The following is a 72089-nucleotide window of genomic DNA, read 5'->3' as shown; positions in this document are numbered from 1 at the left end:
CAAAAACGTGTTTTATACAATTTTGAGGAAATATGTTTTCCATCTTATGATGGAGATATGCAAACTTTATCGGAGTTAGGCTCAAAAAGAAACATAACTGATGCATTGGCGTTCATACACATTAAATAACATATTTCACTTATTTTACTGTTTACATTATCTGCCTGGTAGCGACGCTGTACATTTTGTGATATAAACACCTATTTGAGTCTTTAGATTATCAATTATTTAAGGAAATTGAAAATTATGATATCAAACACCAATGTAAATATTAGATTTGTTTTGTAATAGGCATCTCTATGCGATGAAATATCATAATTGTATTCTCTTGAGTCTATTTTTTCTGTTTTAAGTTTCCCCCAATACGGATGGGTAATTAACAACATATCATTATTTATGACACTGTTTTTTGTCTGTTTGCACTTGCACTTCAGAAGACAAAGACTGTTTGTTCTCCTGAGGGATACATTCATACTGATGCTGATAGATTGATAATGCATGTAAAACAAATAGGGATGAGCAGTCGAGAACCAGTTCATGTAAAAACATGGGAGGATGAGCACACGGGTAGCCCAAGGAACCCATTAACACAAGAGCAAAGTGAACTCATTTGCATTATATTTTATTTTACATTTCTAAGACTGCAGCCACAGCATTCTGACTATACAATAATATTTCTGTTTATGTAAACTGTGTAAAGTCTAGTGTGTTTCTAGTTTTTGTATTGTATTTTCAAGTGGTAAGACGACTGATGAGAAAGTTGCCCATTGGATCTACATATCGAAATCTGTTGTAGTTTCAAACATCTTCTGAAATCCGAAACGTCTTAAATTTCATTGTATTTAAAATTGTGGGCCTATTGCCTTAGACAATTGTATTGTTCCTCTTAAAGAGAGAAATGAGAACGACACGGTTAAGTGTAAAGCTGTCATACACTTTGTTAAACCTCAAAGTCATTACTGGATTTTAGTTTTAAGTTGCTAAATGAACGTATATATGCCTTTTTGTTTTCACTAAATGTGATTTCACAAATTCCAGTCAAAAGTGTTTTTCTAATAATATATGATTATTAACTCCTCATCAGAGTTAAAACGATAGAGAACTTTTTCAAAACAGAGTTTGTATTAAAAAACAAGTTTCTGTATCAGATAGACCATGCCAGGATTATGTATACAAGGTTAAAATGTTGTACATAATGCTTTATGAACTTTGTTGAAAACGAATTTCATCTCCTACTAAATGATCATTTTATCGTGGTCTTTACCCAAAGCCTTTGCATAAGTATACGTTTGTTTGTATGATTTTGGTATACATGTACTTACCACTTACTTTGCATTCTTCACAATGGCACGCAACACTTTATGTATATTAGCACTAATTTACAAACGGGTCCTAAACTGTTACAAGGTGCGGTATAACTAAATGCCAAGTGCCCGGATGGTGTCCAGGATGCACTTTCTAAATCTAAGGTTGTGAATACTACTTTGTTTAAGTTTTTCAAAATACTGATAATTGTTGTACTTTGAATTCAGTCCAATATATAAAACCAGAAAGTAAAAAAATATATGAATATCTCAGAGATATACATGTAACTGGATGTATACATGTTCTGCTGATTTAGAGTTTTGCGTAAATACGTAAAACGCTTGAATGGCATTTTTTCCGGTCTGAAATTTGCCTTTTAGCATTAAAACGTATAAGGAAATTATTTAGTAGTCTGTATTATTCAACGGTCACAATTTTTATCACTATAAAGGGCTGATTTTACCGTTGACTTACTCTTAAGTGCGGTTTTGTTTCATTTATACTCCTGTCGTTAAAAGTAAGTAACTCTCACAGGAAATGTTAGATTCCCGTAAAGGAAATGACATGCTATGCACATTTACAGTGGAAATGCGTAGCTTTAACAAGCGAATGAACTTTTGCAATAAAACTTCTTCCGCATAAGGGACATCTGAAGTCCACTTACTGTCGGAATTACAGACATAAATGGGAGTGAAAACATCAATTTCTCCCATTGTTAAGTCGGAAATGAAGGCTTTTGTGTTCGAAGAGCATGGAAAATGCAATATTGGAAAAGGTTACAGGTTGCCATAACACTTGGCTTGCTCTGATTTTTTTTCTCCGACAATGACAAAATTGGATGTTTACAAAATTCGGTCAACGTTTTATATAACATGTTAAAAGTGCAATGCATTTTGACGTGTTGTTGAATTACTTTCAATACTTATACATTTAACATACTTCTTAAAAAAACGAATTTGTATAAATTCTTTAAATGTTTATCATATGATATGTAATAAAAGTAACATAATTGTTGTTTACAAAATTCGGTCAACGTTTTATATAACATGTTAAAAGTGCAATGCATTTTGACGTGTTGTTGAATTACTTTCAATACTTATACATTTAACATACTTCTTAAAAAAACGAATTTGTATAAATTCTTTAAATGTTTATCATATGTTATGTAATAAAAGTAACATAATTGTTTTCACAGATTCTAGAATGAACTTGGAAACAAATGTTGAACGTTTTTATATAGTCCATCTCGAGTGTAAGAACGGGGTTACAGAAATGCATGTGTGTATTACATTGTACACTACACGTTCGAAATTAACTCCGCTACTTATACGTAGCAAACAAACGTTTGTTCTATTAGTGCATTGGTTAGCACATTCGCTTCCCACGTAGGCGACCCGGGCTCCATTCCCGGCCTGGGCGAGTTTGGTTTGTGGTCACCAAGCTAGACATCTGGGTTTCCTACTGGTACTTCGGTTTCTTTCACAACACAAGACTTCACTCTCGCGTAACATCGTGCCAACGGGAGTAATTTATGTAAATAAATGTTTTAATAACTTGTTTAACAATCGTTGTAAAATAAATAACTTTAAACTAAACAACCGTTTACTACTAGGTGGCATTTTCTTTGTTTGTGATAGTTTTTGTGTTCTACGTCTTTGACGTTTACCCTGTACCATTAGGCGGGGTTTATGTTTCCTCAAGATTTTACATGCGTTGATTAGATTAACCATTTAGGTTTTAACTTCATTCGGGAATATTGGGATAAGTGTAAGGTTGTGCACACAAACTGGTTTTAACCCCCAGTAAATTTACATTTTACTGAACGTTCAAAGGCGGAACCTAACACTCCTTGAAAAACACACCTTTTTTATATAATATATATGTACTTTGCTGTTAGTGGTGTTTTGAGCTGCTTTTCCATGTTTCTTGTTTGTATTTTTTGTTTTTGTGTTAAATGCCTTTGGCGTTTATCCAGTGCCATTAAGCGGGGCTTATGTTTAAACTTTTAACTACTGAACTTGTTTCTTTAGTTGTTCACATAAGTATCTCAAAATAAATAAGCATTATGTTTTCTTCGCATCTCACTTATCATGTATAAGCATTTATCATGAACTAAACAGTTTCCTATTGCAAATACTGATACATGTCAAGATCAGGGTCCAATTTAACTAACTTTCTGAGTCTGAATTGGAGACTCAGACTCAGAAAGCTAATTTTAATCATGTTCTAACGGTATTTTAGTAGCAAGGATGACAAAAATGTGTCTATATGTTGCACATAATCTGTACTACAATCAGGCACGATCTGTCAAAATTAGGTTAACTACAGATATTTTGAAACATTTAAGAATTCCGTTTTCTGAGCATGAGTTTGAAACTCAGATTAAATAAATGAGTGAGTACGGGCCAATGCGTAGTCTTTCACATACCGTCTTCTGGAACTATGCAGACAAATGATTAACAAGGTGTAATGATTTTGCATGCGTATTTCATAATACGTTGGAAACGTTACCGAACAGTCCAGTAGCTTAAATTAGACATAGACCGAGCAGTGCGTTCAGTAAGGCGAGCGTTTACAAAACGCTAGCAAACGTTTTGTTTTGTATCCCTGTTGGAACGCAGCACATACACTGCAAGCGGGGAACCAAACAGCAAACGTTCGCCGAAAACATGTTTACTGAATACATGTCTGATTACAGGCAAAGGGTTTAGGTATAATCCAGACCAAACGAAAAACAAACAACACAACGTTAACCAGTAAGAGGATACACGTCAATCATCGCTTTCCACTAACTGTTTTTTCAAGCCATGCAAAAAAACAAACGGTGTTTTTCATGTGTAATTCATTTCATTACGTTAAAAGAAATTCGAAGAAAGACATTCAACTCAAATAAGGAAAACCTTTTTAAATCAAACATTTCTTAATCCATTCTTGAACCTGTCATGTTTCTATCTGCCAGTGATTCAAAGGCCAATGACATTACACTTAGATCGAATTCAATTATTAGAATCAAAAAAGTTTTTCACTTACGAAAGGCAAACTCAGTCATTGAATGAATATTAAGAAAACGTAACATATTTAAAATATTTAGTTTTCCCCCTAAAAATAGACAGATCTCACAACTTGGTTTAACCATTTTTTATAAAATCGTTAGGATCACACATTACTCATGTTTATGCAACTTTATACAATATAAAATGTAATTGCCAAAATAAAGTTTAACAAGTTAGTAAATACACAAAAAATACGTCGGTTTTACCGAATTAAGATTTAAGCAGAGGTGCGATATTTAGTCGCTCCTCTATCGGTAAATAAATACATGCTTTGTATTATATTTTCTTTCAACATTCGCATGCGTGTTCTTACTAGAATAGTTCTACCAAACTCATTTGCTAGGAAAACAGTTTTATGTTTGGGAATCGCGTAATACTTGTTTTTATTCACATTTTTTTTGGTGTGTATGGGGGTGGGGCGGACTTGTCACGTACGATTTGTCACTGCAAAGGTGCTTTGCATGTTATTTCCATTACGGGAATGTGAATCGCAATTTGCAAATTGTCACATAATGAAATATATGTCTGCATAAAAGAGGAAGCAACATCAGCATTTGGTTATCTGTCTTATTATATTTATGATACTGAATTAGTTCCTGCTCATGCAGTTCATAAAACCAGGAATAAGAACGTATATTACAAGACAGAATTATCTAAAATGGCAGCCATAGGAATATAATTTCAGACAAAATGATGCGTTTATTTCTGACTTCATTATGCAATCAGAGTTCCCAGACGAAAAAATGCAGTCCAAAATGCGTTTTCTTACCTTGTTATGCATGAAGTACTCGGCCAATTGTTGCCAGAAGTGATTAAGAGCTATGCCTGTGACGTTCATAAATGTATTTTTTTTAAAAGAGAGTATAATCATCGCACATTAAGAAAATATTTTATATAACAGTTGTTTTTGCAATAGATTGAGCAATTCCTATTCCTTTATGTCCAAAAACTGTGGTTTTTACAACTGAAAATTTAACGGAACAACCTATTTTCGACCACAACCTATTTTCGACCGCATCCTGAAAATCGGTAAACACTTCTATTTTGCGTCACTTCCGGTAAAAATAAGCTCCAATTGTTAACCATAAAAGTAGAACTGTCAGAAAACTTCATTTGAAAAAGAATGGGAATGGTAGTGTTAAAAAACTTAAGTTATACTTGAAACAACACCAATTTGTCATTTTTTATTAATGCTAAATTAGACCCTTCAATTAAAATGATTTCACATCTAAAAAACTTCTTTAAAATCGTGTTGTTTTTGTTTGCCAGATCTTACATATCTACCAAAGCCTAAAACCTATGCCCTATTGTTTTCTAAGTATAGTGCACAACATTAAAAGCGCATCAAAATATGGTATGTTGTTTATTGTAAAATTAATGAAATTTATTCATGATGGGTGAATTTATCATTTTGTACCCATGTGAAAGCCATTAGAACGGATGATGCATTCATTTGCTTCTCTTGTGGTGATAATTAACTAATAAGTGACTGTATGGCAAATATGTAACTATTTAATTATTTTTTTAAAATGAAATACATTATACAGTTTAAACAAGTTATACAAATTAAAATAAAATATATTGTGCACAAACTTTTGTTGCAAAGTATAGTTAAAGTTCATGGTCGAAACCATGTTGTATCTAGGTCAAATACAACATGTGACTGCCGCCATTTTGGATTCAAAATGTAAACAATAGACGATTGAAACAGATTTTATTTTGTTTTTGTTTTTTTAAAGATGAATGATTGCTTTAAATGGTACACACAAACATTTATTTTTCATTATCACTTATTTATGATTAAAATGTAAATAATCCTTAGGCGGTTGAAAACCCGTTGTTCCGGGATATCATAATAACTTCGGGGCAGATCCCGACGTTTTGTTTTTTCCCTCGTCAGGTGGGGAAATGCGATGTATTTAGTTAGAATGAGCAATACTAATTGACTTCAACTGTGTTAAAAGATCATGCCAAATGAAACGTTAATCTAGGTCTGCGAATAAAAGGGTATCTAAATGCTACTTGCACGCATATGTGGTACTGCTTCTTCGTTGTGAACACTACGTCATCTGTATGTGCGTAAGTTATAAAGTAATAGATATCGAGAACACATGGACTTTGCGTGGTGCGCACTTGTCAGCATTACATACAATTACGACATTGTTTAGAGGTTAATACTTGGCCGAGCCGGGCCGTTGCGTGAAAATTGGCCCGAGAGTCTCATAACGGCCCAAGACGTAGTCGAGAAAAATTATGAATGAACACGAGGGCCAATTATCACGCAATAGTCCGGCTCCGCTATGTATTAGCCTCTTTAATATGTTTTTTTCTTTTGTAAATTAACTTTACTTTTTTTAAAGTTGACCTGCAATCCAGTTGTGCATTCTTATCATCTTAATACAACGATGAGTAAACCTACTCTCAAATTGAATTCAGTTTTTGAGAGTAAGCCAGGTTTTGGAAAAAGGCAAAAACATTTTGCTGCCTATTTATTTTTCGATCAATTTAAAATGTTCAGAAATACGTCTTTCCGAATTTGTTGTGTATCAATCAAAAACATATTTCTTGAATTTCATAATTCAGTTTAATAGAAATGAACTCGTAGCAAGTAGAAGAACTTTCATGAGTTGCCATGCCAATAAACGACTCTCAAGACACGCTAAAACACAAAATCGAAACAAGCAAAGTAAAACCAAACACAGTGCTATACTCAATCCAGTTTTATAAAGAAACTTACTGCAAAATAGATGAAAAATGGAAACGGGTCATACCAGATGAACATATAGATAACACTTTATGGAAATTAATCTACACATCTTACTATAGATGCACCAATGATGTTACCATGAGAAGTTTTCAATTCAAATTTATAAACAGAATTATACCTACTAACAAATTCTTATACAAGTGTGGAATCTCAAATTCAAGTTGCAATGTGATTTTTGCTGGGAATACATCGAAACACAGGAACATATATTCTGGGAAAGTAGAATTACACAAAATCTGTGGTCTCAATTAAAAAGAATAATTGATCATAATCAAAACTCGATTAATTTAAACTTAAAAACCATAAGCTTTGGCATCTTTGAACAATTACAACATAAGACAATAATAAACTTTTTAATACTGCTAATGACGTTTTTATATTTAGCATGAAAAACAGAAACACTATACCAACCTATACATCCATTTTGAACTATGTAAAACTTAGAGAAAAATAGAGCGTAAAACAGCTCTAGTCAGCAACAAAATAAACTTCCATAAAAACAAATGGCATCTGTCGAATAACTACATAAATGCATAAATACCTCTTTTCTTTTCTATTTCTATTTCTATTCTTTCTATCCTTTCTATCCGTCCTACCATCCTCCATTATTATCTTCTTACTCTTTTTTCTTTAAACACTTAAATATTGAAAGATTAAAAAACTGCTTCCTGCATTGGCAGTCACCTATATAGACCTTTTTGTACAATATGTTTTTGCATGTGATATCACTCATACATCACTACTTAAATAAACAAATATTATGTAATACATAATTATAACAAGTAGGCTATATAAATGTCTCAATGATATGTATATGTATGTTTCCAATGTGCAGTGTTGTATAATATTTGTCAATATTGAAAAAAAGAGTAGAATAACTTTCTGTACAAAAGTAAACAAATACTTCGTATTCTTGATGCCAACATGTAAGAACAGTATTGTTGTTCTTCAAGTGAATACAATTTTGCCGCTTCTTCTTATGTTGTTGTTTTTGCGTTTGCCTCCCTTTACGATTTTCGTAATTTATATGTTCAAGCAGATCAATGAATTGTTATTATTCAGTTATGTTCAAGCAGATCAATGAATTGTTATTATTCAGTTAAGACATTATTTTATACTCGCCAAATTTGATTTTAAGACGAAAATTGAGTGCACGTGCGAATGCTCTATGTATACACATGGTTATGAAAGAACGCAGAAGACCCTTTCCTGTAGTAGTGAGGTTACAATATGTTCCTGTTGTTTTAGCATCAATCTTTAACACTGTGCGAATTTTTACAACCATTTTACTTGATATATTTTCATATTTAGTAAATCCTGACAACACTTCTTTACCCATGTAATACATACAGTATCTGTCGAGAACTAATTTCAAATGTAAAAGACGGTTTAGGCATTTACATCGATCGCTATTTTTATTCCATGTAATGAAACAGGAAAAACAAATACAGCAGCCTAAAATCTAACGCATGCACATTTTCAGGAACAAGGTTCAGGGTCAACCGAACTCTTAACGAGAGACGACAAAGAACATACTATATAACGGTGAAATGCAATAACTAGAAATCTTTGGATTTGTTATGTTGTTGTGACGATACTTCCGACTGAAAAGTACACCAAAAATAGGCCCGGAGACACGACATATTATTAATATGCGCACAATTTTGTTTTAGACGAAAAATTATGTGTTGTCTCTTAATTGATAAAGTGTTTGTCTGATTCCTTCTGAACTTAGGGAAGAATATGGTATATTGTCAATGTCTGGATGACATTCGTGTTTGTGTTTACAACAGCATTCCAAGACGACCTCACTTATTTTCCCATTCCCGTTTGTTTTTGAGATAAACCTGTAGAATAATGCGAGGCGTCGACAGTGTCTAAACTAACCATTGCAAATGAATATTGAAACTCCTTGATAACCTATGAATATAAATATACATTCGATAATGTTTAAATTCGCGACCGACAGATAACGCTGCATATAAGAATTATAACATTGCATTTACATGTTTCCCTGGTTGTTCAAATGGTTTTTATATAGAATCAAAAAGTATTTCAGGTATGAATAATGAGATACAACGGCAATTAAGGTTAATTAAAAGGAATGGCGGATACTCAAAATGGTGTTTAACTTATTTGTCAAATGCCTTCGCGCTTGTCAGTCAGAGTCTAACCATGAAATAAAAATGACGCCATAATGCACCAGTCAATTGTAACCACGGCCCCCAGGTCCGGGGATATACCGGGGATAGCCGGGGAAATGGGCCGTGATTTTACCTTTTAGGTGGCTCCGCAGTGCCGGGTGAATGCGGTGGTTTTGTCTTCGCTTTAAATATAGCGGGGAATGGGCCTTACCTAGGGTCCCTGGGGTGCGTGGGCATTTGGCGGGGATTTTACCATCTGTTCGTCCCGCAGGGCGGGGATTTTAGCCGGGATTGGCTGGACCGAAAGTCAAAGTCCCCGCTATTCCCCGGACCTCGGGGGGGGGGGCATTTTTACAGTTGACTGGTGCATAACGACATAACATCGAACGGTTTTTGTGAAATGAATGTCAGTTTTCTCTATAGAACTAGAATAATGTTCAACTTAATACATTTATGTAACGTGTGTTTTATTGTAGCATTCGTACTTATGTATAAGGTTACGCGGCTTGTCCTTATTGTACTTAAATTAAAGGTTACCTGGCTTATCTATATCTTAGTAAAGTTTATGGTTACTGGGCTTGTTCTTATCGCACGTAAATTTAAGGATACTGTGCTTGTTTCTATGTTAGTAAAGTGTTAGGTTATGAGCTTGTCAAAACCTTCGTTAAGTGTAAGGTAACTGGGCTTGTCTCTATAAATTCCAATCCGACCTGATAGAAACTTTGACCACTAGTGTGATTATCCTTTGACAAGGCTAAAGTTGCACACGCTCTCGGACTGTATCAACATGTTCTCAAATTATAATTGTTCAACATGTTCTCAACTCCCTGGTTTATCGTTCTTAAAATATAGAAATCATTTGGCCTAATGCTCTTGATTAGGCCAGATTCCTGGAAAGAGCGAATGGGAACAAATTACGTTAAGTGCAGAGCTGTCATTCTTGGTGGTTATCCAGAAAAGCATCTTAATTAATCTGAATGTCAAGTCCGCTAGTAGACAAATCTTATAACATTTGTGTTTAATATTACTAACTCAGGCAGTGACTTGGCGTGATCTAGAAATAAAATATTCTTAAATGAAAACATTACAAATGAGGTCAGGCCTATTTAACTGATAATAAGATCAAAGGTAAAAGTGAATAAGTATGAAATGGGAAATGCCACAGCAAGCAAGTGCATGTATTAATAAACTATGAGACAAAATATAAAATAACTATACTGAAAGAAAACACAATGTTTAAAAATCTTTAAAATTTTTAACTACATAACATTCATCTTATAGGGTTTATTCATGAATATATCGTGTTAAATGTAACTTTTACAAGACCATTTTTCTAAGGGGGTCATATTATCTTACACAAAAATATTATTTATAGAGTACCAGCGACCATATCCAAAATGCACCTTAGTGAAATATTTCAACATAGTGAAAATATCCATTTTGTATTTCAATTAAATTTCACTTTTTATAAAATGCATTTGCATACATATTAGAACAACTAGTTTGTTCCTTTTTTCATATTTTGGGTTGTTAATGATCTTTAAATTCGACTTCGAGAAAAAGAAGAGTTTTTTTCACTAATGTGAAAATGTTACTCAAGATGTTTTCTCATTTTGAAAAGTTAAGATCTTTGTGAAATGCCCATTTTAAATTGAATTATATTTTTTTATATTTTTTTTTAGACCATATACATAAAAGGTATCTTCCATGGCTGAGAGTGTAAGATTTGTTCATCCCGACCCAAACGAGGTTTACCGAGTTTCCGCAAAACACACTTCGCGAGTGTTGGGATGAACCTATCTTACATTAGCGGCTATAGTAGATGCTTTTCTCCCAATTTTGCGGAAAATTTTTGTACGTTGTGAAAATAAAAGCTTATGGATTAGTGATAATTCGTCGTTGTCATGGATATGCGCGCAGTGATTCAGATTATGTTAATAGTCAAATCGGTCTTTAAATAGTTCTGAGGAAAGTGAAAAATTATTTCTTGAAAGCTGCGTGAAAACATTTTTATGGAGACATTTGAAGCGAGAAATAATTAATGAGCATTATTTAAATAATACAAGACAAGGTTTCTAGGATGGTACATACGACAGTCTTCAACAAGGAAGGTAATTACAATGTTATGACCATTGAAAAGGAGTTCCATACGGGTACTTGTTTTATCTTTGCCTGAGGGCAAGATAAAATGATTTAGCATGGTTAATTTTATGATCAACTTATCTCAGGTGGGAGAAAAATAGATCATTTCGTTCTTACCCCCAAAGTTGAATTTGTGTTCTGAAGTGTTGTGATACTTCATTCATTTCTGTCACAATTTTTAAATTGCAAGTTGCCTGCCTCTGAATGAATACGTCGAAAGATCATTAAAACCACATACCGTCAAAATTACTGGCACAAATTTGAGAAAAAAAAACACTTCTCGTCTTTACTTGTCAGCTTCAAAATACGGAAATAAAGGTTGTTATCAAACTGTATTACACATGTAACGGGGAAAATAGCAATTTACGTGCACGTGTTTGATAAAAATCTTTATGAAAATGAATATGTCAGCCTATAGGTCATAGAATTCACGCTTTGTAGTCAACTGAAATTGTAATCAATTCATTTAAATGTGTCAATGTTTATATGTAATTCATGAAAGATAATTATTGAGAGTGATTTTAAAGACAACTTTATGCTTTATGATATAAGTCACTTTTGAGTCCTTCCAACACTGGTATTATTTTTGAAATGCCTAAGTCCCGAACAGCGATCTATTGTACGACAAGCAAACACCCTACAACTGGACCACTGTCATGGATTTGTTATTCTAAACAGTTTGTGTAGCCTAATGACATCTGTTGTATTTCAGATCACCCTATGGAAATTATCTGTCTGATATTTCCTACTGACATGTTATGCATTTTGTTCAGTATAATTTATTGACCTTGACCTTTAGCAATCTTTTTCAATAGAACAGTTTGTACGCTTTGCGAACTTCTGAAGTTCGTTAACTCTTAAAATTACAAGCAGAAATAGAAGAGAAAACGTCGTTTCTCCATTGAAGCATTTGTGTTCCAATTGTATGACAAATGCAATTTTACAAAATTTATATGGTAATGATTGAACTGTGTTTGCTTGGACGATAGTCTTTGTGCCAACTCCAATGTCATGCAGACGCGACCATTGCAAATCAACATTGGTTTGACAGAAACGAGACGTAGAATAAGCTTTAAAGTATCTCACAATTACGTCATGGTTATTTTTGGTTTTGAATATTTAACTTGACTACTTTTTATGTATTATTGTCACAGTAAATCCGTTGAATATGCTCCAACTTTGTACATCCTGAAATTGAAATTGCTATATTGAAACACTAGAAATGCCAAATCACATACATTTAAATTAACTTATGCGTGACAATAAAACTTAACTCGTTTTGAACCTTTTGAAATCAAGTGACCCACTAATGTGAAATGCTTGAAAGAAATATGTGGTACATGTGAATGGTCTGCTGCACTTTTTAAATCATGCAAATATGACATTATTGACTATATTGAAATGTTGATTAAAAAGTGACAGAAGATCGAACTTAATTTCACACCAATAAGGGAAACCTTTTTAAATTCAAATATTTCCAAAGAACATATTGAATCTGCCGAGTTTTTCTATACTATTTAGATGTAAATTGCATTATTTCTGAGGAAACTCAAATCCATGATTTAATTCCAACAAACGCAGAATTGAATGGATTTCATGGTAGCTTTCAAACACTCAAAAACTTGTCTTTAAAAGTACAAATCTTGCATACAAGCCTAAAATTCCCAAAACAACGAGACAGCGTAAACTGTACATATAGTATATTTTCAAAGCTAGTATAAAGTGTTGCTCTCTTTACTGTTGTAAAAGGTTTTGTATTGTACAAACATAATTGAATAACGAAATGATGTTAGCTATTTTTCTAAAGACCGATATATTTTATACATGTCTTAAAGCTAGATATCGTCAGGTTACAAAAATGGACGAATTAAAAAATAAAACTTTGATAAATTAATCGGACACACTGTTTATGTATCCTGAAAGCTTCATCAATATTTGAAATCTTATAACAAGGTTATATGCATAAAAATTACCTTACACTATTGGTGGAAATTTAAATTTAATTTTCAATTTTAGAAATTAAATCCGGACCAAAAAAAATCGAAATAGAAATAAATACGGATAAACGGTGTTCGGACAGTTTTTAAAGATCATTTATCTTCTGAAACATTAGAATTTGCAAGCACCAGTAGGTAAACCATTTCATTGTGTGACATAGCTCAATTATCCAGAAAGTTCCAACGGTTATTGAACTCGCATATCGTTTCCAAGAACCTTAATTTGTTCCGGTTATTAGTGGTCTCTCATGACAAGCAATGCCTAACGTCAGTCCTTAGTTAATTGAAGCAGGTTTCCAATAGCCGCATTTGCATGCCATTTTTTCATTTAATTGCGTGTAAAGGAGTTTCCGCGTTAAAACTAGGTCATCAAACCCGTTTTGCCATTATTATGATTCTGACAAAATTGCTGTTCATTCCGTTAAAACCTTTGATATGTGACAGTAATCATTATTCTGTCATAATGATAATAAAACATGATTTATTTTAGGCCTGTACCATTAGGCCCATAGGTACGAGTGATGTGTTTGGGTTTCCTTTCTGGGCTGTTTTGTAGGGGAAAAAAGTAATATGACATATAAAAGACATTATATGCTTAATTATAAGGCTATTATTTAACAATCTTACGCATGTGTCTTAAAACACACTTGTAAAACAGTTGGATTGTTTACATTCAAGAGAATAAGCGAAACGCTACACTAACGTGCTACCTTTTGTGCACTACGTCAACCAGATATGTTGGAATTGTGTAAACATTATGATGAAATATACGAAAGCACGAGGAACGTGCTTTTATGCGAATATCAACCTTAAATACATGTTGTTTAACCGATGTTTAACCTCGAATGCATTTTTACGCTTACATGATGCTTCAAGTGCATGTAGATGTACACGCATGTGTTCGTACCCAATATAATATGTCCCAAGCAAACCAAAACTCTAAGTCGACCACTCTAGATGTCATTTATCGCAGGTCACGCCAATTACCAATTAAATGGTAGGGGTAAAATTAACTCTGTTGCTTCAACGTTTTGTTTTAGTTTTGTTTTGTTTGGGGATTTGAAGGGGCCAAGCCATAATGCAGCCATTATAGGGCGCGGGCAGACCTTTATACACTCGCCCTCAAATGCAACAACAAACCTATTAAGTAACAGTAATGTTCATTCTGCCTCGATTTCAACAATTACTTGACGTGTAATGGTTATTCGCCATTTAGGCATAAACAGAAAAACAAATTAAAATGCGATCTAGATTTGCAGGTTTTTTTTACAGTACTTTTACATTTTCAAACACATTAAATTTCATAACACCATAAACTTGCTGTGTAAGTTGCGATATTCCATTGTGCAGTCTTGTCGATGTGTCAACCGTATTTTGGCCTTAACAACAGGCTTGATCGACTAAAGTAACTTTTTGTGTTATTGTCTTTACATTGAAAATAAAATATTTTAACTCATAAAATATCAAATATCATTTTCTGTTTTCAGTGTATGCCTGGTCTCGGTACCAAAGTATTGTACGAGCTACTCTACACCCAACCAAAGAAGTTGATCGTCCTTACTGGATGTAGCATCGTATCAACCTTCGTGGCCCAGGCTGCGAAAATGTGGAATCTTGTTGTTGTGAGTTTTATGAGATTTTTATTGAAATTTTATCGGCTAAGGTAGCGTAGAACTTTTTTTTAGTATCATTTCATTTAGATATCTTATTAATGGAAAAATAACAATTTATTCTACATTTGTTTTTACTGGAGATGGTTGAATTTTCAACATAACTCTAAAATGTAATTAGTTGAAAAGAACATTGATTTAATTTTACAAAGTTAAACGCAATAATAATTTGTGTTTTTTGCGATAAAAGGACGAAAATACATCAATGCACCAAGTGGATGGTCAAAAATGAGAAAATAAAATGAGGCGCATTTTCAACACACCACTTGGCGAATATTGCCTCGCCGATTGCATTCCAGCACTCCTTTCGATCCGAGTCTCCATCTTCGCACCAGGGCACTAAGACAAAAGCAATTATTAAGCAATGTGAGACGAACGATTCTTCTTCCCAGTGATCTTCCCTGATTTAATACAATAAGCTAGACGTAAAACTGATTTATTAGACGCAATAAATCCTTTGCTTGAATAAAGAAAATTAAATTTTCAATCTCTTATATCGGATCTGATTTATCAATTCCTTGCAAGTGATTGCAAATGACAGAATGTTGTCGACGAAATTCGATCTTCTTTGCATCTAAGTTTGAAAATTATGCATCGGCTTCTTTCATCTATATCTGTTGTCCAGATTGGAACGTTTAGAATGTCCTAGAAAATCAACAAGTGAAAAAGATTCTAAATTTATATGTGCATGCATAAACGAGTCATTTTTATGTCCATCGAATGGTCAAAGTTTTTGTAGCACCCCTACCATTGAAACGGAAAGTTTTAAGGTCTTCGTTACACTTAAGGGTCTAAGGTCAAATATTCATCATTGATTCCATAATCCTCTCCCTAATTAAAGTAAAAACTTGCCTCAAATGTTTTCGACATCGTTTTGATCTGTAGATTGCATGTTCCAGCCAAATACCCCCCTAATTTCAAAATCGTATTTAAGGGTCGAATGTCAGTTTAATGTCAACCCCATCCCACTGGAAAGATCGCAAAGTAATTATTAACCGTTGGTTATGCCTCGTCTCCATATTTTTACATTGAATATACATTTTACGATGGTGATATATTTCTTTTATAAACACTTGTGTCGGAAAGCATAAGGTATTCCAACAACAGTTTCAATTTCGTTTCTGATCGTTCCAAGGCGGTACCTAACAATTATTGATAAACATACCAATTATTTATATAAATATATATATATAGTATTTATGCACTGTGCTGTTTGTAGAGTTTTGTGCTGTTCTTTGTTTCTTGTATGTGATTTTGTGTTCTATGTCTTTGGCGTTTGCCCATTGCCACTAAACCGGGTTTATGTTTAAACTTTTTGCTAATGAGCATGTTTCTGTAGCTTTTTGCATATATATTGTTGCAACGGTCGTTTGTATATTAACATCAAGGACCAAATGCACTTTTAAGAACACAAATGTACTAAAGAAGTCAATCACAAGACAGAGTAGAAAAAGCCATTCCTTAATGAAGTCTACTGAATAACTGGTAACGAGGGATCTAGAGACAATGAATGTATGGCTATAGGCTTATCTGGATACGCTGACCTCTGGTCGAGACGTTGTGTTTTATCCAATTCCGAACGATTCAATTGTCTGACCAGTTTTCTGGAAACGAGCGAATCTAATTAATACTGACTGGAACTTAATCATTTTAGTCTAGGGTATTTGTAACTACTGTCTCTGAAGTCTCGGTATTGAAAAAATAAAAACAACATAGTTTTGATCAAATAATTAAACAGTTATTTCCTTTTTTCAGATTAATTGTTGATTGAGTTATGAAACAGTTAATTCGTGGTAATTTGGGTAACAGTCAAAACTGTTGTCCTTTGTTGTCCCTTGGTGTCCCTTTGTGTCGGAAATGACATTATGAACTGTTTCCCTCGGACTCGGGCAACAGTTTAGATGTCACCCCCCTCCACCTCGGGGCAACAGTTTTGAATGTTGTCCAATTAATCATGAAATAGCTCCATACTATACCGAGGTATGTGTAATGGCTTTTAAAAAACCTGTTTTGTTATATAAGTCCGTATGACATATACTGGCTTCATTTGAGGAACTGTGTTCAGTATATAAATAAATATCAATATAGCGTTTTTATTATGCCTACCAGAATTGTTATTTGTCCTATAATGGACGGTTTACTTATTGATCAAGTAATAAATGACATTTTAGCACAGAAGCCATACTATTACTGGTAATTATGAACCATACACACTATAAACATAACCTACGTATTAAACACTTATGCAACCATAACGACTATGATCATTACTGCATTGACAAGGAAAAAATAATAGTATTGCAATAAACAAAAACACTTTTCGACTCACTTATCTTAGTTTGAATATGTATCTTTATTATCTCAAATGCATTAAATGTATTATATAAAGCTAAGTCTTTTAACATGATTACATGTTCAGATTGAAATAGATCAAGTATGAATAACATTTCATAATGCATTTGCACTATGAATCAAATTTATTGAATATTTATATACAGTTTTTTTAATATGTTTGCAATTTCAAAATGGAACAGATGAAAGGGGTTTGTGTGGGTTGTAGACAGAGTTACTATCCCCTTGTGACTCAATCTGTATCTTAACTTACATACATCACAGAGATGAACACAAATGAAATAGAAAAACATTGCATTGGTTTTTAAAGTGTATTGCCTTGCTTTATTTACTATCTAAGAGCACGAAACTAGATATATGATGACTGAAGTATATGGATTACAGTACAGAACATTTGTTATGCAACTTAAACACAAACAGCTCATCAGTATAAACACAAATAGAAAAAAAATCATGTATGGATAGTATATGTTATCCATATGTATAATCTAATATAATAATCAATATTTAATTCGTAAGTAAAAACAACAATAACAACAAAAAACTCAACATCAAACGAATGTTAACAGCGATCTGAGATTGTCGCTATAGATACTCATATAGATACTCATATAGATACTCATATAGATACTCATATAGATACTCATATAGATACTCATATATTTGTGAATCTTATCTTGGTAGCTTTACTGAAGAAAATAGCTTATTTTATTAACAAAGATTTCTAATCAGAATTAAGTAGTGGTATAAATGTTAACATGCTTAGATTTCTTATTTGATATCTGATATAAAGGTTCATCGAATGTCGCTATACATTGGACAAACGAAAACAAAATTGAACTCAATTTCTATATAATCTACAATACAGAGTTTACATTTCCTATCTTGTCTGAAAATATTGTTCAATATTCAAATTAAGGGAGGGCACTATAAGCTTTTGCTAAAATATTTCTGTAGTATGTTCAATAAGTAAAATGTAATTCGAAGTTTGAAATATATGGTTAACTTCCTCATACAAATACAATAATAGGTATGTCTCCATGAAAGCCATTCACCCTGTTATATAAATATCTCTAAGTATATTTCTAAACATGGGGACAAATGATTGTTGATTAACAAACACTAGAAACAGCTCAACAAACACAATACCTGCCAACTGAAAAATGTCTTTAACTATAGATACTCATTTTATGGACTGTGGGTTATATCTTAAGTCTTTGAATTGATCATGTAGTATTTTTCTGAGAATACAAATGTAGCTGTAGCAAAAATACGTGAGGTGGTGATTAGATGCAATATTACCTTAAGGGCGTTCATTGTTAACAATAATAGAAGTTCCTTAATGCAATGTTTGTCTTTAAATTGAAATAATTCTAGGAATTCTGATATTAGGAATACATAGAACCTTACGTTTTTAGATTCAGCGGTCGTAAATTATTTACAAGCAATTTGCATTCAGTAGAAAACATTGATTTGTAACAATGTTAAACTTCCATATACAAATACAATGAAAGGTATGTCTCCATGACAGCCATTCACCCTGTTATATAAAAATCTCTTAGCATATTTCTTATCATGGGGACAAATGATTGTTGATTAACAAACACTTGAAACAGCTAAAGATACACACTACCTGCCAACTGAAAAATGTCTTTAATTATAGATACTCATTTTATGAACTATGGATTATAACTTAAGTCTCTGAATTGATCATGTAGTATTTTTCTGAGAATACAACTGTAGCTGTAGCGAAAATACGTGAGGTGGTGATTAGATGCAATATTACATTAAGGCCGTTCATTGTTAACAATAATAGAAGTTCCTTAATGCAATGTTTGTCTTTAAATAGAAATAAATTCTAGGTACCCTGAAATTAGGAATACAGAAAACCTTACGTTTTTAGATTCAGCGGTAGTTAACTATATTCAAACAATTTGCATTCAGTAGAAAGCATTGATTTGTAACAATATTTTGGCAAAAACAAAAGCAATATCAATTATGTACAAACCAAGACTACTTTAAACCAAACGAAACAATTGTTGCACGATTACCTGCAAATAAGATCAGGTCAATGAACGGTCAGTGCCCATCTAAGGGACATTAAACTGCTATGGTCACTTATGACGTTTTATGGTATTCAATAAGCAGTACGTCAATTTGTCTGATTTCCCCATCATGTTTTGGTATCTGTTCAGAATTATTTCACAACCGCTATTTTAGCCTTCAAATATTGCAATCACAGAAAATTCACGGTTATTAAAGTTAAGTAATCTACCAAACGTTTTTATTTGCAATTTACGTGTTGGATTGCTTTGCCTATTTTGAATAAGCGAAAACAAAGAGAAAAAAGATACAAAATAAAAGGGAGCTTCAATTTTCAAACGTTATATTAGCTCATGCTTAGTCACTTAGCATGCGCAGCACGATGCTGCGGGAGCATGTGATCTTGTAGTGTGGGGGAAACCGGAGCACCGGCAAAATAACAACAACACTTTTCCTGGCTTGTTGATCATCAACTTAAATTACCGAGCCCAGGTGGCCTTTATGTGATGCGAGCGTGCATTGTGCTATTCAGACAAATTAAGAGAGGCCTCAAAGGGGAGTAGTATTTATGACGTAATTTATCACGTGATACACACACACTGAATGCAACTGATAAAATAAAAAATGATGTGATTTAAGGTTAGTAAGGCCATTACGTGTTCTTTTTTCCAGGAAAGTATAGGAACCAGAACACTGTTAAAGCGGTTAATTAACATGTTAACATGTTACGAAAGACACATGGGGAGGTATTTTTTTTAAATTATTTCCGATCATTGACAGAAGCCGTTCATTTTAATGCTTCAACACGACCCGTTTTTTTAGAGAGAACACTAATTGGGAGTCAATGATTTACACGATCCATAAGATGTTGTTTTTTTCTATGAAAAAAAGTTTTGTTTAGTGATGATGATGTGTGTTTGAAAGACCTTTCTTGTTGTTTCAGTAATTTAAAATTACACCACCACTCCCAAACGATGTAATTTTATGATAATTTATGACTCCCTGGGGAACCTTTTAAAATGAAACCAACATAAAATGTATATTCAAATATTAAAAGTATTTTTTTTTAATCTAGAACAAAAATTAAAACCAATTGGGTGGTGTTTATTTGCGGTTTATTTCAATTATTGCATTCAGTACAAAACTTCAGAGAATTATGTAATGATTGAAATTTGTTAAACTCTTTGATAATTTCTTTTTATTTTTTGTCCTGGAACGAACCAATTTTTGCAAAAATCCATGAAAAGCAATTATATAAGACTGCTGACAAACAATTAGATCGCAGATTTCTATATTTAAGTTCAAAAATTGATGTTTTATGCATTTATCCTAAACCGTTAGTTTAAGCCATAAAACATTAATTTTCGCACGGAAATATGAAACTTTACGCCCTGTTTTTTTGTCAGCAACCTTATATCATTGGTTTACGGATATTTACGCAAGCATTTGCTTTTTCCACGACAAAAAATTAAAAAAAGTTGTAAAATGGTATATCTGTGCGAGTGCAGCTTTAATATGAACTTACGAAAAGAAATTGTTCCAATGCGACACAGTCGCATAACACAATCAATATTTTAGTAGCTATATTCTATCGTGTAAACTATAAACTAAGAGCACTAGCCACTGTTTATATCTACAGGTTCACCCAATTAAAATGAACACCGGCTGACTGCTGATTTACTAAAATAAATATTTTGGCACATTTGAAGTATACTGCCTTCTCACTGGACAAATATTACCACTTATACTATTTATAGCCATGTTGCCCTACCTTCTTCCCCTGCGATACAACTCTTGATTGTAATTATGTGAACATCGTTTGCACAACACACATTTTGAATAAGAAAGAAAAATAGATGAAGGAAACATTAAATTGACGTTATGAGACACAGCCATTGGTCTAGGTAGTAACAATCAAAGGTTTATAATCAGGATGTGTAAAAGGATGCTATTTCTTTTTTTACGCATCAAGTTATGAAAATTTATTTTTCTTTAAAGACTGTCTAAGTCTTCAATAGATCACTGTATTTGAGTTAAAATGCTAGCTTGTTCATTGGCCTTAACCGAAAGCGCTATCACAGCGGCGCTATCACAGGTTTCTTTAATGCTTGTGTCTTTTTACAGAATGTAAAAGCTTCACCAAGTTAAACTTACATTTGTCAAATCCAATCTTCTGTACTACTTATATTCTAACTATAGGAATAGGTCTCGAACATTGTTTGATAGAACCGTCCATCGAAATCAAATGACCAATTACCAACCTTTAATTTCATCATTTCAGATTTTTTACATTTTCAGTTTCCCGGCGCATTCCGATAGAAAACGGTTTACAGGACCGTCCACCCAAATTAAATGACAAACAAACAACCTTTAAATAATCATTTCAGCTTGCCTACGGATCCAGTTCCCCTGCGCTTTCAAACAGAGATCGGTTTCCTACCTTCTTCCGCACTCATCCATCTGCAACCTTGCACAATCCGACCCGAGTCAAGATCTTTGAAAGGTTTAAATGGAAACGGATTGCCACAATACAAGAAACTCAAGAGGTGTTTACATCGGTAAGAACAGGTTTAATGCACAGTCGATAGCTCTAACCAGTGTTATTTTCTGCCCGTACAGTTTGTCCCATAACCTAAAAAAAGTATGAACTACACTACCACCTGAGCCTCCATAGATAGTCCGGTGGCGTCGTTAAATAAATGTAACTCCCATACACATATATAAAGGGTACCAGGTAAGGGAAACTTGAAGAAGGACGGTTTTATAATAATTTTAGACTCCTTATGCAAGGAAATCACGGGTCAATGTTTCACTCACTTTCTTGTTACAATCATATTTGAATATCAACACAAATATCGTCTAGCCGTCTCCTAAAGTACAATCTTGATCAAGCAGCTGGTACATAACAAAGTGATTACTTTCTACTGACCCCATGTAGGGGAACATGACCTGATATGAACTTGTCATTCTGACAATAACTTGCCTCTAAGCTAGACACTCCTTTAAACTAACAGTAAATACCCATTTGATATTTCCTCACTATAAAGAACATCGTCCTACAGTTGTATTGACCGTTCGACATTTGTATTTACCGTACGAGATCGTACCTATTTGAACAGTATATATGTCTACATCTCCTTCTCTTATTCCATAACATGAATGAATTAATCAATCAAAATGTCCGGCTCGAGAGTACATTTGTCTTGCTATAAATAATGGAGTGAAAGCGAAACAGGTTTAAGTGCGTCTTTTATAAATGTCATTTAGAAGCGTTACGCTTTTACTTTCGGTAAATCGATTCCTTGAAAATAGCATTAATCTTAAGTATAAGTCTATTCAGCGTCTGGACTTCTCCGCTATTCTGGTCAAAGGTCTGAAGTGATATAATGGATTCCATATACATTTTGGATCATTCCTTGTTAATGAACACGTCTGTACAAATAATTTATATGTATATGTATTGACAACATTAAGTTCATTCCAGAATATGTTTCATAGCTTTTTAGCAATTCTTATTGTGGAAATTGAAGCAAAATAGAAAAATGGTATAAAAGTATTTATTATTCTGGTATATTTCGGCTGATTTTTGCATCAATGCCTTCAATTTAGTCATAATAGATAACTCACAATAGAACAAATTTCAATTATTGCGTTAACTGCCGAAAAAACCACTTTTCTCAAAGCTTCTTGGTAACGCTTGAAGCCATAAAACATCAATTTTTGAACGTAAAGATGATAAACTGCGATCTGATCTTTTGTCAGTCGTGTCTAGTTTCCAGGCATTAACGCAAATATTTGCTTATTTAAAGACAAAAAGCTTTTTTTTTTTCGAAATTATCAATCTGTGAGATTTTTGTTTTGATTAAAAAAAAAAACAAAAAAAAACCTGGTTCCATATTCCCTTACGTCCTTGTTCTAGACACAAAAGTGGAAATATATTCTTCATTAATAAAATGCTTAATCTTAAGCATAAATGATGAAAATTCATTATATTTAAAAAATGGTAGTTTGCACCTTTTTAGACCAAAATATATTTAGTGATGTTTTTTTTTTACGTTTGAGAAAAGATACAATTCTGAGTCTGAGTCTCAAAACAATTCTCAGGCAGTAAGTGAATATGATCACCTTACATTACAGACTGTCGAAGACCTTGAAGAGAGAGTAAAAACTGCTGGAATAGAGGTTGCTGTAAGACAAAACTTCCTCACCGATCCTACAAACGCCGTCAGGAACCTCAAGGTAGTGACTAAGGTTTAAATCAGCTAGTTTTAGTTATTAGTATGATATCGTATTGTTTTTTCTCGAAATATCTTGAACGTAACCCCTAAAATATCTGAGGCCATGATTACGAACAATTCCTAGTCTAAGTTCAGAATCAAGAGGCAAATCCTCATTTCATTGTAACGTTCGTTCTAATTGACTAATATGGTGAGATTTGTGAAAGTTATTAAATTATTTAGTTATTTAAGCTGACGTTTTTTTCGTATAGCTAGTGGAATATAGAGGATTTTGTGTAATGTAATAAAAGTGATTTACTGTGTCTGAGTTTGAAATCAGATTTGAGTCTGTTTGCAATCAAGGTCCCTGAGAGGTATAACACAAAATATACTTGGCCCTAACAAAGGCAGTAATGTCAGGTGCGTCCAGGTTTCCTTGTTCATTGTCCGGGGTGAAAAATGTCCTTTTTTCGTTAAGTATGAAAATGGTCTTCTACATATTAAAACGACATTTATTTAGAAACGACATTAAGCACCGAATGAAGATCAATTTCTTGTTTACGAAGGGATGTTTTTCACCCCAAACAATGGACCAGGAAACCTGGACGCACCTGATATTACTGCCCTTGCATAAGTAGACAGCTTAAAATGGTCTGAAAGGAAGAAGGTCTTGATAAATGCACCAAAGAAACGTAGAGTTTGTTTTTTGATTTATTGTATACATACGGTTACTCTTATATCTTTGCCCGTGGGCAAGAAATGGATTTCCAGCATGGCCAACTATTTTAAGCTACAGGGTAAAACGTGACACGTACTCCAGCTGATACAAATGCTGACGTACGTAAAACATTCAGATTATATGAATTACCACAAATCTGATATAAATTATTCTGTGTGATAAAAATCGCTTGTATTATCATAAACATAAGACACCAATTACAGATATCACTTTTCGGATGATATAGCAATCGCTTTGATGTCTACATACGATGTTTTACTTATCACATATTGGGATTGAGTAGTTCTGTCATCAATGCAAATACTTGATCTCAAAGACAGTAAGGTACACCTTGAGCGCAGTCGACTTGAATACATAATTGACGTCGGAGAGCCAGGTCTTACATAAATCTGTCTTATAAATTCTGATTCGCTCATAAAGGCTTCCAATTTAGCTTTATCGTTTTGCATTGCCGTCTATAGGAGTTAACTGATCTTTCCTAACAAATGAAAAAGGTAAGTATGGTGCATCAGATTGCTCAGCATATTCCCGATTGTGTGGGCGTTGAAAGTACGCGAGGGATTAATAATGTATGCAATGCAAAATTATGTGATGATTTTGGATAAGAAAATATTAAAAAGAGCGAAAACATATTACTAAGACTCAAGTAATTGAGTAGTTCTGTTATCAATGCAAATACGTGACTTAAAAGACAGTAATGTACACCTTGAGCACAGTCGACGTGAATACATAATAGACGATGGAGAGAAATGACTTACATAAAGATGTATTATAGTTTCTCATTCTCTATAAGGGCTTCAAATTTAGCTTAATTGTTTCGGATTTCCTGTTTAGTAGATTTTTCTGAACGTTCCTATTAAATAAGAAAGGTTAGTGTGGTGCAAAATATGAATCATCATACTCACTAGTTTGACCGTCTGGCCTATGAAATTGATAAAATAACGTTAAGATTTATTTTTTATCCAATGCGCAATGATGTGATGTTTGGATTTCTGTCAAAATACAAGAAAAATACAGTAAAAATATTTTACAAACAAGCTTTTTATGGCATTGAAATATCGCAAAGAAGAGTCCTTTCATGGCCGATTTTAAAAGAAATAATGAAACAAATGCAAGTGCAATAACTGTGACTATATTCAAGAAACATTACACCCAATTAAGGTTAGTTTAAACAGTATTTATTTCAAATTTACATGTTTATTTTGGTACAACAATACAAAGAATAAGGATTGGAAAACAAGTTACCGAAAACTTATGTTAATTCCAAAATGTTGATTTAACTGATGATTTTCTCTGAAAACTGCGTGTAATGTATACACTCATTTAATAATGTCAAAACAACCAAATACTTCACCATTCTAAAGATAATGTTATACAAATTCCAGTTGATAAAGATGTCTGCGTAGGTAAAATTAAACATTCAAATTAAACAGTTTTCGGAGATTGACAAATGTGTTTTTCTACGTAATAAAACATTTTCATAAGACATCAATTACAGATATCACTTTATGAATGATAAAGCTATTGCATCCATGTCTATATACATTGTTTCAATTAACAAGTACATGAATTTAGTAGTTCTGTCATCAATGCAAATAATTGACCTGAAGGACAGTAATGTACACCTTGAGCGCAGTCGATGTGAATACATAATGGACGTCGGAGAGCCAGGTTACATAAAGATGTCTTATAAATTCTGATTCTGTCCTGAAGGCTTCCATTTTAGCTTAATCGTTTTGCATTCCCGTCTTAAAGAGATTTCTGATCTTTCCTTTAAATAAGAAAGGTAACTGTGGTGCAAAAGATAAAGTAGCATATTCTCTTATTTGATTGTCTGTGCTATGAAATTCAATGAAAGTACGCGAGGGATTCATAAGTATCCATAGCACGATTCTGATATTTCCTTTGGATTCCTGTTGACACCAAAATAGATTGGAACCATTTGAAAGGACTGTAAGTGTTATCAAATAAAACATAACAAATAGAGCGAAAACATATTAATAACACGCTTTTTGGCATTGAAAGATCTGAAAATAGATCCTAACACACCAGATTTTAAAGAAACAATAGAGAAAAAAATAAAATGTTTTGACTATATTCAAGAAACATAACAGCCCACTGAGTGTTATATGATATAGGTTTGTAATTTTGTGCCATTACTGACATTCCTTTTAAGAGGTAATTAGGGAAAATTCCCCTGATGGTTTATTGATGCAGTAACAATATTTGTACCTGGTGATTCCCTCTGTAAAGCTGCGTATAATACACATACTGATTTAATTATGTCAAAGCTACCGACGTATTTATCATTCAAAAGATATTGTTATACGAACACCAGCAAATAAAGATGCCTACGTCGTTTATCATTCAAATTTAATAATTATCTGACTGATAAAATATATTAAATGTAATAAACATTACCATAGGACACCAATTACACTGTCATCAATGCAAATATTAGACGTAAAAGACACTAATGTACACCTTGCAGTTGATGTGAATACCTAATGGACGATTTAGAGCCATGTCTTAAATAAAGATGTCTAATGAATTCTGATTCTCCCTTAAAGGCATCCAATTTCGCTTTATCGTTTTGCATTCCCGTCCAAAGAAGTTTTCTGATCTTTCTTATCAATAAGAAAGGTAACTGTATTCCAAAATGACTTAGCAATCCTCTAAATCGATTGTCTGGGCTATGAAATACAAAAAAAAAATATGAACGCGAGGATTTATTTTCTATCCAATGCGCAATTGTATGATTTCTGGATTCCTGTTGGCACAATAAAAAGTTCGGTATCAATTAAATGGACCTTATGTGTAATAAACGAAAATATACCAAAAGAGCGAAAACATATAACAGACAAGCTGGGTTTTTTGGCATTGAAAGATTGCAGAATAGATCCTTCGACGTCCAATTTTGATTTTTTTTATAAAAACATAACAATGTTCAATAACTTTGACTATTATCAAGAAACATTACAGCCCACTGAGTGTCATATGATACAGGTCGGTTATTTGGTGTCAATACTGTCGTCCCTTTTTCGAGGTTATTAGGTAAAGATCCCCTATTTGTGAACTGATGCCGTATATTTAAAAAATGTTTTTAACGAGTTATTCCCGATGAGATGATGAGATAATGCAAATACTGAATTTAGAAATGTAAAAGCAGTCGATGTGAATTCTAGTGGACGTTGGAGTGCCATGTTTTACATAAAGATGTCTTTTAAATTATGATTCTCTTTCAATTTATCCTAATCGTTTTGCAATCCCGTCAAAAGCGTTTCTGATCTTTCTTATCAAATCAGGAAGCTAAATGTGAAGCAAAAATGATTCAGCATATTCTATAATATGACTGTCTTCGCTATGAAATTCAATAAAAGAACGCAAAGATTTATTTTCTACCCAGTACAAAATTCTGTGATTTTTTGTTTCTTGTTGACACCAAATTAGTTTGTTAACGTTATGTGTAAGGAATAAAAAAATACAATAGAGCGAAATTATATTACAAACACGCTTTTTTGCATTGAAAGCTCGCAAAAAAAATCCTTTCACTTCCGATTTTACAGAAAAAAATTAGAAAAAATATAACAAAGTGCAAAACTATGACTATAATCTAGAAGTATTACACACCAGCTGGTAAAGATGCTGACGTACAGAATAACATTTAAATTAATTGATTTTCCACGAATCTGATAGAAGTTATTCTTTGTTATTAAACTTGGTTGTATGATCATAAACATAAGACACCAATTACAGATATCACTTTTCGGATGATAAAGCAAACGCCTTCATGTCTACATACAATGTTTTACTTACCAAGTTCAGGGATTGAGTAGTTCTGTCACCAATGCAAATACTTGATCTCAAAGACAGTAATGTACACCATGAGCGCAGTCTACGTGAATACATAATGGACGTCGGGGTGCAATGTCTTACATAAAGTTGTCTTATGAATTCTAATTCTCTCTTAAAGGCTTCTTGTTTTGCTTAATCGTTTTACATTCCCGTCCAGAACAGTTTACTGATCTTTCTTATCAAATAAGAAAGGTAAGTATGGTGCAAAAGAATAATCAGCATATTCTCTTATAAGATTGTCTGAGCTATGAAATTCAATAAATGTACGCGAGGGATTTAACATGTACTCAATGCACAACTGTTTGATTTTTGGGATTCCTGTTGATCCCAGTATGGTTTGGAATCATTTGAAAGAGTTTTCCTCGAAAAGAAGGCACAGTGGTTTAAGTAATGCATGAACACAGGCATTTCCATGCTCAATGAATTTAGCTATGCAATAAATACAAATTACAACGGATTAAACAAAGCATAAAAATGCATTTCCACGCACAGCGGATTAAGCATTGCAGAGATATAGACATGTCCACACTCAATTGGTAAAGCAATGCAGAGATATAGACATGTCCACACGCAATTGGTAAAGCAGTGCAGAGATATAGACATGTCCACACGCAATTGGTAAAACAATACAGAGATATAGACATGTCCACTCTCAATTGGTAAAGCAATGCAGAGATATAGACATGTCCACACTCAATTGGTAAAGCAGTGCAGATATATAGACATGTCCACACTCAATTGACAAAGCAGTGCAGAGATATAGACATGTCCACACTCAATTAATAAAGCAATGCAGAGATATAGACATGTCCACACTCAATTGGTAAAGCAGTGCAGAGATATAGACATGTCCACACTCAACTGGTAAAGCAATGCAGAGATATAGACATGTCCACACTCAATTGGCAAAGCAATGCAGAGATATAGACATGTCCACACTCAATTGGTAAAGCAGTGCAGAGATATAGACATGTCAACACTCAATTGACAAAGCAGTGCAGAGATATAGACATGTCCACACTCAATTGGTAAAGCAGTGCAGAGATATAGACATGTCCACACTCAATTGGTAAAACAATGCAGAGATATAGACATGTCCACTCTCAATTGATTAAGCAGTGCGGAGATATAGACATATCCACACTCAATTAATAAAGCAATGCAGAGATATAGACATGTCCACACTCAATTGGTAAAGCAATGCAGAGATATAGACATGTCCACACTCAATTGGTAAAGCAGTGCAGAGATATAGACATGTCAACACTCAATTGATAAAGCAGTGCAGAGATATAGACATGTCCACACTCAATTGGTAAAGCAGTGCAGAGATATAGACATGTCCACACTCAATTGATAAAGCAGTGCAGAGATATAGACATGTCCACACTCAATTGTTAAAGCAGTGCAGAGATATAGACGTGTCCACACTCAATTGTTAAAGCAGTGCAGAGATATAGACGTGTCCACACTCAATTGGTAAAGCAGTGCAGAGATATAGACATGTCCACTCTCAATTGGTAAAGCAGTGCAGAGATATAGACATGTCCACACTCAATTGGTAAAGCAGTGCAGAGATATAGACATGTCCACACTCAATTGGTAAAGCAGTGCAGAGATATAGACGTGTCCACACTCAATTGGTAAAGCAGTGCAGAGATATAGACATGTCCACACTCAATTGGTAAAGCAGTGCAGAGATATAGACGTATCCACACTCAATTGGTAAAGCAGTGCAGAGATATAGACGTGTCCACTCTCAATTGGTAAAGCAGTGCAGAGATATAGACATGTCCACACTCAATTGGTAAAGCAGTGCAGAGATATAGACGTGTCCACACTCAATTGGTAAAGCAGTGCAGAGATATAGACATGTCCACACTCAATTGGTAAAGCAGTGCAGAGATATAGACATGTCCACACTCAATTGGCAAAGCAGTGCAGAGATATAGACATGTCCACACTCAATTGGTAAAGCAGTGCAGAGATAAAGACATGTCCTTTCTCAATTGATTAAGCAGTGCAGAGATATAGACATGTCCACACTCAATTGGTAAAGCAATGCAGCGATGTAGACATGTCCACACTCAATTGGTAAACAATGCAGAAAAATAGACATGTCCACACTCAATTGGTAAAAGCAATGCAGAAATAAAGACATGTCCACACTCAATTGGTAAAGCAGTGCAGAGATATAGACATGTCCACACGCAATTGGTAAAGCAGTGCAGAGATATAGACATGCCCACACGCAATTGTTAAAGCAGTGCAGAGATATAGACATGTCCACTCTCAATTGGTAAAGCAGTGCAGAGATATATACATGTCCACTCTCAATTGGTAAAGCAGTGCAGAGATATATACATGTCCACTCTCAATTGGTAAAGCAGTGCAGCGATATAGACATATTCACACTCAATTGGTAAAGCAGTGCAGCGATATAGACATGTTCACACTCAATTGATAAAGCAATGCACAAGTATAGACATGTTCACACTCAATTGATAAAGCAGTGCAGAAGTATAGACATGTCCACACTCAATTGGTAAAGCAGTGCAGAGATATAGATATGTCCACACTCAATTGGTAAAGCAGTGCAGAGATATAGACATGTCCACACTCAATTGGTAAAGCATTGCAGAGATATAGACGTGTCCACACTCAATTGGCAAAGCAGTGCAGAGATATAGACATATCCACACTCAATTGGTAAAGCAGTGCAGAGATATAGACATGTCCACACTCAATTGGTAAAGCAGTGCAGAGATATAGACGTGTCCACACTCAATTGGTAAAGCATTGCAGAGATATAGACGTGTCCACACTCAATTTATAAAGCAGTGGAGAGATAAAGACATATCCACACGCAATTTGTAAAGCAGTGCAGAGATATAGACATATCCACACGCAATTGGTAAAACAATGCAGAGATATAGACATGTCCACACGCAATTGGTAAAGCAATGCAGAGATATAGACATGTCCACACGCAATTGGTAAAGCAGTGCAGAGATATAGACATATCCACACTCAATTGATAAAGCAGTGCAGAGATATAGACATGTCCACACTCAATTGGTAAAGCAGTGCAGAGATATAGACATGTCCACACTCAATTGGTAAAGCATTGCAGAGATATAGACGTGTCCACACTCAATTTGTAAAGCAGTGGAGAGATAAAGACATATCCACACGCAATTTGTAAAGCAGTGCAGAGATATAGACATATCCACACGCAATTGGTAAAACAATGCAGAGATATAGACATGTCCACACGCAATTGGTAAAGCAATGCAGAGATATAGACATGTCCACTCTCAATTGGTAAAGCACTGCAGAGATATAGACATGTCCACTCTCAATTGGTAAAGCAGTGCAGAGATATAGACATGTCCACTCTCAATTGGTAAAGCAGTGCAGAGATATATACATGTTCACACTCAATTGGTAAAGCAGTGCAGAAGTATAGACATGTTCACACTCAATTGATAAAGCAGTGCAGAAGTATAGACATGTTCACACTCAATTGATAAAGCAGTGCAGAGATATAGACATGTCCACACTCAATTGATAAAGCAGTGCAAAGATATAGACATGTCCACACTCAATTGGTAAAGCAGTGCAGAGATATAGACATGTCCACACTCAATTGGTTAAGCAGTGCAGAGATATAGACATGTCCACACTCAATTGGTAAAGAGTGCAGAGACACAGACATGTCCACACTCAATTGGTAAAGCAGTGCAGAGATATAGACATGTCCACACTCAATTGGTAAAGCAGTTCAGAGATATAGACATGTCCACACTCAATTGGTAAGCAGTGCAGAGATATAGACATGTCCACACTCAATTGATAAATCAGTGCAGAGATATAGACATGTCAACACTCAATTGGTAAAGCAGTTCAGAGATATAGACATGTCCACACTCAATTGGTAAGCAGTGCAGAGATATAGACATGTCCACACTCAATTGGTAAAGCAGTGCAGATATATAGACATGTCCACACTCAATTGGCAAAGCAGTGCAGATATATAGACATGTCCACACTCAATTGGTAAAGCAGTGCAGAGATATAGACATGTCCACACTCAATTGGTAAAGCAGTGCAGAGATATAGACATGCCCACACTCAATTGGTAAACCAATTCAGAGATATAGACATGTCCACACTCAATTGATAAAGCAGTGCAGATATATAGACATGTCCACACTCAATTGGTAAAGCAGTGCAGAGATATAGACATGTCCACACTCAATTGGTAAAGCAGTGCAGAGATATAGACATGTCCACACTCAATTGGTAAACCAATTCAGAGATATAGACGTGTCCACACTCAATTGGTAAAGCAGTGCAGAGATATAGACATGTCCACACTCAATTGGTAAAGCAGTGCAGAGATATAGACATGTCCACACTCAATTGGTAAAGCAGTGCAGAGATATAGACATGTCCACACTCAATTGGTAAAGCAGTGCAGTGATATAGACATGTCCACACTCAATTGGTAAAGCAGTGCAGAGATATAGACATGTCCACACTCAATTGGTAAAGCAGTGCAGAGATATAGACATGTCCACACTCAATTGGTAAAGCAGTGCAGTGATATAGACATGTCCACACTCAATTGATAAATCAGTGCAGAGATATAGACATGTCAACACTCAATTGGTAAAGCAGTTCAGAGATATAGACATGTCCACACTCAATTGGTAAGCAGTGCAGAGATATAGACATGTCCACACTCAATTGGTAAAGCAGTGCAGATATATAGACATGTCCACACTCAATTGGCAAAGCAGTGCAGATATATAGACATGTCCACACTCAATTGGTAAAGCAGTGCAGAGATATAGACATGTCCACACTCAATTGGTAAAGCAGTGCAGAGATATAGACATGCCCACACTCAATTGGTAAACCAATTCAGAGATATAGACATGTCCACACTCAATTGATAAAGCAGTGCAGATATATAGACATGTCCACACTCAATTGGTAAAGCAGTGCAGAGATATAGACATGTCCACACTCAATTGGTAAAGCAGTGCAGAGATATAGACATGTCCACACTCAATTGGTAAACCAATTCAGAGATATAGACATGTCCACACTCAATTGGTAAAGCAGTGCAGAGATATAGACATGTCCACACTCAATTGGTAAAGCAGTGCAGAGATATAGACATGTCCACACTCAATTGGTAAAGCAGTGCAGAGATATAGACATGTCCACACTCAATTGGTAAAGCAGTGCAGTGATATAGACATGTCCACACTCAATTGGTAAAGCAGTGCAGAGATATAGACATGTCCACACTCAATTGGTAAAGCAGTGCAGAGATATAGACATGTCCACACTCAATTGGTAAAGCAGTGCAGTGATATAGACATGTCAACACTCAATTGGTAAACCAATTCAGAGATATAGACATGTCCACACTCAATTGGTAAAGCAGTGCAGAGATATAGACATGTCCACACTCAATTGGTAAAGCAGTGCAGAGATATAGACATGTCCACTCTCAATTGGTAAAGCAGTGCAGAGATATAGACATGTCCACACTCAATTGGTAAAGCAGTGCAGAGATATAGACATGTCCACACTCAATTGGTAAAGCAGTGCAGAGATATAGACATGTCCACACTCAATTGGTAAGCAGTGCAGAGATATAGACATGTCCACACTCAATTGGTAAAGCAGTGCAGTGATATAGACATGTCAACACTCAATTGGTAAAGCAGTGCAGAGATATAGACATGTCCACACTCAATTGGTAAAGCAGTGCAGAGATATAGACATGTCCACACCCAATTGGTAAGCAGTGCAGATATATAGACATGTCCACACTCAATTGATAAAGCAGTGCAGAGATATAGACGTGTCCACACTCAATTGGTAAAGCAGTGCAGAGATATAGACATGTCCACACTCAATTGGTAAAGCAGTGCAGAGATATAGACATGTCCACACTCAATTGGTAAAGCAGTGCAGAGATATAGACATGTCCACACTCAATTGGTAAAGCAATGCAGAGATATAGACATGCCCACACTTAATTGGTAAACCAATTCAGATATATAGACATGTCCACACTCAATTGATAAAGCAGTGCAGATATATAGGCATGTCCACACTCAATTGGTAAAGCAGTGCAGAGATATAGACATGTCCACACTCAATTGGTAAAGCAGTGCAGATATATAGACGTGTCCACACTCAATTGGTAAAGCAGTGCAGATATATAGACGTGTCCACACTCAATTGGTAAAGCAGTGCATAGATAAAGCAGTGCAGAGATATAGACGTGTCCACACTCAATTGGTAAAGCATTGCAGAGATATAGACGTGTCCACACTCAATTGGTAAAGCAGTGCAGAGATATAGACGTGTCCACACTCAATTGGTAAAGCAGTGCAGAGATATAGACGTATCCACACTCAATTGGTAAAGCAGTGCAGAGATATAGACATGTCCACACTCAATTGGTAAAGCAGTGCAGAGATATAGACATGTCCACACTCAATTGGTAAAGCAGTGCAGAGATATAGACATGTCCACACTCAATTGGTAAAGCAGTGCAGAGATATAGACATGTCCACACTCAATTGGTAAAGCAGTGCAGTGATATAGACATGTCCACACTCAATTGTTAAATCAGTGCAGAGATATATACATGTCCACTCTCAATTGTTAAATCAGTGCAGAGATATATACATGTCCACTCTCAATTGGTAAAGCAGTGCAGAGATATAGACATGTCCACACTCAATTGTTAAATCAGTGCAGAGATATATACATGTCCACTCTCAATTGGTAAAGCAGTGCAGAGATATAGACATGTCCACACTCAATTGTTAAATCAGTGCAGAGATATATACATGTCCACTCTCAATTGTTAAATCAGTGCAGAGATATATACATGTCCACTCTCAATTGGTAAAGCAGTGCAGAGATATAGACATGTCCACACTCAATTGTTAAATCAGTGCAGAGATATATACATGTCCACTCTCAATTGGTAAAGCAGTGCAGAGATATAGACATGTCCACACTCAATTGGTAAAGCAGTGCAGAGATATAGACATGTCCACTCTCAATTGGTGAAGCAGTGCAGAGATATAGACATGTCCACACTCAATTGGTAAAGCAATGCAGAGATATAGACATGTCCACACTCAATTGGTAAAGCAGTGCAGAGATATATACATGTCCACTCTCAATTGACAAAGCAGTGCAGAGATATAGACATGTCCACACTCAATTGGTAAAGCGATGCAGAGATATAGACATGTCCACACTCAATTGGTAAAGCGATGCAGAGATATAGACATGTCCACACTCAATTGACAAAGCAGTGCAGAGATATAGACATGTCCACACTCAATTGGTAAAGCGATGCAGAGATATAGACATGTCCACACTCAATTGATAAAGCAGTGCAGTGATATAGACATGTCCACACTCAGTTGATAAAGCAAAGCACCAGATACAACGGATTAGGCATTTCATCAAGTTAGGCTTTTCTATGCATAACAAATTAAGCAAAGCACAAATAAAGGCATTTCAAATTACAACGGAATTAGCAGTGCATGCATTTAGGCATAACTGCGCATAGCAGATTATTCAATTCATAAATATTTGCATTTCCAAGTACAACAGATCAAGCAATGCGTAAATATAGGCATTTCCATTAAGCAATGCACAGATATAGTCATTTCTACGCAAAACGGATTATTCAATCCATGAATAAGGGAATATCCATTCACAAGGGATAAATTGATCATGAAAATTTACATCTTTTGCTCTCCGTGTAACAGTATTGCTAAAAGACAAAAACACCCAACAGCAATTTGTTGCATTTTCATCCAGTAATGAAATTTAAAAGATCGTATTTGTTTACATTTGCTCTGTTTTTATTGACGCCACATGGCATTTAAACATTAAAAGTCAATATCAATTTGTTTTTGCAGAGGCAAGATGCTCGAATCATCGTGGGAGTTTTCTATGAGGACATGGCTAGAAGGGTCTTTTGTCAGGTATTAAATATTCCTTTAAGTTTCATTGTTCTAATTTTTTATTCATTTGCAGTATCTCCATATTCAATAGCGTTATCAATCTCATTGATAACTCCCCTAGAACTTTAAATAACATCCGTGTAGTATTAACTCCTGGAGTTGTAAGCGTAGTTAACATTAAAAGGGACTCGTTCATGTTATGGTACCTATTTTAGTTTCATGGTAATGCATCTTAAACACGTACACTATGACTAATGTACACTTTGATACCGAAATTGCAGGAAAAAAAACAGCATTTACAATTATATGAGAAGTATGAAATATACTCTGGTTCTAGTGGGCTGCGAACCTACGCGTGTACAGTCAATAGAAAATTAGAAATCGGTCAACAAAACCTCACGCCCACAGGAATAATACACAAACATTAGGAAACCTTTATCTTTAGGCCTTTTGATAAATCGCGTTACTAAAGCTATTCAAAATCTTCGACTTAAAAGACAATATTTTACCATATATTAACATTTGTTGAAGGGTTCCAGCCGTCACTCCAAATGATTTGTCACACTTTATTTCGTCATAAAAAAGCATTTTACAAATACGTGAGCGAGTCCCGAGATATCAGTTTTGGGAAATGATGTCTCGTCGTCAAATCTTTCTGCTAAGGTTTGAAATTATGTCTAATGCTGAAAGAAGGATGAAGGATTGTTACTTTACGCCTCTGAAGATGTTGAAAAAGAAATGCATGTATATACATTCTATTCTTTGTTCTTTCATATCGGTTTTAACTACATGAGTATCCTAACATTTGTTTCTAAAAACACATTATCAAAGTTATTTCTTAATTTAGGCATATAAAGAAAAACTATATGGACGAAAATACGTCTGGTTTATCATCGGCTGGTACCCCAACAACTGGTACAAGGTCAAGGACGAAAGTATTAACTGCACCTCAGACCAGCTGAAAGAAGCGTTGGAGGGACACATAACTACAGAGGCGGTGATACTTCACCAGGAAAATACAGTCACATTTTCAAACATGGTAAGTGTTATGTATATTGCATCTAAGATCAGCTGAAGTGGAGACACTATAAGCTACGGGGTTGATAGGTGACCCGATATGGGTTACACGGGGCTAAAGAAACCATATCGGGCGAAGCTCGAACCCGATCAGGATTTCCTACGCCCCGTATATCCCATATCGGGTTACCTAATAACCCCGTAACGTATATATCACGTCGATAACCTGTTTACCTGTAGAAATGTTTCATTTATTCATCGGAATCTTCATCGTTATCGGAAAATGAGCGCCATTTGGGTACGATATAAATTTGGTGACGCAATATGGAAATAAATTGCGGTCACTGCGTTACTAGTCCTGGGGCAATGGCGTTGCGTCATTTATGTTGGAGGCGTGATATATATATTAACAGAGCTAGTCATACTTCACTAGGTACTGTCACCTCTTTATACGTTGTAAGTTATAAGTGCATCTAAGACCAGCTGAAATGGTGGCACATATATCTGCAGAGCAGATAATACCGAAGAATACTGTCAGCTTTTCAAACATGGTAAAGTATTATGTTTATTGATTCGACCCCAGATCAACTCAAGGAAGCATTCGAGGGACTATCACTACAGAGGCGGTAATACTTCACCAGGAAAATTCTGACTCATTCTCAAACATGGTAAAACGTTGGCTGGTTAATCCCTTTCTTACCATTGGCTAACTACACACAGAGACATGAACTCAACTACAATGTACGACTAATCGTCGCTCGATCTTAATAAAGACTTATCTTCGTACGTATATAACTACGACTAACGTCCCTCCACTTTAACTATGACTAATCGTCGGCTACCATGCAAAGTGGAATGTATCTCAAGCTCCAAGGAGAATCCAACCCGAACGAAAGCAAAATGTAGCTGTTGTAAGTAGAAGAGCAAACGGTTTTATACGTTAGATTGGATTATCATAAGATTTGGTCACGGATTCGATTTATTAAATATCGATGTCGTTAAAAGAAAACCTGAGTGTCTTACATTACCTTTGTGCCACATATATATATATATATTTATATAAAAATATGTGTGTCTTGGACTTTGAGCCAGATGTGTGTTTAAACTAGTTGGGGACACACAGACATCAAATGGTTGCCATCTGTGATATTTCTTCAGATGTATGATAACTAACGCGACTAAATTCCTTTGTCTTGGAATTGTTTGTGCTGAAACAGGAGGATCTTAACAAAGTGTTGATTTCAGTCACTTTGGACTTAAAAACACACCAACACAATCATTCATTTCCTCATAGAAAATTGATGTCGATTACAATTTATTGGGGCTGACGTAATTTGAGGATTGTTGTTAAATATTCGGAGCTAAAACAATCTATGAATGGCAGCCGTTAAATTAGAGATGAAATTCAACACATGCACTTAAGTGCAAATAAAACCACATGCAATAAATGAGACGTATTGTGAAAACGACATTATTACGCATTTGCGGAAAGGAAAATCCATTTCATTTTTCAGAAATGTCACTCTGACGAATCTGTTGAAATGCATGGAATATTGAATTTGAGATGCATTCCAAGGCTGAGTTTCATGATCATAGCAAAAACATGCTTTGCTTTCATTAAACTGCGATTATTTTCTCATCCAAACGAGAAGGCAGGATGTCGCTAATTGCGGTGTATTGTAGCTCATCTCTGTGTTGATATTATTGTCGAGTTTACGGCTAGAATTTCAACCAATTTATTATTTTATTTTTTTTATTTTTAACATTTGACGAACAAAAATCAGCTTCTGTTAGTGTAAAGTTTCCCTTTTAAGCATGAGTTGATACGTTTGATGTAACTCTTTTACATAATTAGTGGTCGAAATTATATTCAAATCAGTCATACATTTATTTTGGTTAATCCTTAATCAGTCGCTATCGACTGTAATCAGTGTAAACCGTAGATTTGAACAGAGGCTGAGTGCGTTAACAAAACATAATTTTGAACACTAAGCAGAACATGAATTTATGGAATTAAAGTGATCCCCCAATATGCGTCGTGTATATCCACGTATTATAAAAAAAAAACTTTTTAACAAAGAGTAACCTATTCGTAATATCAATAAAGTGGATCTTGTATATGAAAACACACTATTATCTCTGAAAAGGGAGTTTTTGTTGGTTCGGTTCTATATTGTTTCATGAACTGTGTATTTGTTGTAAGAGTATTAAATAAAATGAAAACCAGTTCTATCCATTATTTTACGAAAACAAAAAGTTTTTGCCTCCGGAGACTGTTTCGTCGGCTCGTTCCATACGTAAAACAGCCTATTTAAAAAAAGAAACATTGCGGACAATGATCCAACACGTGTGTTAAAACACCATTTAATTTAATCAGGCAACCATCTGCGGTATCATTGTTTTGAAGAAATTTAGATTTAATGGCTACGTGCAGATGCACTTGTTACTTCAAGCAAAACCTTCGAAAAGGGTTTCCAAACCGCCGAAACCCTTGAAACCAAGTTTGGTGTCAACAACACTCAAAAACTAAATGTAATCGAACCCTACTTTGATGTTATTTAAGGAGGACGACCAACAAACAAGGTGGTTCTCTGGTAGCAGCATTAACGTTAGTGATTTATATTGATAACATTTGAAAGGCATTTGCTTGCTGATTATTAATATGTTAATCAAACGGCCGAAATAGCATCAAAAATAATAACAGTTTGTATATGTGTTCTTTATTTCAACTGAAATCGGACGTAAGAGACATACAGTCGAATTCCGTTGGCACGAACTCACAGGGACTTGCGAACAGAACCAAGCCAAGCAGGAATGCTAACCTTCAAAATTAAAAAAAACGGTCCTTTACATCCAGTTCGAGCCAAAGAGGAAATCGAGCCAACCGAGTTCGAGCCAACAAGGTTCGACTGTATTTTGCCATCACCAAAACTGACCTGATTGTTATTCCTATATTTGGGAATTTCTGCACACACAATAAATGTTGTGGGTCGATTAGCTTAATAATCACAAATCGAAGGGCAAAACACATAAAACACATATAATTAAGAACAATGTGTATATATTAGCGTGTGTATACCACGTGACAATTTGCTTCATCAATGCTTCGACGGAAAGCAACATTTTGCTTCCATTGAAGACTTTAAACAAAGATTTCACTATTTCGTTAGCATGTTAAATGAAATATTGCACAGTCTTTGCCGCTTATTGAGCCCGTCTTCGGTATTTTATCAGAGTTTGATTGAGAGTTTAGTTTCTTAAAACACTTCGACAAACCTTTTCACAAAACGGCCGTCTGTTGGAACACTGTCAAAACATTGTCTGGAAACAGGTTTGTGGAAGTGTTTTGGATGAAACTAATCATCTTATCAAATTCCGTTTATAAAATGAATGCGTGGCTCTTTAAGCGGCATAGAATGTCCTTTGTTTTATTAAGAATGGTGCATTAAAAGAAAAGTTATCTTTGTTTAAGTCATCATTTTAAGCAAAATGTTGCCTTTCGACGTAGCATACTTGACTTAATTTATCACGTGGTATACACACACTGTTGTCTAGTGATCAACATATCTACAAGGTGTGTGTTATTGTTACGAGACGCTGCTATCTTTAAATAACAAAATGAATTCAAATGTAATTCAAAGACTTATTTCACTCAATTTATACTGTCATTAAATCCCATGAAGTGTTTTCTTTTTGTGGCAATGTTCTCATTGAATATGCTATACATTTTTGACTTGACTTAACTTGGTATATTTCAGAACGCTTAGAATTTTGATCTAATGCTGGCCCTGGCGGTGGTTTCTTATTAATTTCTTGAAAACTTACGTCCGTATTGAACAGACAGGCTAGAATTTTCACGAAATACTAAATGCGCTGTTGGCGAATGCGGGATGGCTCTGGCGTTGGCTTTAAATTAATTTATTGCATACTTACTTCCGTATCTTACAGACAGCCCAGACGTTCAAGCAACGACTAGACGCTGTCCTGAATGTTCCAGACACCAGCCAAGTCGGGGGCTACCCGGAAGCACCATTGGCCTATGATGCCGTGTGGGCGCTGGCGTTGGCTTTGAATAAAACTGCTGAACGGTAGGGGATTTTAATTGCGACGACAGTTAAATGTTATTTAAAATCATTATAAAAATAATGATAATAAAATAGAAATTTGGTCGTACCTTGCTAAGTATTGTGTGAAGGTCAGTCCCAAATCTCAGAAAAAAATCAAGTCAAATTTCAATCTCAGCTTATCTTAATAAGTAACATCAAAACATATTGAAAATCCTTGTTGTGTTTATTCTTTATATAAGCGATCTTCCTTACAGAATATGTTGATAAGGTTCCGAAAAAAAAGTATTCTACACCCAAAAATGTGATTAAGAACAACTCATTGATTTTTTAGCAATTGCTCAAATACATTTTTGCTCCAGAATGTGTTACCTTCGACGTATTGGGAATTAAGATATTTTCTGACAAAATTAGTTTTTAAAAATGGTAAAAACATGCTATATATGCGTTGAGACTTGAATAACCTCTGAAATGAACCATATTAAGCCATACACAATCGCGTTTTTAGCCTCCGCTGACTGATTGGTTTTGGGTCCCGATAAATTATAATAGACACAACAATATTCTTGGTATTTGATATCAGTAAATGATGCAATCTCTGTTTTTCCCATGATCAACACACTTAAGTTAAGCTCTATTTGAACCCATTTGACAGTGGAAATCTATCTTACATTTGGGAATAGTCCTGAATGGACCAAGGAGCTAGTATCCATATTCTACTGAGCTAACTGAAGCTAATACATTTAGTTTAATATTCATGTTTTGGGGTTTCGTTTTGTTCGTGACAGATAGATAGGTTTTAGTACTAAGCGTTGACGCTAAACACTTAAACAATTTGTTATGGTTTCAACCAAGGCATTTAGTTTGACAAAGTGATAGAAGACATAGTGAAAGCTTGATTGTTATTCGTATAAACACAAGACATACACAAATACAGACAGGACGAACAAACCACACACACATAATAACTGCTTTACCGATAAATGATTCGATTGCCGCCTTGGAATGGTCAGTAAAACGGGTTCACTGGAACACGAGTCTACTGTGGGACATAAACTAGTTTGAATGGCCATAACCTTTCTTTGTCCCAACATTTATCAAAACGTATGTCTTGTTTGCAGACTTGCTGAACGCGGACTGAATATAGAGGAGTTCAACTACTCGAACTCTGAAATAACACACGAAATATACTCAGCGATGAACTCGACTAGATTTCTCGGTGTTTCGGTATGTCTTTATTCGTGAAGCTTACTCTTTAGATGGTGTCGATTTTGAATAATTCATGTGTTAGAAAAAGATGTTTGTGACGTGTGTGTTACACAATTTGACGTCGTTTCATGGGCTGATTTTGAGGATTATTGAGGATTTATTTGACTTTTACTATGCGCATTACCCTTTGTAAATATATCACTCATTGACAGTATTTAATGCAACTAAATACATAAGCTCTTAAATAGCATCTGAACAATATTATACTAATATGTACAACATTTCAAAATTGTGGTCGTTTTCAAACGTGTTACGAGGAATAATCCAAAATAACGTAGACTTTCTTAACCCTGCAAATATACATATAGTTGGCAAGTTATGTTATCACTATCTGCTTCAGCAAAATTCAGACTTTACCATTGTAATTTCCAGCATCAAAAGCATTGTGAATCGACAACTTGTTGTGCTTATTTCAGGGTAATGTTGCATTTTCGTCTCAAGGCGACCGAATTGCATGGACGAAAATTGAACAAATGACAAGTAAGTCTAAGTAACAGTGGAAAACGTGCAGTAACATTATACTTTAAACTTTCTAATATCGTAAAACGTGCATTTAAAAAAAAACACCATAATGTTATAGTAATATTATCCAAAATATATTTCAATTATGCAATTGTATGCTTGTTTGATTCCAGACGGTACATACCATACCCTTGGATTTTACGATCAAAATTCAGACAATCTTACTTGGCTCAATACTGAAAAGTGGATAGGTAGGGAGAGAGTTTCTAACATTCCTTATTACCAATTTGCTGGAATAAAACCGTCCACGTTTTGCAGGGATTAAAGAAGGGTTACGTCGCATATATATGTGTAAATAATATGGTTGTCCGGTTACTGTAGTGGTTGGCGCAGTTGCTACTCAACTTGGCGATCTGGGCTTGATTCCCGGCCTGGGCGCATGTAAATTTGTGGTCACCAAGCAGTACAAGTCGGTTTCCTCCGGGAACTCAGGTTTCCCCCAGAACACAAAAGCACACTCTCGCGTAACATCTTGCCAACGAGAGTGATTAGAATGAAATTGTTATAATTTGTTTCACAATCGTTGTAAAATGAATACGTTTAAACACAAAATCTATTTACCCTGTGGTCTATAACTCGCAGAATGATTCAAACAAATATATTACTCCAACATTCTCCAGCTTATAGCGTTGATTTGTTGAAATGACCAATTTTAAAAATTTGAATAATGTGTTTCAGATGATCATCCACCACCAGACAGGACAATGCAAAAACCAATACTAAGAGTAGTCTCCCTTGGGCTATTTTTATCCATGTGTGGCTTATCAGTCGTTGGCATCATTGCTGGCGTAGTTTGTCTGATTTTCAACATTTTTAATAGCCAACGCAGGTGAGTGAAAGAATTAAAATAATTTACGCATGTTTCGTTGTTCGGATTTATTAGATTTTAGCATTTAGTTGTGATACAATTCCATCAGACAAATTAATGTAAAGGCTATTATTACTTTTATATTGTATAAATGAGGTTGGTTATACACACTCGTAGCAATGCACTTATTTTACTTTGTTGACTATAGGCATGTTTTAAAAGTATGGTTATTTTTAATTGCTCCTATGATTGCGGTTAAATATTAGTTTATGAAGTGACCTTACCTTTCTAAGACCGATTAAACTCGACTATATTTGACGAGAAAGGACTATCTTATGTTGTTTACCATCTTTCAGCCCAATCCTATATTTTGATTGTATATATGACCTTGCATACTTTGTAAGTTTCTTTCAATAATAAAATATGTTTAAACCAACTCTATATTTGATCTAGCTACAACTGTAGCCAGATTTCATACTTTATTTATTTTAGCGTATATTATATATTAAAAAGGTTTTAGAAACAACTTGTCAGTTTCAAATTTATGACTAGATCCATCCTCTTGATTCAGCTTATCATGGGAAATATGTAGCGGGTAATGCGTGTTTTTGTGTGAAATATCTTTATACATATCTATCTTTCACCTCCTTTGTTCCAACCCTGAATATTAACAATATATTCTATATACTCACGATTTTTTAACCATTTTAAAAAAAACTGAAGGTCTTTTAATAGATATACAATTTATATAATTTACTGCTGCAGAGGTATGATATTTTTTTTAATAATCACGGTCGCGTTCAGAAGGTCGTTGTGCTCAAAACATGTTTCTTCGCTCCGTCCAGAACCGTAAATATTGCCATTTCAGCTTCTTTTCGTATGAATATTGTGCATTGTTAAAAGATAATCTGCTTTTATAAGAATACCTTTTCTCTCACCCCAGATAAGTAGATCCAACCAATTGGCCTTGCTGAAAATCCTTATCTTGTCCACAGGCAAAGATAAACAAGTACCAGTTTGTCAAAAATAAACAAGAATACGTTTTATACTATATTTTGTTTTCCTGGGATGGGAAGAAAAGCATCTGCCACGGCCGATCGTAGGAGATAGGTTCATCCCAACTCTCGCACAGGGTATCTGCCGACACGCGGTACACCTCGTTGAAGCACAAGCACCCTACCCTCGGGTTGGGATGAACCTATCTTATACTCTCGGCAATGGAATGTACTTATAATCTCTGACTTCAAATGTACTCATTTCTGTAAGACTCTACAATAGTCGAGATGTTGACTGTGTTGTCGTTTTGTGTCATATCACTTTCATCGGAAACTTTTCAGTGTCTGTCAACATATACACATATTATTTCAAGATACAGATACTAAGTACAGATAAATAACAATTACGTAGTCTTATACGTAAAGCCACCATTTAATCAATTTTATCTTAGCTCTTTATCCCAGTATATTCAATCCATTTTTGTTTTATATAACTCATGAAAATACAACATTACGTGTTACCAATATTCGATAACTAACCTTTTAAAGGGACTAGACACCAGATGATACCATTGCGAGAAAAAGAAATGCCAAAAAAACTACATATAATTGCTATCATTTAACTGTATAAGCGCATGCTCTAAATAAAACATATAATTGTCTCTGCTCAAATAAATGTAACATGAATTGAATCCAAACACTTGTTACCTTACGCCTGTCGTCACGCATATCACGTGAGGATGATTTGTACAAGGTTAAGGTATCGGTTACACATATACGCCAACTACGGATGTCTGGTGAGCCAGTATTATTTTAGTACAATTTCAATGAGTTTTTTTAGCAGAAAAGTTAAATATACAAAAATGGACAAAAACTGATATAACACTCAGCTGTGTTGGCCTTGAACTATTGCTAATAGGTCATTTTGTGTCCGATTTCAAAAAATAATGTGCAAAAACAAACAAACTACATTAATAATGTTAAATGAAGTTTATGTCAATTATTTTACACATTAGTATGTGTCAAATGATACCAGAATATATGGGGTCACCAGGCATTAACTTTAACATTAAGACTAATATAACTTTCATAGAACTCGCTCATTTCTGGGTAAGATTCCTTACTGTTCGTATTTTCAGATGCATAGCTTACTCCCAACCTCACGTAAACAGTATTGTCGTGCTTGGCTGCATTCTTTGCCTCGTTTGTGTGTTTCTACTCGGTCTTGATGGGCGATTTGTACCGGAAGAGTTATATCCCTTGGTGTGCCAGGTCTGTATGGAATACAGTAAATTTTAAACTTCGATAACTCCAGGACGCCGAATTCAACCTAAAACCTCGAGTTATCCGACGTTTTGAGAAACTCTCTGTTCGGTTATCAAATTTGATTTTCGTTTTTTTTATATAAACTGTATCCACTGTCGAAACGGTAATATTGTGTGCAATAACATAAAATAAATAAAAACAATTGGCTTGCAACAGATGCACAAAACTAGTAGTTGTTAACAATAGTGACCTAGGTAGGTTATTTTTCTATATTTTCAGAGTGGCATTGTCTTTTACATAAGTCAATATGAAAAACAACAGACGACAGGAAATTAAAACATCTTAACATAAAACATTAATAAACGTCATGGCCAGACATGATTTAAGTAATAAGACGTTATATAGCATTCTATAACAGGAACAATTTGATTAGATAAGGTACAGTGTCCCATAACGTTAAGGATACAAACCATCCCCAATGATGTCTGTCCTCTATTAATTTAGGCATAGGATATTGACTCTAGCCTCGTTTTGTGACGGATTTTCTTTCGTGATATTATCAATTTATGATGGATCGTAATTATAACGAAGTCATTTCCTTTCCAGCTTCGGGCCTGGTTATTATCAATAGGATTTTCCCTAGGGTACGGCGGGATGTTCTCAAAAATATGGGCTGTCCATAGACTAACCACGTCAAGACAGAAAGATAAAAAGGTTTGTCAGTCTTCATTTGTGTTTATGTTTGTCTTAGATATTTGGATAAATTTGGGGGGATCAACCCTTCGGAAGAAAGAAATACATCTAGAGCAGACCCGATTTGATAGCAACTTTTCTCTGTCGGGAATTTAATGTTGCGCTGAACTCAATCCTAAATGCTGTAATATCTTTATGGGTCATACTCAGTGGACAAATTTAACACGTGCCGGCTATCTCTGCACTGGTAAATTGTCTTCCGGGGTTGTTAAAATTATGAATTTGATATAGCAGGGCTTGTTAAAAAAATATGCCAAGCAATAGTATAATAATTCGGGCACGTTCAACAAAAGTCTAATTTCTATGACTGCATACCTAATTTGTATTATCCAAGGACCGATATTCTTTCCATTACTTAGCTGGTATAAATGGAACTATCGGCGAGGGACGATCACCCATTACTGTTTAACCCTTTTATTATTAGCATAAGTGTTGGCCGATAATACCATCTTTATTCGTATACATGGCTTTTTCCCAGTACCATTGGCTGTAAAAAATAAAATTTGATGCCTTTTCATCCAATCTTATGTTGGTGATTTGAATCTAAAGATATAACATGCTTATTAAGAATTTACCAGAAATATATGTTTTAAGTGATGTTTTAAGTTTTTCAAACATATTTCAACGAAAATTATTTACGGTAATTAACTTTTCATCTAATGTTATATGGGAATGCCAGACGTCAGCATTATGATGGATAGAAAACCTTATAATGACCCCTGCTGGGATTCGCCAGACTTGTTAATAATGCATTTAACATAGAACTATTTCGATTAATCAAATAACATAGCGGAACTCTTAGAATTGTTTTTGCTCTACTTCTATAAGCCTGGCCTTGACGCATGTGAGTTTGGTTGGTGGTCACCAAGTGGTTTTTTTCTAGTTTTCCGGTTGCCACTACAACACAAGACCACACTCTCGCGCAACATCGTGCCAACGAGAATAACTTAGCAAAAGCAAATGAAACTTTCTCAGCAGTCATTGAAAAAATAGTTTAAACCAAAACAAAAAGTAAAACATTATTAATCGATTCATAGCAGGTCCTTTTTCAATGCTGCTTTTCATGTTCGTATATTTACAGACTATATATAATTCATTTTTTTCCGTACTTTTTTCAGGATGTCAAGCACTGTGAGCTTTTTCTTGTGCTGATAATAATTCTCACCATCGACCTTATAATACTAACGACGTGGCAAGTGATTGACCCGATGTACCGTGACCTTGAAATATTCGACCTTGAACCCTCGCCTACCACGGAACATGATATAATGCTGAAGCCTTACTTGGAGCATTGCCATTCTCATAACAATTCAATTTGGTTAGGTAAGTTATTTGATCTAATCAGAAATAATTAACAAAAGTTATCTCAGTTTTACAGAAACCTGAAATGAAAACTTCAGCTGGCCTTAATTTCTCGAACAATTTTAAGCTTCTTAAAATAGGCTTCCGCTCAGCACACTATTTTCTTTTAGAATACATTGCGTTTTCTTCGACTCATAAGGAGTTTTGATAGTTTGAAAAGAAGTTATATTTAAGACAATCACTATTTACTATGCGTTAATTAAACTCAATTTAAATTTAAGTAATTTGGCAAAATCTAATAAAATACTTAGTATATAATGCTTAATAGTAATCGAGAAATTAGGGCCAGGTTCTAAACGCCGATTAGTCGCGGTAAAAGACAAAACAGAGAGGTTCCGAAACACCACGTCAATGTGAACTTGTTCGTTTAGCTAAACATTGCAGTTGAGTTCAAAATTACTTTGTTTAATTTCTCTTTAAAGGAAAATTCGTACACACTATGTGGTAAAGCAGTTACAAATGCGTTATTCTGTTAAGTGATAGAACAATAAACAAGTTTTTCTTTTATAAGTCAATCCTAGCGATATGTTGGCGCTTTTTTACTGGGGAATATGTGGCCACGTAGCTGTTTATTGGAGAGAAAACATGTTTTAAATAGGCTTTTTTCTATCTGTAAACAACTACTAAACAACTACTATTTTCTTTTGATCAATAAAGTCAAACGAATTCCACATAATAAAGCATTAAAATTGATGGCTCTGAACTGGCATTATGTACTCACACTTTGATGACGTAGCGCACATAAAGAAGTCCACGTGTAGATTAACCCGTACCAGTAGTGTTTCGTACCGTATAAATTGCTAACAAATAACATGCTGCATGATGCTTTTTCCAAGAATTATACAAATCGAAGGTTTCTTTAGTCTTATTTACTCTTATATCTTTTTTTGTTTGTTCCAATTCCTAAATTTATTTCGCGATATATTTCTCATGTTTCTAATTTCTTTCCAGGTGTAATATTTGGTCACAAGGGGATTTTACTTCTTTTTGGAATTTTCTTGTCGTACGAAACCCGAAGTGTGAAATTAAAACAAGTCAATGATTCCCGTTTTGTGGGCATGAGTATTTATAATGTTGTGGTAAGTCTTACTTACACTAAGTTAAGAATTATACAAACATTATATCCGAAAAACGAATCTTAGTAAATTTGACGAGATAAGGATGATGCTGATGTTGATGCTAATATTGATGCTGATAATTATTATTATTATTATTATTATCATTATTATAATTATTATTATTATGTTGATAATGATGATGATGATGATGATGATGATGATGATGCCACTTCTGCCTGCTAAAAATGCTGCTGCTGCTGCTGCTCTGATGATGATGATGATGATGATGATGATGATGATGATGATGATAATAATGATGATGATAATAATGATGACAACGATGACAACGATGATGATGATGATGATGATGATGATGATGATGATGACAGCGGTGATGATGATGATGATGATGATGATGATGATGATGATGATGATGATGATGATGATGATGATAGGGATGATGATAATGATGATGATGATGATAGGGATGATGATGATGATGATGGCGATTATGTAGAAGCCAAAGTTACTGTTCCTTATGATACTGCTGCTTATGATGCTGCTGCTGCTGATTATGATAATTGTGGTGGCGATATAATGATGATGATGATGATAATGATGATGATGATGATGCTACTGTTGCTTATGATACGGCTGCTTATGCTGCTGCTGCTGCTGCTGCTGCTGCTGCTGCTGCTGCTGCTTCTGGTGATGATGGTGATGGTGGTGTTGGTGACATGATGATGATGATGATGATGATGATGATGATGATGATGATGATGATGATGATGATGATGATGATGATGATGAAACAATATTTTAGAGGAAGGTCACATTTAAATGAGATGATGAAAGTTATTAGAACTTTTAATCCTTATCACCAACATGCCCTTTGTTCAAAACCTTTACATTTCTTTTGCAGGTGTTGTGTGTAATAACTGTTCCAATTGTACTTATAATCAAAAGCCAGCAGGATGCTTCCTTCGCGTTTGTAGCCTTAGCAATTATCTTATGCAGCTTTTTGTCGATGGGTCTCATCTTTGGACCAAAGGTATGTATTAAGTTGAGAAATCCGATCCACAAATAAGCTAGTTCCAAGATAGCTCAAATATAAATAATGTAACATGCTGATGCCTGATGACCCCGTAGAAGGCTTATATCAGCAAGTATTTGAACACAATAAGTATTTGATTCTGTTTAACACAATTACAAATCTTACATCAGATGCAACTGTACAATAAAAGGACAGGTTTGTAGCAGAAATCTAACCACGTGCAACATTGACAACCACAGTTTTATATTGTTATTTGGATTCCAGTGCCGACCTGGGCCCTTCACCTCAGAATGTCGTTTGGACTAAAAACTATTGATCTTGTTTCATAAAACCTCAGCACTTTAGGTGACGTTTATAATAACCGCTTACTTTGCAGTTCATAGAGATTTTGCGCAATCCAAAGCGCAGTGCTCACGAAATACGGTCTCTGACGGAATCGGTTGTGGGGAAGGAGGAGGAAGAAAGGCACCAGAAACTGCTGACAGAAAATGAACAGCTGAAGAAACAGATAGCTGAGGTAAGTTTTTTTACGATCAGCTTTGCAATGGGCTGTTTGTTCACGACTTTCAAAAGACATTTTAACGAAAAGTAGTATGTAAAAACAATGATATTCAATTATCTATTAATTTAAGGGAAATATATTAACATAGCTTTCGACGCTGACATTCGGTCAATTGTTTGGTAATTGTTAAAGTTAACAACGTTGTTAACGGCATCGTTGATAACTTTCAACGATGAAATATTGTATAATGTGCTAGATGTTTAAACAATTTAAGCATATAGCTGAAACATTTCTTTTGAGTATTTGAAAGATAATCCAGATCACAAGTGTTTCTTCAAAACTCTCATTTGAAAGTTATCAACGATGCTGTTAACAAAGTTGTTAACTTTTAAAACCTTCTGTCACTTGTCTTTGTAGATGGAGACACGTGTCCGTGACCTTAACCTACAGCTGCAGGTAAAAATGCGAAAAAGGGTAAACCTTACAACGCAGGGACACAACTCGAACTCTACATCTGAGTTACCTGCAAATACAGTTAACTCCCTTGAACCTCCTTCGATAAGGACGCCGGATCGTTATGCCATCTCTACCGACTGTTATTCTGATTCTGGTGTACATACAAGTTCAACGATCGTAAAAAGTCCACGATATTCTCCAACCGACCATGCCGTTTAACACATGTTAACATATTTTACATAGTTTTTCATAAACATAGTTCACCTGTGTATTGAGTTAACGCATATAACTGATTTTGGTTATGTTTAATCATTTCTATATTGTATGTTTTTATTATTGTTTTCAGTGAAGAAAGATTGTTTATTAATTGCAAAAAAGTAAACATTATTTATGCATGTTATTTACACATTGTGATTGTTTATGATATAATTTATGTCCTTGTATTATTAGATTGAAAACAGATGTACATTTCTTAATATGTTATTAAATAATATGAATTTTGCTTAGTTTGTATTCACGCTTCATTTTAAATTATGACTGTTATATAAGAATGATAGGATTGTCCATTCAATATGTATGGGCTGCACTATTAATCACGCCCCCGGGTAAAATCCCCGTCCTGCGGGGACGAACTGCTGGTAAAATCCTCGCCAAATGCCCCGCACCCCAGGGACCCTAGGTAAGGCCCATTTCCCGCTATTCCTGATAGACAAAACTATCGCATTCACCCGGAACTGCGGGGCCACCTGGAAGGTTAAAACACGGCCCATATACCAGGCTATCCCCGGTATACCCCCGGAACTGAGGGCCGTAGTTACAATTGACTGGTGCATTACTTGAAAGTTACCATCAAGAGCACCGAAGTGGTCTGTACTATTATATTATAACTCACATTATTTTCTCAACAACTATTAATTCAGACTACAACAGTCTTGTTTTTACTGGTACTATTAACATACTTGTCTTGTAAAGTCTACTCAGCGGTTACACACAACTAGTTTTCAGAGGGACATACAAACGGTGAGCTGTAACTTGTTTTAAGGCCGAATAAGCTACATTATGTTATTCAAAGGATCACTGTCACATCTATGATATGATTATAAGAATAAACATAATCATATATTGTTTAATATTATTGATTAATCATAAAATGTGACTCAAAAATCAATTTGGTTAAATGCGAATTAAATATCATCGTCAATTAAACTCGAACTTGATTGAATTGAAGGCCATTGGACTTAAAAGGACTATACACCAGATTGGCACCAACTTTTTTTTGACATAACTAGTAATATATTTTAATGGAAAAATAAGAAAAAACTACGAAACTAAATTAATTGAATACTATGTGATACTTCAGTTCGTAAATTTAAAAGTATTGTACACATCGATACCAAGTTTATGTCTTTATTTTCTCTTTTCTTCGCTATTTCATCATACGGAGTGCAGCACCTTTAAATACGCATTGTATTTATTAAACACGATAAAACACTTATAATCAATTCTATATTTAAATAAAAAGCTTAAAAAGGAATATTTTTGAAATTGATAATAAATATTAGTTAACATTTGTTCAAGTGAGATACGAACCTGAAACCGGTAAAAATAAGAAACATTTTTAACCGAATCATAGCCACTATACCACTGTCTCTCACCTTCCTACATTGTGGCAATTGTTGTGCATTAATCCCGCAAATATGTTAAAGTTTGGACGAATGCAGCCATTTGTTTGTAAATGAACATTTATTTAATGCCGTAACAACTACATGCATCAGTTGTATAAACATAGTGCAGGTTGATGACTTATCTGTTTTTGTTTTTGTTGTTGTTGATGTTGTTGAGTTTATAAAGGTCTGCCCGCGCCCTATAGTGTGGCTGCATTATAGCTTGACCCCGTCACATCCCCAAGTGTGACATATTTGGCTTATCTGGCAGCCAAAACCGCCACAACAGAAACGCCGTCGATTAAATCATTTGGTTAAAGTTGTTCTGGTATGTTTATTGGTTGGTCGATATTTAGCCAATAACGACTATTTACCAATTAGGATGCTTGCAAGTGCAAAATTTAACCAAAAATCACCGGCGGATAAGTGATCCAGTTGTATCCATTTTATCCCAGGTTTCCAATCGTAGTACCTCTGCCATTTACCATCGAAAACAACCTCGTATGTATCAAATTCTATTGGCAGCGTAATTAAATGCAAAGAATTCTGACATTGTAAACCGTCCATATACATCCGAGGTTTGCATGGAAAATGGTCGAGGTGTTCCGATTTCCTGGTTCTTATTAAGGTTGTTGTCTCCTGAAGGTTTTATTATTTTACTAAATACATATCAGTGTTAATATTCTCAAACGACATTTTACCTCATACGGGCAAATTTCAGGAATAAAAGCCAAACTTTAAACTACTGACACAAGACCCAAAGCTTCTAGCAAAAAAAACAACAACAAATAACAGAAGCTCAGAAGCAGAAGGTTTCATCTGTAATATACAACTACGAGAAACACATATAAATAGATACCATGTAGTTATAATAGTCAAAACATTTGCACACGAGTTCCAAAAAAGAAAGAAAACATAATCGCTTTACGTGTCGTATACTGGATCAAATGTCCTTAAGTTTAAAGGTATAAAATGTTTCAACAACTGTTACGATGGCTTCAACAATTAACCACCTAAATTGCAACAAAGGCTTGAAATGTCCGCGACGTCGGTTTGACCTGTTGCGGCATGCATCCTAGCTTGATTCATAATTTCTGTCAGGTTATTCATTTGCGAGGGCGGAATCTCTCGTAATTCGTGGAGCATGGATTCAAGAGCAGGCTCCGTCCTAAAATCTGTATCACAAATGAAGCTTGGTTTAGTGGTAACTTGTACTGGTTTAGCGTCCCTAGCTGTTACGATACCGTCTTCAATTTGGGCTGTTTCATCACCTCCTTGGTCTTGTGCGATGCTTTCCTCTTGTTCTTTTTTATAGCAGTAAATTTGCTGAAGATAAGTCATGGTTCTGTTAATGTAATAGGCCTTCTCGAAATCTTCAAATGACCGTCCGTCTATAGCATACTGCATATCTTTGGCATTAGAGGAATTCAGTCTGTGGCGATTATCACGCTTGGAAACCACAACGAGATTTGATTGTTCATCTATTCGACCTGAAAGGACATACATTAAAATAAATAATCAGTATATATTAACATGACAGAATATGTCCATTTTAAATAATTTTAATACAAATAATTGATTCATCGTAGGCTTGGGTATTTCTTCTCGCTGCCGCATATTCAACACATGAGGAGTGAAAGTGATTTATTTAAAAAAATAAAACAGCTCAAGTTTACATGGATTAAAGAAGCTGCTTAGATATCTATGTATTAAAGAAGCAGCTCAAACATCCATAGACTATCGAGCCTGCACAAACAAGTATAGATATTAGAATCAGCACAAACAAGTATTGATATTAGAATCAGCACAAACAAGTATAGATATTAGAATCAGCACAAACAACTATTGCTATTAGAAGCAGCTCAAACAACTATTGCTATTAGAAGCAGCTCAAACAACTATTGCTATTAGAAGTAGCTCAAACAACTATTGCTATTAGAAGCAACACAAACAACTTTTGCTATTAGAAACAGCACAAACAGCTATTGCTATTAGAAGCAGCTCAAACAACTATTGCTATTAAAACAGCTCAAACAACTATTGCTATTAAAAACAGCTCAAACAACTATTGCTATTAAAAACAGCTCAAACAACTATTGCTATTAGAAGCAGCTCAAACAACTGTTGCTATTAGAAGCAGCTCAAACAATTATGGGTTATAAAAGCAACTTAAACATACATAGTTTATTGAGTCGGCTCAAACATATATCGATTATTATACCGTCTTAAACATATATAGAGTACAAAAGCAGCTAAAACATATGCAGTTTACAGAAACAACTCAAACTTGTGTCCCCCACGGACCAATAATATGTATCTTAACAAATGGTCTTACCTTTTATTAAACAAGGTTCATTTTCTGATGTCTCCACGTTCTCTGCTAAAACACATTCGTTAAGTAAACCTCCAGTTAAACAAAATACAATACAAACAAATGATATCATTTTAACTTAATGTCTTGGTGTCGCACCGACTTGCGTAAGAGTGAGGGACATAAATGTTTTCCTTACATTTTACGAACGCTCACAAAGGCGGGATCACCCTTGATAAACTTTCTCCAGGGTCATCCGATACATACTTAACATGGGCAAACATTTTGAGATGAGTATAACAAACTACTTTTAGTTGGATTAAACACACTTGATCGTTACTGTACAATGGAACCAAGTTTCGGTGGCATTATTGTTTGATTTTTTTATAATAATGGAGTGAAATTCATTTAACCGCATGTTTTAAATAACTGTAATCATTTTAGGTATTGAATGTTTTCCATGTTAAAAGAGAATTGAAAATACTCCAAATATCATTTCAATTGAATAAAACACACATAAACATCCACATGGTTTTCAACGCGGAAAGAGTTATTATAGTATCACATTACTTATATTTAGTCTAGAAGATATGTCAGAACGTCAGTGCACATATACTGAAAATAAATTATAGATTTTTTTTAAAATGTTAATTAGCTTGTTAAGTTACAAAACAGCAAAAGCTTCCTAATTAATAACTGAGATACCGTGGTAAATTGATTACATCATTTACGATGTTCAAAATCATTATGAGTGTGAAATTTATATCTAAAAAAGCTGATGCTAGCAGGCGAAATTTTAAAACAAACAGATGCTCCTCATCTTCAATGCATTTCTAAACACTGACATTTGCACGGCTACAGGGCAACATTTTTAGTACGACGTTTCGGTACAAGACGGTTAGGCCGTCATTACGTAAAACGCGTAAAACTCTCCGGGCATTTGCACAGACAATTAGTTTAGTTTAAACTTATATAATTTTACAACGATTGTAAAACAAGCTACTGCAACTTATATTAATCACTCTCGTTGGCACGGTGTTACGCGAGAGTATGGTCTTGTGTTGTGGGGGGAACCGAAGTACCCAGATGAAACCAGTTGTCCGACTTGGTGACTACAAACCAAACTCACATGTACCCAAGCCAAAATCAAACCCATGTTGCCTAGGTGAGAAGCGAGCGTACTTACCTCTACACCAACCGGACACCCGATATACACAGACCATTAGGGAAAGTAACCGGACGGTAGCGAAGAGCTTAGTGTGGGATTTACAAAGCGTTACAATTCAGAGAGTTCCGCCTGTTCCTTATTCGGGCTTGTGTGAAATATACAGCTGCATAAACAGCTTCAAACGCCATGCAACATTCTTTCATCTAGTGAACTTATAATCACCAGGCCCAAATTTCTCGAAACTTTTTAAGCTTAACAGGCTTAAGTAGCTTATTTCAAATAGTCAAAATACATACTTAAATTTGATTTTGGTAAATGAAATATGGTTATTTTTGATGTCCATAAAAGAAATTACTATTTAAGGTTGAATAACTCTAAATGAAGTTAATCTTATACGAATCGTAGACAAAGATGAATAGAATAGTGAGATTAGCTAAATCATGTCATAAGGGATTTTAGAAGTTTCAAGAAATTGGGGTCAAATCCTTATGACTTACCAGTATTTACCAAAACGTCTTACAATGATATTTTGAACAAAATGCCACAATTTTAAAAACAAATGACACACTGATACGACCAAGAGATAACATCTTTGTCTTTTACAGTGGTATAAAATAGCATCATTAAGATGAAACTCTTATTAAAAATCAATAAATACACATGTATAACAAACATAAATTTTGAGTGATAAACCTTAAACTACTTACTAAATAATGTATTGATGAAAAATATTTATTACTAACAACAAGATTGTACCCGTGTATTTAATAGATGAAAACACAAAACTATTAAATGACTGGTGAATGCTAAAAGATTAACTACCATCTAATATCGTCTCATAAGGTAGAAATACCGCGTGTTCTGTACCTTTCTTTCAAATTTAACTCTGTTTCCTTCATAAGATCCATTGTTTACGACATTTAATCCATCCGTTTTGGTATATCAAAAAAAATATATTAATTGTGGTAAATCTTGTTTGGGAGTAAGAGTGCATCTTTAAGAACATAGCTGGTCGAACTATATTGAACTTTGGTAGCGACCGAGATAATAGATATCGGCACAACAAAACCCCGTTGAAAACCTCTATTCGTCCGTCTGTCTGTCAAATATTGTAAACACGATTCTTTAACAAAAAATATGCAGCATGCATTGTTTACTAAAGAATCGGGAATTGTTCGATATCAAGCCGAAATAAATTATTATTCCGTCGCATTTTACAGAATGAGTGTATCAAATTTGAAGTTCACAGCGGTTCACGCACGAACTAGCATTGAGATTATCAACAGTTTTAGCGCAGAACCATTGGGCGGTATAAACAACTTTATTAAAATGAAGGTTTGTTTGTACCGGTTGAATAGATTTAGCGAGACTTTCGTGAGGTTAAAAGGGCGTTTTCTTTGGATGAGACCTATCCATCGCGTTTCACGAACTACAGTCCTCTCAATCTATGTAAACACATGAGTAAGAGACGCTAATTATTAAAAAAAATACAGAAAATATATGATAAAAAATCTTAGCCTATAAAAGACCATGCAATTTTTTGCTTCTATACGTGTGAACTTATTGGATCTCCTTGTATTTTAATTAATGATGCAATCCTTGGCCAAAATTACAACGTTGTATCATTCTACTTATTTTCGTTCAAAATTATAAAATATTTGTATTTCAACAGCTATCAAATCGTAATGTTAAAGATGCACTCTTACTCCCAATTGAGATTAGACACAATTTATAGTATTGTTTGAATATTCCAAAAAGTATGAATAAATGTCGAAAACAATGGTTCTTATGAAGGATACCGAGATTAATTTAAAAGAACTGAACACAACATACGGTAGTTCTACCCTATGAGACTATAGTAGACCACAGTCAATCTTTTAGCATTCACCAATCATTAAATATGTTTGCGCTTTCGGCTATAACATACACGGTTACAATCTTTACATTAGTAATTAATATTTTCCATAAATTCATTTTTAGACTATCTGCGCATGCGCGCAGGTAGTCTTAAGACCGCAAACTCCAAAGAACTACTTCTATTCATGTCGTTTTAACCCATTTTTTGTCTCAATGCGCTCTATGTTTAATAGCAGAATGACGTCGAAACCATAAAAATAGATTATCCGAGTATGAGTTCTTGCTTGTTCGGCTATTTCCGCACTGTATTTCTGTATTCCGGAGTTTTATTTTTCGCAGAATATAACTATTTATAGATCGTTATATTTATCAGATTAGTGTGGGTCAAAATAATAGATGCTCTGGTAGGAAGGTAACATACTGATATTCACTCTGAGTTCAGCCCAAGATGTTTTAGATATTATTACCGACCGCAAGTGTACCATCGCCTGCAGGGTTTGGTATTATAACCTGGTGTGACCATGAAGCACGCTTATTTGTAAGGGTGTATTTCTAATATAACTTTTATGAGATAAGAAACAAAAATGATTGTCTGAAAGTCGAAATAGTTGTGTCCCAGGTTTCGCGTTGCTAATGCTTCAAATACTATGATTTGCCTGCTATACAATAACAAAATACTATTCATTCTATGATTTTTAGGCGTATACTTTTCAAATAAGATGTTTAAATTTTTTGCGTAAAAGCTTCTTTCCGGTGTATTCTTGGCATAGTTTTGGACATAAGCCTTTCAATTTATTCTAACACACATGCCCTGATACGACAGTGAGTTATGCATACTTTTGATGAAGCAAAGTAGTTCGGATTGAACCTGTAAAACACCCAAAGAGTGTGAAGCATTCATAACAGCACTAGTATTATTTCGAAACAGATATTACATAAAAAATAAATAACATTTATTTATCAATAATACTTGAAATGACACAATTATATTCCCATTCTTAGAACAGACAATTTCCGATAATCTAGAAATAGTTTCTCAACTACATTAACTGACTGATTTTCTAAAAATAGTTTCTACATACATTAACTGACCACATGTTTGCCCTCAACGCGGGAAAACGACCATCTGATAAGCTCCCCATTTTGATAGGAATTATTGCTAAAGTTATTCGTAAAAATAAAATCATTTTCCTTTAAACAGTTAAAACCTGTATGTTCATAAAACTTGCATTACGTATGATATATAATCAAAGCACTTATAATCTTTAGTAACGATTGAAAGGGGCATATATTGACTTTGTAACTTTAAATACATGGGGATACGTCGACTTAAGTGATAAGCTGTGCATCTTGAATGGAATTATTGCTGAAGTTGTTTGTAAAAAAATGATTTTCCTTAAACAAAACGTGTATGTTCATTAAAGAAAATGATATATGATGTATTGTATTTTCCTCTCGTATGATATCTAATAAAAGCAACGAAAACTCTTTAGCATGCATTGTCACATTAGATACATGGGGAGGGGGGTTTACGACGATTGAAGTGACATTTACATAAACGAAATGTCACAAGACGCCATAAAATAGGTAAAGCTACTGTTGTTTCCTCGCCCAGTGTGGGCAAAAGCACTCTTGGCCCTCGGCACATTTTTCACTTTTATCAATGTGCTCTTCACCCATTCCCATAGTTCAAATAAAATTTGCAACTCTCACATATTTGCCCGCAGATAGTCTTTCAGCGCCTCGCGCTTTGATTTAGTAAGAAGTTAAAGGTTTATCAGTCAAATTTGATGTTTGTTATTCATGTGTATGTATTGATTTTGAATAAGAGTGTGACTTTAACTATTTAGTGCACAAATGAAATATTAATGTGAACAAACAACTATTATACTAAAATACAATTTCAGCATTAACGGTTTTCCTTTAATAAATGTGCAATATTTTGTCGAAAACTTTGAATAAATACTTACTGAAGTAATCTTAGTAAAGTTCCGTACTATGCAAGCATATCTAGGTATTTCTTATAACCTAAATATCATCTTTTAAAAAAAAAAAACCCATAAACGTTAGGTGCTTTCCTATATTTTGTACGAGCATCAATCCATTATTTGCTTTTATAACAGTTTTACAAAACCGCGACAATTTACCTCTGCCAAATACTCATTTATTGGCGCTAAGGCCTGGGCGATTTAACTTTTGCGCCAACAACCATGTGACCACACCAAGCCGTAGCTAGTGAGTCAGTTAAGTGCGAACACCAAATAATTTCATGTTGGCGATCTACAGAAAATGGAACGAGCTTTCTCACTCCCTTTTCTGTATATTGTCAAAATGATCCTTAAATATTCATAGACTCCAAACCAATGACCTCAAAATATCACCTCAGAACTTATCATAGGGTTGAACTAAAACAAAAATGTGTTCAGGGGTATCAGGTAAATAGAGTGACATAACTCTTAATTGTTTTAATACAAATCATGACCCTTTTCATTAAAAAACAAACTGATTTTTCCGAATGTAATGTACACAACTTGTCCTTTGCTGTATGGCATTGTATGTCTCATTTAATGAGTCTTTGTCTGTGTCTGCGCTTGTGCAGTCCGTTGTTTTATTCAGATGCAATTAAACTTCTACTGTGCGTCCTTAACGGGCTTCTATTCAATTGCTTCCGATGAACGCAGCATTTACAGAATATCGCTGACAATACAACAACTCTGTATGCGACGTTAATTGAAAAGTTGACGTCATTGAAGCTACTGCTGGTCAAAAAGCAGAATTTATATTTCGCTCAATTGTATTTCAATGTTGCGATCTAAATGTTGTGAGTTTGATTTGTGGTCACCAAGCCGAACAAGTGAATTTCTTCCGGCTCTGTTTTAACCCACAACACATGACTACACTCTCGCGTAACATCGTGTCAACGACAGTGATTAATCTAATGTTGTAAAAACGTGTTTCACAATCGTTATACGGGTAAAAAAAAACAATTTAAACTTACCTTTCTGATAAGTATGTTTAAGTCATTTCGAAAAAACGATAAAGAAACCTGATTGTCTTTCAAACCGATTATAATAGGACTGTCAGAATCATTTTTTGTACGTTTTTCAATCTTAAAACAAAATAAAAATCAAGTAAGTTGATAACTTAAAGTTATCAGCAGAATAAGAGGGATATGTTTTAAATAAAATATGTTTTGAAACTCTAACACTCCATTTTGATAGCATATATATGGGTAACAAAGAAACTATAACGTGAAAACAAAAACATCATGCCTAAACATTATAGTATTTGAAACTTTTTGTCGATGTTGTATTTGTAAATTACTAAGTGTAAAATCCTGCCGAAATCGATATAACCCGAGAGCAAAAAAAAAGGTGTAACATGACACCCCGATGAAGCAAAATAATTCGACTTTCAGACTTTGGAAAAATCACCCCAGAGGGTTAGTTTTCGTATATGTGCGCATATTTCCTACCGATTGTATTTTTGTCACATAAACGGCGTATAATTAATAACCAATTTTTAATCATTAAACAAATGGTTTTATTACTCAACGTTTTAGGTATCAATCTCACTTAATTTAACTGTTTTAAACGCAATATACAAAGGAATACAAGTCGAACAAAGGCACAAATGCATACCTGGTCGGAAGAGATGTAAAATTCCTTCTATACAGTTTAAAATGGCTTTAATATTCAATTAAGGATTGCATGTTTTAGTATTGTGGTTTATAATGCACCAGTCAATTGTAACCACGGGCCCCCCAGGTACGGGGAATAGCGGGGACTTTGACTTTCGGTCCAGCCAACCCCGGGTAAAAGTCCCGCCCAGCGGGGACGAACTGATGGTAATATCCCCGCCAAATGCTCCCAAACCCCAGGGACCCTAGATAAGGCCCATTCCCCGCTATATTTTGCGCGAAGACAAAACCACCGCATTCACCCGGCACTGCGGGGACACCTAAAAGGTGAAAACACGGCCCATTTCCCCGGCTATCCACGGAACACCCCCGGACCTGGGGGGGTACAATTGACTGGTGCATAAGTGTACAAAAATGTTTCATCATTGCTCTGATAAATAATTTTCACACACATATGATCCTGATTTCTATTTCTAAATATTTCGTTATTATAATAACACTATATTTTTGCAAAGAAATCTGAGATAGTTCTACTACAGTACTGAAAAATGACACTTTAAATATAGTTGGACGTAGTATCAATTCGTCTTTTGGGAAGCGTCAATGGCGTCACTTGTTCCATCGACATCATATAAATATTATTGCAGTTCAAGTTATTTGAGCAATCAAAAAGTAAAGTTGATTTATTATTAGAGATATTCCGACAACATTTCGTCGTTAAATATAATGCAAAGTATATACATTCTATCTATAAGTGCGGGATGGGAGGGTTAATATTTTTTATTAAAAATATTGTCTGCGTCAAACACAGTAAATGTATAATTCACCTGTTTTGTTCATTGTTCCTTTAATATCACAGTATGAAATATACATTCGTTAATGAATCCGGATACGGTCGGCGTTCGAAAGCCTGTTTTTAAACCCAAGGTGTTTAATTGACTGTGCCGGACCAGTAACCCAAATCAGTACATATTATGATAATTTATTAAATAGTTGCAATATACCATGTCAAATCAAATCAAATCAATGGGCGAAACGGCGCAGAATAACTCTGGCGACATTTGATCTTTGCCTACACAGAGAACAGAATCCAACTCCGAAAATTTTGATTTATTTTTCCAAAAGAAACAATGAAATAGGTAATGTTCAATAAATATAATTTTACAGCAATAAAATTCCAGGTCGTAAACATTTTCTGAAAATTGATCAATGTGAAAAATAAATGATTGTTGTTTCGCTCGTCCTTCACCTAAAGTGTTATTCGGTGTTATTAAAAAAAATAAAATAAACACGTTCGCATGGTGAATTCGTTGTATGGGAATAATTTAAACATTCTGACATCATGCAATCATAAGTAACAATCCTAGATTCACCTTCTGTCAGATGTATTAGAACGCGGTCCATGTCTTATATTGCACAATCGTGCTGTGATCCAAATTCATTCAGTACATGTTCCAATCGGACCATCTCGGCCATTTTCCTTCGAAATAACCTCGGATATATATGCACGCTTTACAATATCCAAATGCTTTTCAATTAACTACGCTGCAATTAGATCGCGCAGTAATTTCAAAATAGCTTAGTGTGACAGTTGTTTACAATTTTGGGTACTCATATTTTTTCAGCAAAAAAGTCACCTGTCTGACATTTTACACAAAGTTTCGACAGACAAAACGAATTTGAAGGCTTTGCCGCCCTATTAATTTTACGAACCACTTTCACTTATGCACCGGCATATATCCGAGGCTAGTTGTGTAGCGGAGATGGCCGAGGTGTTCCGAATGCCCATGTTCAAGTGAGCCTTTTACATAGATGTTATCACACAGCTTATTTTTTATATTTCCAATTGCATTTAAAGGGTCTCTCTCACATTTTATAGGGTCAGCTATCGAAACAAAATACATGCAATGTGAAATGTGAACTAAATGCTTGATAAAATGATAACACATTTTCAAATTTTCAACTTACAGACCTAGCCCCAATTTCTCAAAACTTATAAAGCTTACCAATAATAGCCAAAATAATACTCAAAATTGATTTTGATAAATGAAACCTTTGTGAATTGTGATTTCTATACAGATAATTCATATTTATTTTTCTTCATTTTTAAAAAAAATCTTAGAGAAGTAATTATTATGCAAATTGTAGTCAAACAAAAATAGCGAGCCTATAAAAATCCTGTTATAAGGGAATTTAGAGTTTCGAGAAAATGGGTCCTGTTGTTTATCAGTGTTTTAAGAACTATAGAAAAATGCTATATATTTCCGAAAGAAAAGTCAGTAACGTTGTTGAAAAATTGTACTATTATAGGCTTAGATTAACAGGAATATGTTATCTAAGAATCTAACCGCTACTGCTCGGTGTTTGTTCATAAAAGTAAGTAAGATAGCTCAATTTCAACTATGGTTAAACAAATTCTGTGAGTGAGACCCTTTAAAAATTGTTTTAACTTTCAGCCCATGCTACAACACAAACTCGACAGATCTGATTGTTCTTCTCCACTTAATGCGGACTTTCTGACATCATCCAAAATGTGGGAAATGTGGTCAACTGACATTTGTCCCAGCTCGTGTAACCAGTGTTCGAGCAATGGATCTGTCCGGACAGAACTTGTGGTAGTCTTTGGATCACTTGTAGGGTTTTGGTCAAGTGGTCTTGATGTTGATACTCTGCTAGAACTGTCCAGTCTGTTTAATTCATTCTTTTGATGTTGCGCTTTGTTTTCACGTTCTTTTACACTAAAGTACAACTGTTTGAGATAGTTCATGGTTTGGGAAATTAGATAAGCTTTTTCGTATTCCTCAAATGATGGCCCGTTTGTATTTCCTGATTGGAATATCACTTGTGGCTGGTCAGTAGTGTCTCTTTTTGTTCTTTTGTCGGTAACTTGTTCAGCAGGCTCTATAATTAGATCTGTAGATATTTGTTCTGGAAATCAAGGTAAAAATCACATGAAATATAGTGACTAAATCAATATGATCATCAGCAGCAACAGAGGCAGCAACTATTTATAATTATCTAATTCAGCTTCGTTATATCACATATATAGCAAGTGTATACAAACAATCAATATATTTTAAAGTGCTTTTTAGATTTTAGGGGTCGCCATTACGTATTTCAGATTATAATATTGGTTTAATTTAGTTCATTATTGCCAAACCAGATGAAATTTCAAGTGACACTCTTATTCAAAATAAATACATACACATGTATAACAAAAATAAGTTTTGAGTAATAAACCTTTAACTACTTACTAAATAATGCATTTTTGGAAAATATTAATAACTGATAACAAGATTGTAACCTTTTATTTAATAGCTGAAATCGCAAACATATTAAATGATTGGTGAGTGCTAATACATTAACTGTGATCTACTGTTGACGCATAAGGTAGAAATACCGTGTTTTCTGCACATTTCTTTCAAATCAAACTAGGTATCCTTCATAAGAACCATTGTTCTCGACATTTGTTCATCCTTTTTGGTGTATTTAAGCAATTGTTTTAATTGTGGTTAATCTTATTTGGGAATAATAAGTGCATCTTTAAAAAACATAGCGTTAATATTATTTTAATTTAAAATCATCTTAATATATTACTGGAACGTTTCTATATTTTGTTTTCTTACCATTAGCATTCCTGGCATCGGACAGAACGTGATCTTGTTTAGTCGGATAAGCGTTTAGGACGCACACACATGCGCACAGCAGAACTACCATTGTTGAGATCTCATTGAGTTTTTTTAATTTTCCCATTTTGATAGGCAAAAGTAGGGATTTGTTCTTTTGAATTGCTCAATTCAGTAAGTCCGTAAAATATTGTCACTTTTAAACGTTTAAAAGTGGCTAGTCACTGTCATCTTCGTTTACATACACTTCTGACGCAGGCGCGAACTTTGTCTGCGCAATTAAAAACAAATTAAAAACAAAAACACTTTAATTCAGTCGCTCGAGTGTTGATAGAATAGCACCCAGTACTTTATCCGCTAAATTCGATCCAATCCCTTTAAACCTTGACTCACATTTGAAATTAAACTGAATAAGTCTAGCGGGATTCATCTTCATTTATACGCTAACCACGATAAGCAGATACGTAAGTACGAGACAAACAATGGTGATTGTTTTCGCTGTGAGTATGAGAAAATGTGGTCCACTTCTACCACGGAGTGATAAGGTTAACCTGGTGTAGAGTTGCTCATCGTTTATTTGAATATTTGAACAATCTTGGTTCGTCATAGTTCGCAGTGTCAGTCCGATATGATGAAAAAAATGCTTTATGTAATTATTTACATAAATTTCACTATCTCTGACTGACACTGCCATATTTTGGGCACGTATACTCTTAAACAAAGTGGCTGAAGAAGTCGTATTAAAGCTGAACTATCACAGATTGACCGTTTTGACAACTTTGTTTATTTGTTTTCAAGGAGTAAGCCAATTTTTGCGTTAATGACTCGAAACCAGTGATATTAGACTGCTGACAAAAACTGCAGATTTTTTTTCATATTTACGGTCGAAAATTGATGTTTTATGGTTTAAACTAGCGCTTTAAGAAAATGAGTATATCGGCATAAAGCATCAATTTTCGAACCCATATACTATGCAAAACTGCGATCTGATTTCTTTCATTTACACAAAAATTAGCTCATTCCAAGGCAAAAAATGTTGTCAAAACCGTCAATCTGTGAGAGTGCAGCTTTAAACAAAAAAGCTAAAAATTCATATTAAAATATGCATCAAATTATGCAATGCAATCAGATCCCTTATTTTAAGGGACTCGTTCACGTATAATAAGATAAGACATCGAAAAACAATATTTCGTGTGAAAATCAATGTGTGTCATTAAAAGTTTAAAATACAGCTTTTATTTAATATTTATTTAATAATTGATTATACAATTCTCTATCGTACTGAAAGGCTTTAATATCGCTTTTAACAACCTAAGTGTGAAAATCAAATCAATTTGATTTTTTAAAGGATCACTGCCACCATATAATTTATGAACGATTCATTTTAAATCACATGTTTGTATTGGTTACAGATTATTATTGTATTGTCAGACAGACAGACAGACAGACAGTTTATTTCGACTTGTACAATGTACATCGTCAACAACACATATGTTTATACTAGTCAATGTCAACGTGTATGCATGATAACAAACAATGTAATACTAATAAGTATATATAAATACAAAAATAAATAAATCATCTATCTAAATCAGAGGATGAACTAATATTACAGTATTAAGTCATAACATTAATTATCGTGGATCTTACTTTAAGCGAATCTTTAACAAACAGACATAGTTTAATAAGCTCTATTTTATCATTTGATTGCAACAGTTGTAAATATTTAAATACAGACGGTCTTGTATAAAAGCATTTCTTAATATATTTTTTTCTATAATCATTAAAAGCTTGACACACACAGATAAAGTGAAATTCATCTTCAATATCATTGGAATTACTCAACTGTCATTCGAAATTAAAAAATACAAAATTTATACATTTATTTTAAATATTGATATAGTAAAAGGTCATACCAACCCTGTAACACAGCCCTGGCTGCTTTAAATTTCACATTGACGGAAACTGTGATTAAGCATTGACCTTATAATTCTATTTGAATTGAAATTCTATACAATTTCAGTCAACCCAGACAAAATATTCAGGCTGAAATGACCCCTAGCCATTTTTAAAATATCAATGGCCTGACAAATGAACGCATTCATATTGCAAGTTTGCATGCAATGCATAAAAGATAAAACACAAGAAAAGCATATACTAGTATGTATAATGCTACTTTTAAAGGTGTTGTATCATCGTTAAAACGTCACTCGCGATAAACTTGTATACAGTCATTCGGAACTCCTAGGCCATTTTTTCAAAAACAACCTCGGATGTATTTGGACGGTTTACATACTCAAAAAGTGGTACGTTTAAGTCCGCCGCAAGAAGATCGCGTAGTAATTTTATTTAGCAGTTAAACTTTGTGACTTAACTCTTGGGATTCTTAATTATGTTTGCAAAAATACAATTCAATGGCAATCAATTTAAACTTAGATCAATAAATACAACTCTAAAACACTACATTTAATTAATGATATAATTCAAAATTTTACGAACTACTTCAACTGATGTACTTGCATACATCCGAGGTTGTTTTCGATAAAATGACCGAGGAGCTCCGAATGGTATACAGTATGTAACTAAATAAAGATAATAGTGGTTCACTTGATCATGGCATGAATCACTTCTTCAATAGGCGGTACTTCCGAAACGTGTCTGAGCTACAAACTTCGTGCCAAACTTTGCCTACACTGTTTGCAAGTTCATCTTTCCGCCTCATTTGAAGTGGTCAAGAAGTGCAAGGGTAAGGGCGCGTTAAAGACTCCGGATTGTTGTCTTAATTTGGTAAATATAGCTTAGGCGTTTTATGTTAAGCGAATGACGTAACACATTATTGGTTGTACGAACGATGTTTGTCTTTGACATGTGATGTCTATACTCCTACACAAATGCCATTCACGGGCTAAATGTGTAGTTTTTATGTGCATTATGTAAATTCAAGCCCACCTCAGCTGGGCGGTTCAATGTTAATAGTATTTACCAAAATACTTGGTAAATGGCCGGGCGGCACAGAGATGTTTTTTGTTGTTATCTTTGTAAAAAAAAATGACGTTTGATCTGTGGGCCTCTAAGCAAATGGCATACATGTGTTGTCAATGCAGTTGTGTACATTCTGTTAAGCCCCCTTCTGCAGGACGAACGTTAAGTAATGGTTAAGGGTTAAGTTTGTATTTACCGATAAAAAGTGATCGGGAGACACAGAGGTTTAATTTTGTAAATGAGCAGATTTATAGTGACATTTCACTTCCGTTCAATTAGATAAATGAGCTTGGATTAAACATAACTCTAAATGCCGTTTATATATTGTATCGTAATAGTTTATATTGATAATGCTTATTAATGTCGCCTTTATATGACGAGATTTACCCTGGGGGGCAAATATGTTCATATAAACGCAAATCCAACAGCGGTGAATTTACCCTCGGGAGCAAAACCCCGAGTATGCAGATGGGTAACATCGCCCACGTGGGTATTTAATATCATATAAATGCAACAATTGACCCCACCCCCAACCTCCCCCGGGTTAGTATTTCAATTTTGGCTTGGTTTTATAATATATAGTTGACTAATTAAACCAATTAAAGGGAGGTAATTGATTTTTATAAATACAACATGTATTTATTATATTCATCTTGCTTTGTAATTTCTTAGCAGGCTGTTTCTACTAAGGACTGAAATGATTGAAATACCATGTTTATACATGACTTAATTATTTTGTTTTCAAGTTTAGCTGTAAGGTATTTCTTATATGATATTAAAATATTGCTTTACTTTTATATACATTTAAGTAAATTATATCGCGCTCCTATTTCAGCCGATTCTTTACAAGTTATCAATTATCAACCTTGTAATTCATTTATAGAACGAAACAAACATAAAAGGGTACAGTGTTTTTTGACAGTATGACAATCTGTTTTTGTTTTTTTCTTCATTTCTTCATGATATTACTGCAACATAACATGGCTAAGTGAGTAAGAGTGGCATCAAATACTGATAGGTACCATTTATCACGTTAGTTATGTCACTTTTACTGAAATAAATGTTTAATGAAATTTCCAACACAAACTATTGCCGTATAAATTTATCGCGTCAAAAAATAAAAATAAAACGGGGAGGGGGGGGGGGGGTGACAAATTTGCACCAAGGGAAAATTTTCGGCATATAAACGCTACATAAGACAAGTACGAGTATGACACGACATCAACTATATATCATTTCCACATGTCTTTGAAGTATCATTTGACCTTTCATAAATGATGTGTCGCGGGACAAACAAACACCCGATGGTACCTTCCCCGTTTTGTTTTCTCTAGGTCATAGTTAAGTGAGATTATCATAGACGTCAGTCCGGCTTATCGATAATATCCACAAACTATTCTGGTGTACAATAAACTACTCTAAATAGCTTCAAAAGTTGCACAATGTCTTGTCCTTCTTGACCAGGAGCTCTATCGCAGCTTATCAATTAAGGGCAATATTATATAAAATCATTAGCCTGATATATTTTGCCATCAAAATATGATTTTAAGGCAATATTTTATATTTCTAGGCGTAACAAAATTATACAGTCTATAACCGTTAAAAATGAAATTCGCGTCACGGTAAACAACCTATAATCTTATATTTTTCTAGAAGCATCAACTTAAACCTATTTTTTTATTTATAACATAGGTATATAGATTTAGTCATTGGTGTATTATAATTGTGGTAAACAAAATGTTCTAACCAAGCTCCTGATGAGTTTTAATTTATCATGATTTTATAGTTATATTTTTTTAAATGTTTGTTGTCCATTAAAAATCTTTTGAATGTTTTAATCTATTCCAAAAGCGAGTATGGCATTACAAACATTTGTATTGATTCCCTTCAGACGTAAAGTTGATGTAAACAATAAACTTTAGTAGCTTCACCACCCAACTGAGATGCAACAGCGACTGTAATAACAACCTGAAGTATTATGACATTTGTAAACAGCCTCTCATATTACATTACTATATTTAATATGTATCTCAAATTGATTTTGATATGTACCTCTTTTTTTCTTTGATACCTTTTTGTATGTTCTTTAACTAACTCTATTTCTTTCTCTTTTTTATGCCATGCATCGTTATGATCATTCTGACTATGCTTATATGTATTATATTTTGTCAAGAAAGTTTTATACAACATGTTTACGACGATAAACAATTCTGTCTATCTGCCTGTCTGTCATTATGTCTGTCTGCTGATATATTAAGATTTGAGTGCTATTATATTCATGAAGGCAGCATGTTTTTGTTGAATATTTTCGTTTGAGTAACTTTCTTGGCATAATGTTCGTACTTATCGCTCTTCGTCAATGGCGGAGTTGTTCAATTTTGGGCTATTTATGCCTTTCGAGATTTTCCGACTTCGTAAAACTGCAGAAATTCATAGTTATCGTATGCTCGATCGTAAGTAGGAGTGATCCCTTTGATAAATCTAAAAAAACAACTTTTAAGTTAGATTTCACTATTTGTCATAGGACGCCAATGCAGGAGTTCAATCCCTTCAAATAAATGAGAGTTATGTCGATGGCCAATTCTAGAATGACCGTCATGGCCCTCCTCATCTTTCGTAACTTGCCGTGCTTAGGCGGTACCTTTACATTAATTTACAAATGGCGATATATGGATAGCTATGCTAACGTAAGTTATCTTGTAGTGCTATGTGTCTATCGCTTCTTGTTGTTTTTGAGGCCTTGACTATTGTCAGTGTAATGAATGAATATGGCAACTGGCTCTTGTCCCAGTAATCTTCATTTTTTATGTTGGAAAGGTTTGTCCATATATGCAAATATATGTATTTGTCAATTACAGGGCATCTCCAACACCAGGTAAATACAATCATCACATTGGACAAATTCCATTCGATTATCTATAACAACAGTTTAAGTACTATGATACGTTTATTTCATTCTTACTGGGTTTTGCAGAAGTCTTGATAACGGGGCTCAATATTCACTAAAGTCTTTGGTTTCTGTACAAGGCACAGGCCCTCATTTCTCGAAACTTATTAAGCTAAACTTGATTAAGAAGCTTATTTCAAAGAGCCGATGTACTTGCTTAAATCAAAACATGATAATTGTAAAATAGTTCATTGTGATTATTATTAAGATAATTCCTATCTCAAGTACAAAAAGAAGTAAATATAACACAAGTTATTGAACCTCGAAATTAGCGAGCTCATCTTAATCATGGTATAAGGGCCTAAAGAAGGTTTGAGAAATTGGGGTCGGGTGTATATAGTAACGTTTTAAATACTATGCTATGTTTATTTAATGCTAAACACTATATTACAGAAGACTTCTTAACGGGGCCATATAAGCACTTACATCGAACAAAATACACTTTTTGACTACTTTTTAATAC

At 34.5% G+C, this 72089-nt stretch overlaps 2 protein-coding genes across 2 annotated transcripts; one reads left to right on the top strand and one right to left on the bottom strand.

The window, feature by feature from the left end:
* Positions 1-14898: 14898 nt before the first annotated feature.
* Positions 14899-51933, top strand: LOC128224533 (gamma-aminobutyric acid type B receptor subunit 1-like). Its single transcript, XM_052934411.1, has 17 exons — positions 14899-15030; positions 21861-22031; positions 23611-23712; positions 36261-36326; positions 37153-37344; positions 41271-41410; positions 42508-42613; positions 43072-43135; positions 43291-43368; positions 43856-44006; positions 46120-46252; positions 46853-46960; positions 48118-48322; positions 49313-49440; positions 50342-50470; positions 50850-50990; positions 51393-51933. The coding sequence occupies exons 1-17, from the start codon at positions 14899-14901 to the stop codon at positions 51648-51650; spliced, it is 2304 nt and encodes a 767-aa protein (XP_052790371.1). The 3' UTR covers positions 51651-51933.
* A 2159-nt stretch (positions 51934-54092) lies between these two features.
* LOC128223286 (uncharacterized) lies at positions 54093-55539 on the bottom strand. Its single transcript, XM_052932571.1, has 2 exons — positions 55431-55539; positions 54093-54585 (listed from the first exon to the last, which is right to left on the bottom strand). Exons 1-2 carry the CDS (start codon positions 55537-55539, stop codon positions 54101-54103), a joined length of 594 nt encoding a protein of 197 aa, XP_052788531.1. The 3' UTR covers positions 54093-54100.
* Positions 55540-72089: the final 16550 nt, after the last annotated feature.

The sequence above is a fragment of the Mya arenaria genome, chromosome 17 (assembly GCF_026914265.1).
Source record: "Mya arenaria isolate MELC-2E11 chromosome 17, ASM2691426v1".
Lineage (NCBI taxonomy): Eukaryota > Metazoa > Mollusca > Bivalvia > Myida > Myidae > Mya > Mya arenaria.
Note: the sequence above shows the minus strand (reverse complement) of the source record. Positions and strands in the feature narration are given on the sequence as shown.

Bases quoted from the DNA above. Each gene is read 5' to 3' on its own strand.
- LOC128223286 (XM_052932571.1), bottom strand. From the start codon at position 55,539: ATGATATCATTTGTTTGTATTGTATTTTGTTTAACTGGAGGTTTACTT. The intron at 54,586-55,430 runs GTAAGACCATTT...ATGTCCTTTCAG, and splicing joins TGAACCTTGTTTAATAAAAG to GTCGAATAGATGAACAATCA.
- LOC128224533 (XM_052934411.1), top strand. From the start codon at position 14,899: ATGCCTGGTCTCGGTACCAAAGTATTGTACGAGCTACTCTACACCCAA. The intron at 23,713-36,260 runs GTAGTGACTAAG...TTGTTTTTGCAG, and splicing joins ACGCCGTCAGGAACCTCAAG to AGGCAAGATGCTCGAATCAT. The intron at 46,961-48,117 runs GTTTGTCAGTCT...TACTTTTTTCAG, and splicing joins CAAGACAGAAAGATAAAAAG to GATGTCAAGCACTGTGAGCT.